Below are 72,089 nucleotides of genomic sequence, written 5' to 3' on the forward strand. Positions count from 1 at the left end.
TCTCATAGAAGTATACAAGAAACAATTGAAACAAAATCGGTTTGATTCACTCAAATCGATTCATAAACATTATAGCCACGGTTTGCAAAAGATTGCATTCCATTTTTCATTAATGTATTGGTTCATGACATAACCGATTTTAGAACATAACTCACTCAAGTATGTAAACGGGTACGCATACTTAAGTAGTCGGACTTGGAATGTGTTCGACAGTACACAAACGGGTACGCATAATGTCACACATCCAAACATTAGTTGAAATCAGTACACGTACGGATACGCATACCAAAGTTTCCGGACTTCAACTGAGTTCGCTCGTACGCATACGTGTACGCATACCAAGGCTCTCAGACTTCACCTGACCTCGCCAGTACGCATACGGGTATGCATACTACACCGGTCTTGGATCAACATATATGCAAGTACGCATACTATGTCTATAATCCAATTAATGTTAAGTGTTCTAAACTCCATTTAAATCATTGAAACATTCTTAGAAGACGACAATAGTTGTCTCACACAAACTACTAGCTTCAAAGCAATTTTCAAGTGATCGAATGATCAATACGAAACATTCCGAGTCTACATAAAATGACTGTCTCACACAAATCATGTAAGATGTTACCATACGGTTTTCACATGATCATCTTTTGACTTTTATCAAGAATATAAGATGAACTTGGTCAAAGCGAAAGCTTACCAACACATATTTCGAGAAATATGTAAGTGAGTTAAACTCAGCTCGAAATATCAAATGTGTACAAATTGAAAACTATATAGTTATACGACTTTTGTCTCGAGTAGGAGATAGAGTAGAAATAGACTTTCCGAGTGATAGATGAGTTTCAGTCTCCACATACCTTTTGTTGATGAATTTCCTCCAAGATCTCCTCAGTAGATCTTCGTCGTCAATCGATGAACGCCTTGAAGTCTAAAGCTCAACTACACATTTTATCCTAGTCCGAGACATAGCTATAAGTAGACTAGAAATCAAGACTTATAGTTTTGATCACTAAACTTGACAAACAAGCTTGAGATAGCAACGGTTGCGAGCTCGAGCGAGCAATGCTCTAACACACTGTATTAAGTCGCTATAGACACTAGCCTACTACAAGTTAACTTCGGACTGGAATGTAGTCGATCCCTAAACAAGTCTCACACCGATTAAGGTACACTCACGTTCCTTACGCCTCTGAATCCCATCAAGACTCTACGCACTTGATTCCCTTAGCTGATCTCATCCATAACTAAGAGTTGCTACGACCCAAAGTCGAAGACTTGATAAATAAATCTGTATCCCACGGAAAAGTCTATTCTGATAGATAAATATGTCTCCCACATAAATACCTACAAAGTTTTTGTTCCGTCTTTTGATAAATCAAGGTGAACAAGAACCAATTGATAATCCGGTCTTATATTCCCGAAGAACAGCCTAGAAATATCAATCACTTCACAATAACTTAACTATATGGTAGTAGAACAAGTTATTGTGGAATCACAAAGAATGAGACGAAGAGATTTGTGATTACTTTTTATATCTTACTTATCAGAGATAAATCTCGAGCCAATCTTAGAGAAGATAGTACTCAATATGATAGAATACAGAGAAAATAGTTGGGCCTGGCTTCAGAATCCCAATGAAGTCTTTAATCCGTTAACCTATAATGGTTTTAGGAATAACCTAGGTTAAAGGAGAATCGACTCTAGTACGCAACTAGTATCACACAAGATGTGTGGGGATTTGGTTTCCCAGTTGCTAGGGTTCTCCCTTATATAGTCTTCAAATCAGGGTTTGATAGCTTTGGAACAAAGCAATCAATATTCACCGCTAGATGAAATCCTGATTTAAGATTCAAGCTAAGTTTGCTTAAAGCCAAAGCAATATCTCTCCACCGTTAGATGGTCTTAGCTTGTTATACACAAATGAAATATACTTTCATTTAGATATGGGTAACCGTACCTAAACGTGTATATTGAGTTGGTGTTGTATCCCTACAACAATTTAATACAGAGATGAAGATAGAATGGTGAAATTCACCTCTTGAATCAAGGATTCAAGCCAAACTTCTGGCACAGAGGCGCAACCAAGTTCTGTTCATAAAAAATTCAGATAATAATGAAGACATAACTCTTCTTACATCTTAAATTCAAAATGATTAAACCTAATCTAAAACTATCCGAGTTCGACACGTGGTTATCTATCAACGGTCAACACCTAACCAGTTAATAACTCGCACACTTAACCAATCAATGACGCGGCTAATTACTGAGGCACCTGATTAACTCGGATAAGGGCAGGTCTGAGAGTATAAGGGATACAACAATGCCTTCCCCTAAATAGTGTCCTTGTCCTCAAGGGAAAATCTAGGGTAATGTGACTGAATATTGGTGACATCCTCCCATGTAACATCATCTGGAGACGAGTTGGTCCATTGGATAAGGGCTTGGCGGACGATGCTGTTATTTCTGAGAATAGATATGTTGTCCAATACTCTCTGTGGAAGCATTATCACCTCACCATGTGTGTCGACTACAGGAAGTATAGGAGAAGGAGTATGTTGCAGTCCAATATGCTTCTTTAGCTGTGATACGTGGAACACATGGTGGATTCTTTAATGTGATGGCATCTGTAGTTTGTAGGCCACAATACCAACCTTTTGCAGAACCTTGAAGGGACCATAGTACTTGGCAGACAATTTTATGTTCTTCCTAATGGCCATTGAAGCTTTCCTGTAAGGTTGCATCTTGAGATAAACTAGGTCTCCTTCTACGAAAGACCTTTCCACCCTTGATGAGTCAGCATATAATTTCATCCTATCTTGTGCATGTTGCAGAGACTCCTTGATAATGTGAAGCATGTTGTCCCTGTCCTGTAAGTAAGTTTCTACAACAACAACAGAAGTAGTGGCATGAGATGGAAAAGCCAAATGAGGAGGTAAGTAGCCATATAAAGCTTGAAATGGGGACATCTTTAATCCCCTGTGAAAGCTAGTATTATACCACCATTCTGCCATAGATAACCACTTGCTCCAACTGCTTGGTTTGTGACCTGTGAGACATCTCAAATAGTTTTCTAAGCAAGCATTAACCCTCCCAGTTTGGCAATATGCTTGAGGGTGGTAAGCAGTGCTCAAGTTCAGGCTGGTACCCATTGCTTTGAATAAATCATTCCAAAATGTACTGGTAAAAATCTTGTCTCTGTCAGACACTATGGATGCAGGCAGACCATGCAACTTGAATACCTGATTGATAAAAAGCTGTACCACAGAGGAAGTTGTATATGGGTGCTGCAGGGCAATGAAGTGGGCATATTTTGTTAATATGTCAACAACCACTAAAATGACACTCTTTTTATTGCTGATGGGAAGACCCTCAATAAAATCCATAGTAATATATTGCCAAGCATAATCAGGGATGGGCAAGGGTCGGAGCAGGCCAGCAACATTTGTGTGGTCACTTTTGTTTCTCTGGCATATATCACACTGAGACACAAATAGCAGTACATCCTTTTTTAAGACTTGACAATAAAAATGGCTCTTTGCTCTTGCATAAGTAGCTTGAATGCCAGAGTGCCCTCCCACAGCTGAGGTGTGAAGAGAATGTAGAAGTGATTGTCTCACAGCATGTCCATTACCAATGTAAATCTTTGTTTTGTATCTAAAAATTCCTTCCTTGTAAGTAAACTGCTCAATGCTTGAAGGACTGTGAAGAAGTTTAGAAATAAGTAGTTGGACCTTGGCATCATTTGTATAGCTGGATATTACCTCTTGAGCCCAAGATGGAGTGGAAGTAGATAACAAGTTGCAGTTAGCAGTAGAATGTGGTCTTCTAGAAACTGCATCAACTACAATATTTTCAGCACCCTTTTTGTAAGTTATGTCATAATCAAAGCCTAAGAGCTTAATCAACCATCTTCGTTGTAATGTAGTAGTAATCCTTTTCTCCAAGAAGTATTTAATGCTTTGATGATCTGTCTGAATGGTGAATTTAGCTCCTTGGAGGTAGTGTCTCCACCTTTGAACTGCCATGACAATGGCTAAAAGTTCCTTCTCATAAGTAGATAGATCTCTAGCTCTTGGGACTAATGTCTTGCTGTAGAAAGCTATGGGTTTACCCTCCTGCAGTAAGACAGCTCCAATACACAAGTCATTTGCATCACTCTCAACCACAAAAGGCTTAGTAAAATTAGGAAAATCCAATATTGAAGTGCTGGTCATTGCGAGATTGAGTTTTTCAAAAGCTTGTGTGGCAGATGGAGACCAAAGAAAAGAATTCTTCTTAAGGAGATCAGTGAGCGGCTTACTTATGGATCCATAATCTTTTACCAATTTTCTGTAGTATCCTGTAAGGCCAAGAAAACCTCTCAACTCCTTAATAGTTGTTGGTTGTGGCCAAGATTGCATACATGCTATCTTGTTTGGATGAGCACAGACCCTTGCACCTGAAATGATGTGTCCCAAATACTCTAGGGATGCTTGAACAAAAAAAAACATTTGGAGATTTTAGCATACAGTTGGTGTTGTCTGAGTAATGAAAATGTAAATTTGAGATGTTCCAGGTGTTCAGCCATGGACTCGCTGTAGATTAAGATATCATCAAAAAAGACAAGAATAAACTTCCTCAAAGATGGTTGAAATATCTCATTCATTAAAGCTTGAAATGTATCTCGGGCATTAGTGAGGCCAAATGACATCACCTTAAACTCATAGTGGCCCTGATGTGTTCTGAAAGCTGTTTTGAAGATATTTGCAATATGAACTCTGATTTGATGGTAACCATCTCTCAAGTCAATTCTTGTAAATATAATGGCACCATTTAACTCATCCAACAATTCCTCAATAATTGGTATTGGGAATTTATCCTTGATGGTAATGTTGTTTAACTTCCTATAATCAACACAAAATCTCCATGTGTTGTCCTTTTTCTTGACCAAAGGAATAGGTGAAGCAAAAGGACTATGGCTAGGCTAAATGATGACAGAGTCAAGCATCTTTTTAACTAGATGTTCAACAACACCTTTTTGCATATAACGACATTTATATGCTCTTTGGTTAACAGGAATTGCGTTTGGTTGTAAAGGAATTGTGTGATCTAGACTTCTCTGAGGTGGAAGTTGAGTTGGCTCAACAAAGATATCTTGAAACTCTTGAAGTATAGGAAGTAGTTCAGGGGGTGTTGAAGGCGGAGAAGTAGGTGTGGAAATGGAAAATAGATGACCCACCAATCCATGAGAATTCTTTGTAAAAAAATTCTTGACTGCCTCACCACTCATCATTAACATGGAAGGCTTAGGAGATATGCCTTGTAATGTAATCTTCTTTCCTTTGTACTTAAAAGAAATAGATAATTTCGAGAAGTTAAAGACAACATCACCTAGAGTTCTTAACCAATCAGCCCCCAAGACAATGTCACACCCACCTAGTGGCAATATCCTTAAACTTTCCACAAACTGGTGACCTTGCATGCTCCAAGTCAGATGAGGACAATTATCAGTGCTTACAGTCTTTTCCCCATTAGCAACTGTGACTAGCATTGGTACCGTAGGTTCAATGTGGCACTGGATGGAGCTTGCTAGAGCACTGTCAATAAAGCTGGTAGTACTGCCTGAGTCAATCAGAATGGAGACCTTCTTGTTATAGAGAAGACCAGGAATTCTAATAGTGTCACCTGTTGCAGTTCCTGTGAGAGAATGTACTGAAATTTCCACATCAGAGTGGACTGGTGATTCATTAGTCTCTCCAAACACTTCCTCCTCTTCCTCAGTATCCTGCAGTTCATTAGTATCCATTTGTAGCATGAATAACTTCTGTTTGCCCTTACAAAAGTGGCCTGTCTTGTAGACCTCATCACAATTATAACACAACCCTTGAGCTCTCCTTCTATTCATTTCTTCAGGAGTAAGTCTCTTAATAGTAGGTGTTGGGGATTGAATTTTTGTGGGCATAGTGAAAGAGGACCTAGGAGTGATGGGAGCATATTTGGGAGAAGTTAAAATTTGTTTAGGAGGAAAATTGGTATAAGAGGATTGTCTATTATTGGTGAAGGAAGCTTGAAATGATTTTGAAAATGACTTAGTAGTAGGTGTTGCAAGAGTGAGTTTCTGCTCTTGTAATCTGGCAAGGGAAAAGGCATCTGCTAATGTTTTAGGATGAAACATAGAAATGGATTTGTTGATTTCATCTTTCAAGCCACTGGGGAAACTCATTACAAAGTATTCTTCAGTAAGTGTCAGATTCATCTTCAACATTAAGGTTTTTAACATTTCAAACTCTTCATAATAATCATCCACAGAAGATGTTTGTGTTAATTTATTAAAACTGCCAACAAAATTCTCCTCAATAGGGTTTTCAAAGCGTGCACAGAGATGAATAGCTAGATCTTGCCAAGTAATTCCATGTCTATTAACTTGAAAGTTTAAAAACCAAGTTTCATCTTTACCTTCAAGATAAATAGCAGCTATATTTACCTTCTTGTGCTCCTCAATATCATTAAGCTCAAAATACCTTTCACTCTTTTGAATCCAAGCTCTCGGATTCTCCCCATCAAAGCGTGGAAAATCTAGCTTAGGAAGACGATGATGCTGAAAGTGTGGTTGATTAACAGATGAGAAACAAGGTTCCCATTGAGAGTCTTGGTGAGAAGTGCTAGCCGGTTCCGAAATGGAATCGAATCTCTTGAGCAGTAAATCAAACTTTGAGTTCAGATCCGATGAAAAGGTGGTGAAGTTAGCCTGTAATTTGGCAATTGCAGCGGTGTGAGATTCAACCTTCTCGTTTACCTCCTTGAGAGTCATGGTGAATTTTTTTTTTGAGAAAGTTTGGGTGGATAGAACGGATCTGATGCCAAATATTGTATACCTACAACAATTTAACACAGAGATGAAGATAAAATGGTGAAATTCACCTCTTGAATCAAGGATTCAAGCCAAAATTCTGGCACAGAGGCGCAGCTAAGTTCTGTTCATAACAAATTCAGATAACAATGAAGAGATAACTCTTCTTACAGCTTAAATGAAAAATGATTAAACCTAATCTAAAACTATCCGAGTTCGACACATGGTTATATATCAATGGTCAACACCTGACCAGTTAATAACTCGCACACTTAACCAATCAATGACGCGACTAATTACTGAGGCACCTGATTAACTCGGATAAGGGCAGGTCTGAGAGTATAAGGGATACAACAGTTGGCTCAACAATAGTTAACTTATCCATATGAATACTTTTCTGTTAACCACATTCTTCTAACACTTCTAGATCAAATTATAATTAAATGAATCTAATTGTTTTACTTATAGAGTTGTTCAATTGTTTATATTCTCATAGAAGTATACAAGTCACAATTGAAACAAAATCGGATTGATTCAAGAAAATCAATTCATGAACATTAAGCCACGGTTTGCAAAGATTACATTCCTTAATTTATATATGTATTTTTTCATGAGTATGAAATCATACTTAACCGATTTTAGAACATAAACCAACTTAATTTGCAAACGGGTACGCAAGCTTAAGTTCTGGACATTGATCTTGTCCGACAGTTCGCAAACGAGTATGCATACTGTCGTCCCGGACCTAACTCAGGTAAAACCGTTCGCATACTGGTATGCATACTAGGTTCCCGAACTTTAACAGTTAAAACCGTTCGCATACTGGTATGCAAACTTGGTTTCCCGACCTGAATCATACTACAACAGTTTGCATACTGGTATGCATACTGTGCTATATCCAGACAATGGTTAATTGTCCTAAACTCCCATTTCAATCATTGAAACATGCTTAGAAGACGAAAATAGTTGTATCACACAAACTATTAGCTTATAAGTAATTTTCACGTGGTTGAATGATCAGTACGAAACATTCCGAGGCTACATCAAATGACTGTCTCACACAAATCATGTAAGATGTTTCAACACAATTTTCATATGATGAATCATTATTTAGTTTCCAACAAATAAATTGTTTCCAACAAGAATAATGATGAACGTAGCTAAAGCAAAAAGCTTCCAACACATATTTCGAGAAAGATATAAGCGAGCTAAACTCAGCTCGAAATATCAAATGTATATAACGTGAAAGTTTATATAGCTATACGATTTAGTATCAATAGGAGATAGAATAGAATAGACTTCTGAGTGATAGATAAGTTTTAGTCTCCACATACCATTTGTTGATGAAGTTCCTCCAAGCTCTTCGTGTAGATCTTCATGTTCAATCGATAAACGTCGTGAAGTCTAAAGCTCAACTACACATTCTATCCTTGTCCGAGACATAGCTATAAGTAGACTAGAAATCAAGACTTGTAGTTTTGATCACCTAAACTTGAAAAACAAGCTTGAGATAGAAATGCTTGCGAGTTCGACCGAGGAGTGCTCTAACAATCTCCCCCTTTGTCAATTTTAGTGACAAAACTATCAATACATATGGATTACAAAATAAATAAACTTTATAGTTTCTCATCCAACATACTTGAATTCCTTGGTTCTTCAACATTCCTTGAATTCTTTGTCACTCCAAGTACTCCAGTGATTATGAACGTGTTCAACTCAGCATCAATGTTGTTGAAGATCCATAGCTATAACAGTAATCAACAAAATTGTTTTCATATTGTTATACAGTGTCATAGTATTATTACACAACATCAAAGTTCAATTGTATCACAACTTTGACAATAATACTATGGTGATATGTATCATTCCCCCTTAGTCAACACTTCATCTCACAATCAAAATCACTCCCCCTTACATAATGATCCGTAAACCATATGTATATAGTATGAACTAAAAAAATAATTCTCCACCTTTTTGTCAATATAAATTGGCAAAGGTATGAAAATTAGCGGGATCGTAATGAACTTCTCATAGAGATACTTCATGACTAAAAAGGAACATGTCAACTTGGTTTCGATGATTTCACATAGTCAAAACTTAGTGTATTCATCAAGGAGTTTATAAAGATACAAGAAAACTCCTACAATATTCCATTGTTGCACTCCCCACAAAGATTTGGCAATTAAGCACATCAATTAAGAACCCTCCCCCATAAAATGTCATTCCCGAAAGAACAACAAGAGCGACCTTACTTTTACAAGAAAAGAAGGATTTCTTTGGACATTAACAAATCACATGAAACATGAATTTGTATCAAGAAAACTCAAATAAATTAACCACAAGATAACCTTAATGATTAATTTAGTTGGAAATGCTCAACATAAGAAAACTTACGGAGCCATACAACACTTTCACATAGAAGTGGATCAGGGAAAGATCAATACTGCGGAATATTCAAAAGTTCATTCTATCTTTTATCAATATTTGCATAAAGACATAATAGACTTAACTTTTAACATATATGAGATAATCATAGTTCACGGACGTAAACATACATATCCCATAAAGTTTTTGCAATATATAAAACCATGAAGATTAATACTGCAAAATCATTTTCCAAATAACTTAGAATTTAAATAAATAAATCCAAAACTTTGCAAGATGAAAATCGTTGGCGATAGCTATGTGTAATCTCAAGAATAAATTCTCATAAGAAGTTTCCTAGACATTAAGATTCTTCAAAAATTCTTTATCGTCCCCGAACTCCTTATCATCAACAGACATTGGAACATAAGGTTCATGAAGAAAGGAGTCAATTCCAACGAACCTTATAGACTGATGCCGAACCACGGCCTTCTGAATTTCAAGAGTTCTTAGAACAATAATCTTTATTTGTTGAATCTCCATCCTTGTTTCTTTCAACTCTTCAAAAACACCAAAAAACTTCTGAAGATTTGAGGGGTTAGCCCTTGGTTTCTTCATATTCTTCCTTTTTCTCTTCAAAGTTGTAGAGGAATGAGATTTATCTTTTTCCTTCATGATTGATGGCTTAACAATCATATTAACGTCTTTTCCATCAGAAGATGTGATACTTGGAGTCTCCATCAAGATATGGAATTGTGAAGAAACACACAAAACTAACTCCACAAGCAATCTCTTGATATAAAAAGAGTTTTAGAGAAGGAAAAAGGAATGTAGGGTTACGAAACCTAAACAGAGAGTAAGTAGGATTCACGTACGACCAACTCATAACCCTAAAAAAAGGTAGAATTATCGAATTTAACCCTCTTTTAATAATCAAAGAAGGGTAAACCTTTTCAATCATCAATTATGTAAAGATCAACAGAATTCCCAAAAAAAAAAAATTTCTTTTCCTAAAACCCGATTGTACATAAGTCTTGTCTCTTTTTAAATCCGGGCACATGAGACAAGATGCACCTTCAACATAATTAAGTTGTATTGGGGTGAACAATGATCTGTACACCATTCAATTCTTGTACGAAATTCTTAATACCCTTTTTAGACCTTGTTCTTTTCTATAGAGGTCTATCTTTTTCTTTAGAAATTAACTTCTTCGGAGATGAGTTGATTCTACATACCTCAGATGAATTCGACTTCTGAACAAATTTGTGCTTGTTTGCTAATCGATTTGCTCTCCTTTGAAGTTTGTTGACATATCTTATTTTATGTTTGTAATTGAAACAATTAGAGAGTTCATGAACCTTAAAAGTACAATAAGAACATGTCAATGTGGAGGACGGTACAGACACCATAGCTGAGCATGCTGCTAAACAAATTGTGGTACCTTAAACATGTGAGATAGAATTTTCAGTAGATAAGGAAAAATCCATTTTATCCTCCAAAGTGGTTGAAGAATTTTCTCCAGGAAGGATATCAAGATTGATGTACGTATTACTACAATTATCAAAATTAATATTTTCACTAAGGAGTGCAACACTTGATTTTTCATCTTCATTTGAATCATAGTGATAAGACATTTCATCAAGAGTTGCAGCAAGACCTTTGTACCCAGTGTATTTTCTACAATTTGGACACTCATTAGAAAAATGACCAAAACCTTTACACTTAAAGCACTGTGGCATATCCTCATCATCAGTATCGACGGTGTCCCTGTTTTCAGGAGGGACATGGTCATGAGGTTTGACTGATGTCCTGGGTTTATCTCTGATGAACCGTTTACTTCTCTTCAAAAGAAGATCTCTAAACTATCTTGTGATCAGTGAAACTGAGTTGTCAAGATCTTCATCTGATGAATCAGTCTCAATAGGATCAACTACAGAGTTGCCAGCACTTTTACTTTTGTCAAGTAATTTAGTGTTCTTTTGTGCTTTGAAAGCAATATCCTTTCCAGATTTGGATGTATGCTCATGATCAAAGATCTTTAACTTCCCAACAAGATAATTTCTGGAAAGTGTATCAAGGTTATTTCCTTCAACGATGGCATGTTTCTTAGAATCGTATCTAGCTGGTAAGGATCTAAGAATTTTCATCACAATGTCCTTTTCAGGAATAGTCTTACCCAATGCAAGGATGGATTAACAATTTCAGACGCTTTGTGATTAAACTCATCAAAATGAATCTTCATCAGCCATACGAAGGTTTTCTAGTCAGAATTTAGGTTTTAAACCCTAGCTTCATTTTCAGAGGTACTCCCTTCAAATACAGTTTCTAAGATATCCCAATCATCTTTAGACCGAGTGCATGTAGTCATATGGTGCGGAAGATCTGGGGGTAATGGCATGTATGATAGCATTTAAGCCGTCAGAATTTTGCTTTGCAGCGAGAATCTTGTCAGGCTCATACCTACCAATATCCTTTGCAACAGTAACACCGTCTATTGTAACCATTGGAGGATTATATCCATTAACAACATAAACCCATGATTGAAAATCACTTTCTTTAAGAAAGGCACGCATAAAAAATTTCCACCATAATTAATTCGAGCCATTGAAGATTGGCGGTACGTTTATAGAGATAGCGCTTCTGTCCATAGAGTCAAATTGCTACAAACACAGACTTGTGAGGTCTTAAACATGTTTACCTGCTCTGATAAAAATTGAAAAAGCAGGGGTCTAACAACCACACCCAATATTTCGTTCAGCAATATGTATGGACTAACTCCAATATAATTCCAAGAGAATCAACTAGACAGTCATACTCAATCAAGGAAAGACATCCAAGAGTTATATCTCAATTTATCAATACAATCTGCAATCGAATCGATAGAAATCTGTGAGCCTGATTGGTATGAGAAATAACTTTAACGGTATCAAAAGCCAATGTTCAAGTGTTAATCAATTTCAATCAACAACCAAAGGTCGGATTTACCAATTGATTGAACTACACACAACCTGTGATATTTCAATTATATAAACAAATATAATGCAGAAAATAAATAACACAGACACCAGAAGTTTTGTTAATGAGAAAACCGCAAATGCAGAAAAACTCCGGGACCTAGTCCAGATTTGAACACCATACTGTATTAAGCCGTTACAGACACTAGCCTACTACAAGTTAACTTCGGACTAGAATGTATTTGAACCCTAACCAAGTCTCACACCGATTAAGGTACAGTCACGTTCCTTACGCCTCTGAATCCCAGCAGGACTCTACGCACTTGATTCCCCTAACTGATCTCACCCACAACTAAGAGTTGCTACGACCCAAAGTCGAAGACTTGATAAAAAAAATTTGTGTCCCACAGAAAAGTCTATTCTGATAGATAAATCTGTCTCCCACAGAAATGCCTACGAAGTTTTTGTTCCGCATTTTTGATAAATCAAGGTGAACATGAACCAACTGATAATCCGGTCTTATATTCCCAAAGAACAACCTAGAAATATCAATCACCTCACAATAACTTAACTATAGGGTAGTAGAACAAGTTATTGTGGAATCACAAATAATGAGACGAAGAACTTTGTGATTACTTTTTATATCTTACCTATCGTAGATAAATCTCGAGCCAATATTAGAGAAGATAGTACTCAATACGATAGAACAAGTAAGATCAGAACACGCAACTACATAGAAAATAGTTTGGCCTGGCTTCAAATCCCAATGAAGTCTTTAAGTCGTTAACCTATAATGGTTTTAGGAAAAACCTAGGTTAAAGGAGAATCCACTCTAGTACGCAACTAGTATCACATAGGAGGTGTGGGGATTGGGCTTCCCCGTTGCTAGAGTTCTCCCTTATATAATTTTCAAATCAGGGTTTGATAGCTTTGGAACAAATCAATCAATATTCACCGTTAGATAAAATCCTGATTTAAGATTCAAGCTAAGTTTGCTTAAAACCAAAGAAATATCTCTCCACCGTTAGATGGTCTTAACTTATTACACACAAATGAAATATACTTTAATTTAGATATGGGTAACCGTACCTAAACGTGTATATTGAGTTGGCTCAACAATAGTTAAACGAAGTTAAAATCTAACACTCCTAGATAAAATTATAATAAAATGAATCTAATTGTGTTACTCATAGAGTTGTTCAATTGTTTATATTCTCATAGAAGTATAAAAGACACAATTGAATCAAAATTGGATTGATTCAAGAGAATCAATTCATGAACATTAAGCCACGGTTTGTAAAGATTGCATTCCTTAATTTATATGTATTTGTTAATGAGTATGAAATCATACTTAACCGATTTTAGAACATAAACCAACTTAGTTTCCAAACGGGTACGCAAAATTAAGTTCTGGACACTATTCTTGTCCGACAGTTCGCAAACGGGTATGCATACTGTCGTCCCGGACCTAACTCAGGTAAAACCGTTCGCATACTGGTATGCATACAAGGTTCCCGGACCTGAATCATACTACAACAGTTTGCATACTGGTATGCATACTATACTATATCCATACAATGGTTAATTTTTCTAAACTCCCATTTCAATCATTGAAACATCCTTAAAAGACGACAGTATCTGTCTCACACAAACGATTAGCTTATAAGTAATTTTCAAGTGATCGAATGATCAATACGAAACATTCTGAGTCTACATCAAATGACTATCTCACACAAATCATGTAAGATGTTTCAACGCAATTTTCACATGATCATCTTTTGAATCATTATTTAGTTTCCAACAAATAAATTGTTTCCAACTAAACTCGTCAAGAATAATGATGAACGTAGCTAAATAAAAAGCTTCCAACACATATTTCGAGAAAGATATAAGCGAGTTAAACTCAGCTCGAAATATCAAATGTGTATAATGTGAAAGTCTATATAGTTATACGACTTAGCCTCCATAGGAGATAGAATAGAATAGACTTCTGAGTGATAGCTACGTTTTAGTCTCCACATATCCTTTGTTGATGAAGTTTCTCCAAGATCTCCTCAGTAGATCTTCGTCTTCAATCGATGAACGCATGAAGTCTAAATCTCAACTACACATTCTATCCTAGTCCGAGACATAGCTATAAGTAGACTAGATATCAAGACTTATAGTTTTGATCACCTAAACTTGACAAACAAGTTTGAGATATCAACGGTTGCGAGTTCGACCGAGTAGTGCTCTAACATCTATATCTAGAAGTATCAGAGAAATCGAATTAACAAATTGTAATGATTTTAAGAAATAATGGATATTGATCTTAGAGATGTTAAGAAATTATAGTTGCAGCGGAATTTGTGTTAAGAAATATTGGATCAAAAGATGAAAAAATCAAAATTTTCCTTGGAAGACTGATACCATGAAAGATTTCAAAAAAGATAAAAAAATTATTTTATTAAGTTTTTGATAAAAGGATTTAATCTGTAAAGATTCTATCTCATAAAAGTATGTCTAAAGTTTTTACGCCGACATGCCTGCCTAATGCAGGTTGTGACTAGGAAAGGTACTACACCATCTATATTAAATGGCTTTACTACAAATGTAATTCACGTTTCTAACACCATAACTTAGTTCTTTCAATGAATTCTAGTTTACAAAAAAAGAAAATTCAGACAGATATGGGCCGACATTGTATAAGAAACCTATTATAGGGGCTCCAAAGATTCGGTTTCAGGGCTTCTATGAATTCTAGTGTCCTAAATGTGGATGAGGGGACCTATTCTACAAAAAACACACACACACACACACAAAAATACCCTTTGACAATTTACCTAATTACCTAATCTAATTCTAATTAAAATCAAAAACTAAACTTGAACAAAAATAAACACGTTTCTTCATCTTCTTCCTCTACTACCATTTTTTCTTGTTCAAATGGATTGTTCACAAAATAGAATAAATGATTATCTTACCTTGCGTTTTTAGGGGCCACTCAAAAGGAATTAGGGGCCACCTTTTTATTCCCATCCATTGAAGGAGGTTAAAGGGTGTCTTGAAAATAGAAAATTGTCTATATTGTCCTTCACCTTTATACTAAATCTAAACCTATATCCTTTATTTTCATAATCATATTATTCCACTTCTTCTTCTCTTTTCTACCCATTGAATTTTTTTTTTCATCATTTTAATTTTGATTGAAAACAAAGATCGTCGATCAAACAAATGTTATGATTGATTGTTTAAAATTAAAATTAAAACCCAAAATTCATTAACCTTAAAGTTGAAACTTAGAACATAAAAAAAAAGAGTTCAACAAACAAAACGAATAAATGATAGTAGTTGTCATTCAAAATTAGGATTTGATTACTTGAAATCAAAAATTTAATCCGAAAATTTTCTTGGATTTACAGTAGCAGAAACATAATCGGTAGATAACTATCTATTTTACCTACCGATTATGGTTGTTATTCTTGGATTTGCACTAGCAGAAACATAATCGGTAGATTATTATCTACTTTACCTACCGATGATTCTTGATTCTAAAAATTAAATTTCTCTATACAAAAAGTTACGCACAATCGATAGATAATGAACACCATTAACTACCGATTGTGAAAATAGAAAATTTTGAAATTTTTGTTAAGTTTTAAAAATTTGAATTTGAGGCCATGAACACAATCGGCAGATAATAAGCCTCACTTATTAACACAATTTACTTCCGATTATGGTAGTACTAAAATTCGAAAATTTAGTATATTCGGAGGTTAAAGTAACACACTTTACTACCGATTATGGTAGTACCAAAGTTCGAAAATTTTAGAATTTTGGCAAAATCATATTTTGGGGTCAATATACATTCGGAAGTCAAATTTACTACCGATTATGGTAGTACTAATATTCGAAAATTGAATATATTCGGAGGTTAAAATAACACACTTTACTACCGATTATGGTAGTACCAGAAAATTTTAGGATTTTGCAAAATCACATTTTGGGGCCAATATACATTCAGAAGTCAAATTTACTGCCGATTATGGTAGTGCTAAAATTCGAAAATTGAGTATATTCGGAGGTTAAAGTAACACACTTTACTACCGATTATGGTAGTACCAAAGTTCGAAAATTTTAGGATTTTGGCAAAATCTCATTTTTGGGCCAATATACGTCCGGAAGTTAAATTTACTACCGATTATGGTAGTGCTAAAATTCAAAAATTTAGTATACTCGGAGGTTAAAGTAACACACTTTACTACCGATTATGGTAATACCAAAGTTCGAAAATTTTAGGATTTTGGAAAAATCTCATTTTGGGGACAATATACATTCAGAAGTTAAATTTACTACCGATTATGGTAGTATCAAAATTTGAAAATTGAATACATTCGGAGGTTAAAGTAACAAACTTTACTACCGATTGTAGTATTAACTACCGATTGTGGAAGGGTAATTTTGCCATTATGAAATACGCGAGATAAGGGCTAGCTTCAATTTACGTTTGGGTGACCCTATTTTGTCTTATTGTTGGCCCCTAATTCATTTTGGGTGGTCCCTAAAAATGCTAGGTTATCTTAGCCAATAATGGTTTCAATTAGGTAAGAATTGAAAAACCCACCTTTTTTTTTGCTTTTGATTGCATGAATAAGTTAGATTTGATTAAACTAGCATTTTTAGGGGCCACCCAAAAGAAATTAGGGGCCAACAATAAGACAAAAATAGAGTCACCCAAACGTAAATTGAAGCTAACCCTTATCTCGCGTATTTCATAATGGAAAAATTATCCTTCCACAATCGTTAGTTTAACTACAATTGGTAGTAAAGTGTGTTACTTTAACCTCCGAATGTATTCAATTTTCAAATTTTGGTACTCCCATAATCGGTGGTAAATTTGACTTCCGAATGTATATTGGCCCCAAAATGAGATTTTGCCAAAATCCTAAAATTTTCGAATTTCGGTACTACCATAATCGGTAGTAAAGTGTGTTACTTTAACCTCCGAATATATTCAATTTTCGAATATTAGTACTACCATAATCGGTAGTAAATTTGACTTCCGAAAGTATATTGGCCCCAAAATATGATTTTTCCAAAATCCTAAAGTTTTAGAACTTTGGTACTACCATAATCGGTAGTAAAGTGTGTTACTTTAACCTCCGAATATACTAAATTTTCGAATTTTAGTACTACCATAATCGGAAGTAAATTGTGTTAATATGTGATGTTTGTTATCTGCCGATTGTGTTCATGGCCTCAGATTCAAATTTTCAAAACTTAACAAAAATTTCAAAATTTTCTACTTTCACAATCGGTAGTTAATGATGTTCATTTTCTATCGATTGTGCGTAACTTTTTGTACAGAGAAATTTAATTTTTAGAATCAAGAATAATCGGTAGATATCGATCAATTTACTACCGATTATGGTTGATGTTCTTAAGAAACGAAGAACATCAACCATAATCGGTAGGTAAAGTAGATTATTATCTACTGATTATGTTTCTGCTAGTGTAAATCCAAGAACATCAACCATAATCGGTAGGTAAAATAGATAGTTATCTACCGATTATGTTTCTGCTACTGTAAATCCAAGAAAATTTTCGGATCAAATTTTTGATTTCAAGTAATCAAATCCTAATTTTGAATCACAACTACTATCATCTATTCGTTTTGTTTGTTGAGCTCCTTTTTTTTGATGTTCTAAGTTTCAACTTTAAGGTTAATGAATTTTGGGTTTTAATTTTAAACAATCAATCATAACATTTGTTTGATCGATGATCTTTGCTTTCAATGAAAATTAAAATGATGAAAAAAATTTCAATGGGTAGAAAAGAAAAGAAGAAGTGGAATAATATGATTATGAAAATAAAGGATATAGGTTTAGATTTAGTATAAAGGTGAAGGACAATATAGACAATTTTCTATTTTTAAGACGCCCCTTAACCTCTTTCAATGAATGGGAATAAAAAGGTGGCCCCTAAAAACGCAAGGTTGATTAAACTAGGGTTTTAAAAGTTAGTTTCAGAACTTTATACAGCTGGGAAACCAAACCGTAATGATTTTTTATGGTTGGGAAAACATGAGCTCCCAACCGTATTTATGATTCACGGTTAGGAGACCAACCGTATTAAAAAAAACTCTCCTGAGTTTGTCTACGGTTGGGAAAACATGAACTCCCAACAATTTCCCAACCGTATTTTGGGTTTCCAGAAAAAAAAAATCTCTTGGATTTGTCTACGGTTGGAAAAACATGAACTCCTAACCGTAAATTTAATCTTCAGAAAAAGAAAAATTTCTCTTATAAGGTGGTGTTATTTTCTTTTTTTAACTCAAAAAAGGACACAATTTATTAAAAATCAGCTCATTACCAAGAAGGTAAAGAAAGCCCACAGTATAAACATTTTTTATAAGGTGGAGTTATCTTTCTCAACCAAGGAGCTTGTTGCACACTGTCCCATAAGAACTCAGGTGAACAAGCTAAATGACTTGTAGAGTTGTAGTTAGTAAGAGATCAAACACCTAACATTTCGTGAAACTCTTTAACATTTTTTTAGTTTGTACCAATGTGGGCTTTCTGCCTTCGATTCTCCAACAAGTCAATTGCACTTGACAATCGGAAAGTAAGTAGTAAACAAAAATGTCTACCTCCTGCCATTCAACAAGTCAAATGCTTCGATCGGAAAAGCAGATAAAAACATTCATTTCCCAACAACAAGCCTATCTAAGACAAATATCTGATCTCAATTCATTGGATCCCAAGCTTACACATAACATCACGTGGCTAGCATGTGCCTCAATCAACCAACCATAACGGTCACATTCAAAATCATTCCATACTTTAATTTCCATTCAAATTTTTATAAAAATAAAATAAAATAGAAATAAATCACGCAGTAAATTTTGTTTTTCATTTAAAGTACAGACATTTTTATATCCTTTCAACTTATTTCTCTCTTTTTTACCAACAGAAGAATATACACCATGTATCCGAATCTTATTACAAACACACATCCCATCTGTTTCACCACAACTCTCAAGAAAAGTTTCCATCCAACGCTTTAAATATAATATCCATCCGCTTTGATGTTACTATGATATATCTGTATATTTGTCTACTTTTTATTATTACTAAAAAAGGATCCGTTGCAACAAATTTACAGGCGGAGACTTTGTCTTTCTTTCTTTCTATCTTTCTTTTATTTCTCTCTCTGATATTTGAATTTCAAAATCTCTCTTTCTCTTTCCCCAATTTCCTCCAAGTCCCCACACCTCTAGAGCTTCTCTCATTATCACCAGAAGACATTAAAAATTCTCACAAGAAAAAAACGCTCAAAAACGTTTCATTCATCTAAACGGCTACATTTCCCCCCTATTTTCTGATCTCAAAATCAAAACCTATTTGACGAAATCACCAAAAGTATTTCCTAGGGATTTGAAATTTTTTCTTCCTCTTCGGTTTTTTGTTTGGATCGGTTGAAATTCTTCTTCAATTTCAGGTCGTTTTAGTTATTACTGTACAAGTTGGAGGTTGTTGTTATAACACGATTATTCAGTTTCTCTAGATCTTCTTCTTCGATCAGGTTTGTTTTGTTTGATTTTTCTTATAATGGTGTGAATTTAGCAATGTCCAAGTTTAGATCTGGTAGGGTTTTCTGTGTATTACATGAATTTTTGATAGAACTCGTCTATGTTTGGAGGTGTTGTGGAAGAAGTACACTTATTATGTTAGTAGATGACGAATTTTGTCATGTAATTTTGTTTTGAGCGTCATTAAAATTCATGAGATTGATGGATAAACTTGTTACACGAGGTTTGAAATTTTGATTAGGGTTTGAAATTAGTGTTTATAATCTTATCTTATGTCGTGGTTCTGAAATAATTTCCCAAGGTACATTTGAATCACAAATAGGCATACCTAATTTTGAATTGCAGTGTTCTTTTGTCATCAATTTATCCTCTTCCAGTTATGTTAATTGTCTGAGTATTTGTATCAAATGTAAGGCTATCTGAAAGATTAGCGGGGATTATTTGGATGTAATACTAAAATCATATCCTGTTTGCAGAGAAAAATTGCATCAACATGTCTACTAATACTCCAAATGATCAGCTTCTCCAAGCAGAAACAACTTGTGGATCTCTGCTATATGAGCTTCAGGTGAATGTTAAACCTTAATTTTCCAGAGACGAGTTTATCATGTTTGTTCTCACTGAAATAGTTCATAAATCTTAATTTTATTCTTGTGTGCTAGATAATATGGGATGAAGTTGGAGAGTCTGATGCTGACAGAGATAAAATGTTGTATGAACTTGAACAAGAGTGTCTTGAAGTATACAGAAGAAAGGTAGACCAAGCTAACAAGTCTAGAGCTCAGCTAAGGCAAGCAATTGCAGATTCTGAAGCGGAGCTAGCAGCTATTTGTTCAGCAATGGGTGAACGGCCAGTCCACATCAGACAGGTGTGTATGCGTGAATTTCTCTATGGTTGGTAAAATCCATGGTTTGAAAGTTAATGTTCATTGTCCATCAGTGTCTCACTTAATTTTTTGCAGATAACTGCTTGATTTTCTCTAAAGATACTAGTTTTGAAGCTCGACATGTGGCTAGAATAACTGAACAATTTAGCATGTTTTCTGGTCAGTCTGTCTATTTTGACAAATCTGGTACCTTTATCCCCTAAGTGCGTAATTCTTATCAAAATTGATGTTGGTAAAATAACTTGGGTATTCTTATGTTACTTCGGAGGAGTAAAGTTCAATCTAAGTTCTTAATTTTTTTCCAGTATTTGGAGCCCTTGCTACTCATCATATGTCTGTTTTTCCTTTACCCTAAAAGCTAACTGGTAAGAAGGATTCACTCTATCTGATACTGATAATGTTGCCAAGATTTTGGAAATTAGGATTTCCTTTAAGGTATTGACCATCTTAAATGACAGCATCATAATGAGATCTTCTCTTTTAACTCTGCTTATATAGCAATTCTGAATGATGATAAACATGCTAGTAGTACTGTTTCTCTATGGTGGGTGACTAAAGTGAATAACCTGTATGCTACATTTTTACAGTTGAAATGGTCCTTGAGTGTTAAGATTTCTGTACTTGTTTGATATCTACTCTTTTTAAACAATTCATTTCATGTTTTTAGGCTGATCAGAAGAGCACTGGCAAATTAAAGGAAGAACTGAGGGCCATTATTCCACAGCTTGACGAGATGAAGAAAAGAAAATGGGAGAGGCGGAATCAGTTTGTCGAAGTTCTTGACCATATTCAGAAAATTGCAAGTGAGATATTTACACCAGCTGAAAATTCTTTTGCCAAAACAGTTATCGATGAAACTGATTTATCCTTAAAGAAGCTTGAAGACTTGCATAGACAGTTGCAGGCACTACAAATGGAGAAGGTCTGTATATTAGTCTCCTTGAGATTTTAGGTTTTTCAAATTGCCAATTGGCTTTCTGAAGTCGTGTTCTTTTGTTTATCTGCAGAGTGACAGGATGAAGCAAGTCTTGGATCACCTAAGCACTTTAAACTCATTGTGCTTGGTACTTGGCATTGACTTCAATCACACAGTGAGGGAGGTTCATTCTAGTTTGGATGATTCTGAAGGAGCCAAGAATATAAGTAATGATACAATTCAAAGACTTGTGGCTGCAATAGATGGGCTAAGAGAAGTGAAGAGGCAAAGAATGCAGAAGGTTTGGGATAATAATAGTTTCCTCTCTCATGACAATTATCTCTCTTTTCAATCTTAAATTTATGTACATACATAGGATAAAAGCTTATGTTTTTGTGGACTAGCAGAGTATTTAAGAACAAAATATGTGTGTAAAATTCTTTCTTGCTGAGCTTTGGAGTCTTTGCAGCTTCAAGATCTTGCCAGCAGTATGTTGGAGCTATGGAACTTGATGGATACACCAGTTGAGGAGCAGCAAATGTTCCAAAATGTTACCTGTAATATTGCTGCCTCGGAGCATGAAATTACAGAGCCCAACACTCTGTCTGTTGACTTCATTAACTATGTGAGTACAAAAACAGGATCAAAAGAGGGAGAAAAATGGGAAAGGAAAAGTTTTTGAAATAATATTGGTGAGTTTATGATGCAGGTGGCGACAGAAGTTTCCAGGTTGGAAGAGCTGAAGTCAAGCAAGATGAAAGAGCTTGTCTTGAAGAAAAGGTCAGAGCTGGAGGAAATTTGCAGGCGTACCCACATGGTTGTAGAGGCAGAGTGTGGGATGCAATATGCAATTGAAGCTATTGAATCAGGTATCCTAAATATATCCCTAGTATGCTATAGTTTTGGCAAAAGTTGAACACCAAATCGCCTTGCTAAAATACATAAGCTATAATTCGTATAAATGTTTCCTGATCTCCAGGAGCCATCGACCCAGCTGCTGTTTTGGAACAAATGGAGCTTCAAGTTGCAAAGGTCAAAGAGGAAGCTTTTAGCAGGAAAGATATACTTGAAAGGGTAGACAAATGGATGACTGCCTGCGAGGAGGAGGCCTGGCTCGAGGAGTATAATAGGGTTGCTTATTATGTCTAGTCTTTGGTTAACTATTGGGGACTTGTTATTTTTCTCCTTTTGGCTGAACTGATATGGCGTGGCTTATTTCAGGATGATAATCGTTATAATGCTGGAAGAGGTGCACATCTGACTCTGAAGCGCGCTGAAAAAGCTCGTGCAGCAGTTAACAAGCTGCCAGGTAAATACTCAACACTGTCTATTTCCATTATTGGTCTTGTTTAGTTAAATCAATACGTTGTTCTGAACTTCTGAGTGAACTGTGGTATTTTGCAATGGGGGAGCAGCAATGGTTGAGGCCCTGGCATCTAAAATCACAGCTTGGGAGAATGAAAGAGGAGTTGAGTTTACATATGATGGCGTAAGACCTTCCCTCTTTCCCTTTCAAATCTTACATTCGTTAGTTTTTAAACACCAATCAGGACCAAAAGCAATTTCCTTCATTAGTTGAGATTGTTGCAAATCCCAAAAATATATCTGATTTGACTAGTTTTATTTTCCATCAGACTAAGGCATTTTCTTCTTTTTCTCTGATATGCAGATTCGACTTCTTTCTATGCTTGAAGAGTACAGTATTGTACGACAAGAAAAAGAGCAAGAAGTTAAAAGGCAGCGAGATCAAAAGAAGCGGCAAGGACAACTAATAGCAGAGCAGGAAGTTCTGTTTGGGTCAAAGCCGAGTCCTTCGAAACCCCAGAGTACAAAAAAGATACCAAGTAGACCATCAACTGGAGGTGGTGGTGGTCACCATAGAAGACTCTCTCTTGGTGGAGCCAACTTGCAAACTCCCAAACCTACGCCAAAATCAACGCGAAAGAGTGATCGTGTACATCACCAGGAGGATGGTGCAGGTTTATCCGCAGGTTGTTAAAATTTTTATATCCGACTATTTGAACCTTGGTTTTCCGCTTTATTTTCAGGTTAATATTTATATTTCATATGACATTTCAACATCCCTTGGTAATCCTTGCAGACATGATCTTTTTCTAACACTTGATATGTTCTTTGGATTTTTTTTTTGGTACAGGAAGTAGAGGTTTAGATATTGCTGGTCTCCCTGTGAAAAAGCACTCATTCAATTCCACTAATGCTTATCAAACCGAATCACCCATGACACGAAAACCCTTCTCTCCTGTTACTTCTGCTGTCTCAGCAAAGGTCAACACAGCAAATCTTCTACAACCAGTTTACACGACACCTTCAAAGGTAAATAGTTTGGTGGATGAAGAGAACATGACCCCCAGAGTGGTGGTGCCTAAGACTCCTTATACACCCATGCAGACTGCTATGACACCAGCTCCTCCTCCCGTTACACGGGAGATTGAGTACTCATTCGAGGAGAGAAGAGCTGGTTTTGTCTGATTATGTTTCTGGTTTTCCTTTGCTGTTGCCATTTTTTTTTCTCTTGGAAAGATTTTGTGATGGTTGAAGTCAATTTGCAATTGGCTTTTCTTTTTATGTATATATACGTAAGACAGACATAAGAACGTGGATTAGAATGTCAACTCTTTCTAGACGTCTATCTCTTTCCATATGAATGTGTAGGATTTGGTATTTCCCCTTCAAGAATGTAACAGTAGAAGTTTAGGAGTGTATCTATACATGTTGATTTCGGTTTTTTGAACCGCTCAATACGCGAATTTGGATCCCAAGTTTAATACTGGTGCTTATCAATGTTGTTGTTGATCATATTCAAAACTAAAAAGCAATGTTAAACAAATGCTAAGAGTTTATAAATGGACTGGGGATGACCACTGAAACTGTAGCCTTAAGGGCTGGAAAATTTATGCTAATAAATGTAATAGATTGCAATGACTCAACCAACCAATTAATAAACTGGAAAGAAAAAGGAAGTAGAAATTTAGATGTTGGGTAAACTGGTAGTGATTGATGATGAAGGATTTGGCAGCAGCATACCAAGCTGAGTGGAAGTTTTTCACATGTAGGCATTAGTGATGCGACGGAAAAATATACCAGACATGGTCATGTGCTCAGAATGCTATCACCTTCTAAACCGGACATTACCAGTTTACCCACTATACAGAAATAGTTTGGATTGCCTAGCCTTATTGAGTTTTCTTCTTCCAATTTCATGGGGTACTAAACTTAACTAGCGCATCCTGAGATGTCTTTGTTTCGGCATCACCTATGAAAAGCCTCTGAGGAGCTGCTTCCCAGCATCTCTTCTTCTTACGCTCTTGGGTTTACATTTGCAGCAGCAGCAGTAGCGACCAAGAAGAGTGGAAACTTCTTGTGCACTGTGACCCCAGGAGCTCCTTGCATATCGATTTCATCCTTTTTCATTCCAAGGGGCAATTCCCACTTAAAACAGTATAGAAGATTTGCAAGAACAAGTTCGATTATGACCAAAGCAGAGGTAATACCAGGGCAACCCCTCCGTCCAATCCCAAATGGTACCATCTCAAAGTCTTGTCCTTTAAAATCTATGTTCTTAGTCATGAATCTTTCTGGTCGGAACTCTTCTGGGTCTTCCCAAAACTTAGGGTCCATTGCAATGGCCTTTGCATTATAGAACACCCTCGTTTTTGCTGGGATGTCGTACCCGTTTACTATGCAGTCATCCGTAGTTTCCTTTGGGACTAGTAAGGGCGCCGGAGTATGAAGCCGCAACGTCTCCTTTACCACTAACTTCAAGTAGTTCAGTTTGGGAAGATCAATTTCTTCTACGAACTCCTTGTTGCCGAGGATTCTTCTCGCTTCCTCTTGTACTTTCTCCATCACTGCTGGATTCCTGATTAGTTCTGTCATTGTCCACACTATTGTCGCAGCAGATGTATCAGTTCCAGCAACAAATATGTCCTGTAATTAAATACCATTCAGAATTAATAAACTAGCAGCTCCAAAGATAAGAGAAATCAAACATAGGAACACTGAAATACTCAAAAAGATGAAGCTTTACATACCGTGAGGATTCCCTTAATTTGATCTCTACTAAAGGAAATACTCTGGCTAGGGTCCTTCTGAAGACGGAACAGCACATCAACAAAATCTTCAAATTCAGGGTTGGGTCTCTGGGGTTCGAGGTGTTCATCCATTATTCTCTCATAAAGATTGTCTAGTTGCTGAAAGGTATCCTCTAATTTTGCGTCTACTCCATCGAACCTGTGGATCCAACCCATCCATGGGAAGATATCTGCAGTCTGGGGCGTACCAATCATTTCTTGGGTTACTTGAAGAATTCTACGAAGCTTACCTCCTCCCTCTCCGAATTTTCTACCAAAAGCAGTTCGACAAACTACATCGTTTATGACACAAAGCGACATCTCGCTTAAATTTATGGGAACCATAGATGCAGAAGATTTGCGGATGGAATCGATGAAGATAGACACTTCCTCTTCCCTAACATCTCGGAATGACGCAACTCTCTTTGGACTCAACAGTTCCGATATTGATAACTTTCTGATTGTTCTCCAGTACTCACCATAAGGAGAAAAAGTTATATCGGTGCACCCATATAAGAGCTTGTGGGCAGCATATAAAGCAGGTCTTCCAGAAAACACAATATCATGATTTCTGAAAACTTCTTTAGCTACATCTGTAGATGAGATCACCAAAGCAGGCACTGAGCCTATTTGGATAAACATCAAAGGTCCATATTTATTAGAAAGCTTCTGAAGTGATTGAGCCGTCATGTCGCCGAGCTGGTGCAGGTTTCCAATGACAGGAAGCCTGATAGGACCCGGAGGCAATCGCCAACTTCGTTTATATCTTCCGCCATTCTTTCTTCTTAGCAACACCAGCAAAGGTGTTATCAAAACAAGTAGAAGAATCACGAGGCAGAATGCTTTTGTTGTAAGTAGTTGGCCTTGAAAGAACAAGAAGTAATTCGTCAAAATCATTTTGCTTAGGTGTCTGATTCATCAACGGGCATATAACTCTATATATATCTATCGATATACTTCCATTTAAAGATACGTAGTCTTCTTTCCCAGCAATTTGCGGCTCATTTAGAACCATATATTCAGGGTCCAATGTGGCGTGCCAGTGGTTGGTTATAACGAGAACGAAACGACAAGAGATGGTGGGAGGTGGTTTATATAATCGATGCACCTTTATTTGGTAAGACTTAAAATTTGTTCAAATTGGCATTTTCAGCAGATCTTATCAGGAAAAAAAAGCAATAGATTTGGGGAATGTGGCCGCAGATAAGTGGAGCACGTATCACATCAAACAACATAACTTGTTCCTCTCAAAGTATGAAACAGAATACGAAGACGGTTGATTGATTTTACGAGATCCCAGCTTACAAATAACATACTACTTTGACCAGTCCTGTAACATATTTACTCCGTTTCAGTAAGAGTGTTGCTATCGCTTTTTCATTTTAGCCTAAAATAAAATAGTGATATTAACACTTCTTCAATGTAATGTACAATTTTTCTTTTAAAAATATAAAAAGGGATCCAAACTACAAAATCTAGAAGAGTCAGAAGAAGTAGAAAAAATAAAAATCACATGAAAATAGAATCCTAATGCAAAACTGAAGTATCAAAATTTGTAGGCATAGTATGACCGCTGCCTTTGGCCAAGTTAGAAGATTATGTGCAGGAAATGTTGGATTTTATTAATATTGAAGAGTTGACTGTGCTCCAGGGAGAGGCTGATGGGAAGGAAATTAAGAGGGAGTTCTGTCATATGCGTGTAAACAGCCAGGAATTGGCTGGTATAAGAAGATTGGGACCAAATGTATGTACCGAGCAACAACTAGCAATGTGTGGAAGATAGTGAGAAATTTTTGAGCCTCACATGAAAATTTCAAGAAAAGGGTTCTAGATGTATCTATCTATGCAGAGATGACCAGAATTCTTTAGACCACCTACTGAGGCATTGCAGCCAGCTGATATGGCATGCTAGGCTAGGAGGTATTTTTCATTTTTGAAACTCTTTTCTTTAAGTGATGTGTTTTCTCCAGGCAAACATAAGAGTCCAATTATACAAGAGACTTGGTTAGTTGCAACTTTTGGTGTTATGAAAGAACACCGGTTCTCAAGAAATAATGTGGCTTTTATTAAAAAAATGTCCATCCTTCTTTTTTTTTTCCTTCCTAAACTGAAACATAGAATAAATGCAACTGGTTTATGAAGAGGGTCTTGGAATGCTACCTATGACTTACAAATTCTTCAATCATATTTTAGATTCTGTTGAGAGGTAACTAAAGTGGTTTCCCTTTGTGTAAAGTTCTTTGAGTTATTTGGTCATTTCTAATATATAGAAATTGTTGATTTGGCCAAAAAATAACAAAACACAAGCGATCTGATGGCAAGACATGGATGATACCATGCATGATCGTGTGCTTAGAATATTATCACCTTCCAAGCAAGACATTACCACTATACAGAAATAGTTTGGATCGGCTAATAGAAAGCCTTATTGAGAAAATTCTTTTTTCCAATTTCGTGGGGTACTAAATTTAACTCGTGCGTCTTGAGATGTCTTTGGGCATCACCTAAGCAACGCCTCCGATGATCTGCTTCCCACCTTCTCACGCACTTGGGTTTACATTTGCAGCGGCAGCGACCAAGAAGAGTGGAAACTTTTTGTGCACTGCGATCCCTGGAGCTTCTTGCATATCGATTTCTTCCTTTTTCACTCCAAGGGACAACTCCCACTTAAAATAGTACAGAAGATTTGCAAGAACAAGTTCAATTATGACCAAAGCAGAGTCAATACCAGGGCAACCCCTCCGTCCAATGCCAAATGGTACCATCTCGAAGTCTTGCCCTTTAAATTCTATATTCTTAGTTATGAATCTTTCTGGTCGGAACTCTTCTGGGTCTTCCCAAAACTTTGGGTCCATTGCAATAGCTTTTGCATTAAAGAACACCTTTGTTTTTGCTGGGATGTCGTACCCGTTTATTACGCAGTCATCTCTAGTTTCACTTGGAACTAGTAATGGTCCTGGTGGATGAAGCCGCAGTGTTTCTTTTACCACTAACTTCAAGTAGCTCAGTTTTGGAAGATCGATTTCTTCTACGACATTCTTATTGCAGAGGATTCTTCTCGCTTCCTCTTGCACTCTTTCCATCACTGCTGGATTCCTAACTAGTTCTGTCATTGCCCACACAAGCGTCGAAGAAGATGCATCGGTTCCAGCAACGAGTATGTCCTGTAATTACAAGCATTCATAATTAATTAATTAACTAGTAACTCCAAGGAGACAAATAAGGCATATGAACAATATTCGTACCGTGAGGATTCCCTTAATCTGATCTCTACTGAAGGAGATACTCTGGCTAGGGTCCTTCTGTAGCCGGAGCAGAACATCGACAAAATCTTCAAACTCAGGGATGGATCTCTGGGGTTCGAGGTGATCATCTATTATGCTCTCATAAAAATTGTCTAATTGCTGAAAATTATTTTCTAGTTTTGATTTTATTCCATCGAACCTGTGAATCCAACCCATCCATGGGAAGATATCTACAGTCTTAGCTCCAGCAATCATTTCTTGGGTTACCCGAAGAATTCTACGAAGCTCGCCTCCTCCTTGTCCGAATTTTCTATTAAAGGCAACTCGGCAGACTACATTGTTGACGGCACAAAAACACATCTCGCTTAGATTTACGGGAACCATAGATGCAGAAGATTCGCGGATGGAGTGGATGACGACAGACACTTCCTCTTCCCTCACACCTCGAAATGATGCAACTCTCTTTGGACTCAACAGTTCTAATATTGATATCTTTCTGATCTCTCTCCAGTACTCACCGTAAGGAGAAAAAACTATATCAGTGCACCCATAAGAGAGCATCTTTACACAATGAAATGCAGGTCTATTAGAAAACACAATATCGTGAGTTCTGAAGACTTCTTTTGCTACATCTGTAGATGATATACCAAAGCCGGAATGGAGCCTATTTGGATAAACATTAAAGGTCCGTATATATCAGAAAGCTTCTGAAGTGATTGAGCTGTCATGTCGCCAAGCTGATGCAGGTTTCCAATGATAGGAAGCCTGTTAGGACCTGGAGGTAATCTCCAACGTCTACCATTCTTTCTTCTCAGCAATACCTGCAAAGGTGTTATTAAAACAAGTAGAAAGATCACGAGGCAGAAAGCTTTTCTGGTGGTTAGTTGATCTTGAAACAATACCGGAATCATTCTGTCTGAGTACTCAATTTTGTTTAGGCATCTGAAGTATGGACGAGCACATAACTCTACTTAAATATCCCATTTGCAGGTTATTTAGAACCATATATATTCAAGTCCGGTGTGGTCTGTTATAATCCGGAAAGGAAACGACAAGAGAAAACAAGTGGGACTTGCTTTATATAGTCCATGCAAGATCATTTGGTGAGACTTAATTAGGTCAAATTTCTATTTGCAATAGATTCTTTACAGGATACGAAAGTAATAGAAGCATGGATTGTGGCCGCAGGAGTTGTTGTTGATAAGCATGTCAAATCATCTGTTCACCCTTCTATCTATGGTTAAACTCCCTTCTCAGAAAAGTACGAAACAAAAGACCGAGAAGAAAATTGGTTAGTATTATAAAGGAGACGGTTGGTTAGGATTGCCGAATTAGATGACTTTCAGTTTCATGAATTCGAGCTTTATCTATTACTGTTCATCGTGAGCAGTGATAGACTTGGTAGTATGAAACGAAAGACCGAGAAGACAGCGGGTTAGGATTACAGAGGAGACGGTTGGTTAGGACTACAAAATTATGACTTTCATGAACTTGAATCAGAATTTACAGGATCCATATACTTTGTTTACTTTTTGCAAACAAAAGACACTAGTCCTAGAGCTCCCTGTATAGCCTAGAGCCACATTTGCCAAATTCACTGTTACCACGCTATTAGCATAGCTATTATGAGTTCTTTGATTAAACTTAGAGCGATACTTAGTTCTCCATCCTTGCCTTGGCTGCCACTAACATCAGTTCGTACGTTTGGATTATTTAGTGCTGAATATGTAATTGCTATGTAATAATACAATAATACTTAAAAAAAAATTGTTGAGGGGATTAGCTGCAGTAACCTAAAATCATGTTTAGAATGCCAATAACATGCAATATCGAGAAAGGTTTAGGAAAAACACATGACCAGCCTAGAAAATTCAAGTGGTAACATCAAAAAGGATGTAGATATAACCAATGTTTGACCCAAAGGTCGTGGAAAATGTTGACGGAGAATTTATCTGCATGGTATAAAGGCATAGAGCGGTTGTAAACAAAAGGTTCATTCAAGTAATTAAAGAGCTATCAGATTAAGCAATACAAAGACTTAAAAATCTTCTCGATTATATTTCTTAACACTCATAATATGAAACAAAAAGAAATACTCATATTGTAAAGGAAGAGGGGTTTAGCAGACCCTTATGAGTTTGATAAAACAGAAAGAGAGGATATAAGAAGTTTGCCCTAAACACCAAATATAAAAATGCAATCATGCTAAAAACACAGACACAAGCACAAAGCTCCATCCGGTACTCCTAGAGAAGCCATGTCGTCTGTTGTTGAGCTCAGTTATGGGTAAGCACGAGAGATTCACAAAGATATTCCCTCTGATGCAACAAAATTTCCAAATGCTACGCAATACCAAACCAATGAAATTTCTTGGCAACTAACGTAACCAGAATCGACACCACAATACAAATCAAAAGAGCAAAACCCATTTCTTTGATCCTGGGATCCATAGCTACCTTGTAGTTTTCCAATGAATCAGATCCATTCTTTATAAATGCCTTTAGAAGACTGACATAAGTACCATACATCTCTTCGTAAAAAATATCTGACATCCTTCTAGTTGGACTGCCTGTGGTTGTAGCAGCAGCCTCATGATACTTCAAGATATTTGTAGAATTAGCAGGTATATAACTTACGTTATAATCTAAGCAAGCATTTAAAATAATTTTCGCACGATCACGAAAATGTTGAGCAACGAATTCCTCGAAACACTTGGGTGGATTCTTAAGAACAGCCACCATATTCATACAACTTGACACAAAAATACTCATATTATTCCGACGCCACCAAAAATAGCTATACGAAAAGCTGCTATGAATATCCGTATCAACTCTTCTCTCTTTATAAGCAACTATATCTCCCTTAAGATCGATCAGTCTTGTACTAAAGATCAGGTTTTGATATATCGCAACTAAAACTTGTAAGACAGTAGATTGACATGGATCCCAACAAGTTTGTGGTAAAGGGAAATATTTTGTCTTACACCTCATACCAATGGTTCGATGATGAAGTTTAGGGGGTCTATTAGGATAATCAAGAGGAAACTGAATATCTATAAAGAAGAGACCATCATGATAAGGAGTACCTTTTGGTCCGATGATTACAGCATTTAAGAGATCTTTTCTTCCCTCGTAAACCCTGACAAAGATTGAATCTGGTAGTCCTTGTTTCAAGATGCACCATTCTTTCTCTATACTATTATTTGTTCGGATGCTAAAGTCTTTTGTAGGCTTATCTCTGTAATAATAGTGATCACTAAAGATTGAGTCATCTTTATTGAACACTTTCGGGATGATATCAAATTGCTTGAACTCATTACTACTGCCTGAGGTTTTTATCTTCTTTTCTTCGTCTTCTTTGCCTCCGGCTATTCTTATCTCGATTTTCTCATCCTCTTTCACCTTTTTCTCCAAATCCATATTCCTAGTAATTGCCCGGCCCTGAACTTTTGTTGCCCCAAAGAATACCCAAAATATGTTGCCCTATCACATACAGCAAACTATAGTCAAAAACATAAGGTGGTGACATCCAGAATTCTGCTTTCTTTTTAGAACCATACCTACAATTACAATTAATCAAGTAAATTAACTAAACAACAAGCAAACAAAAGGGAAAACAGAACAGTAAACAAAATTTCTTCTTCAAAAAAAAAACCCTAAATTGTAATTCTAAAATCAACAAATTTTTGGATCATGTAACCATGATACACGTTAATACGAATGTGTAAAAATTAGATAAATCATCTAAGAACACTGGTGAACTTGCAATTGAATCTGGGGTTTAAAACTTTTTGCCCTAAAAGTAAAATTTAATCAAAACTTTAAAGACTAGATAGGATATATCAATCATAGATTATAAACTCTGTATATTCATAAAATTAATTTTACTTACTGTAGTTAAAAATGATACTCCTCTGGTATGCTGATTTGTGAAAGAAAAGGGGAAAAAAGTGTTCAATGTTGAAAGAAAAAAAACTTAGAAAGAGAAGTGAGAACTGATCGGGACTTATTTCTCGGGCAAAGCAATAGAATGGACCCATGTTTTAAGGCATAAAACAAAATTTTAGGGACATACAAAATGATTACTCTAACCCTAGTTAGCAATTCGAGATTCGGCAAACGTACGGAACGGCAAACGTACGAGTATTATACGGTTTTGTAAAACCCAAATTCGGTCCAAAATTCGGTCAACGGAACGTGATTCGTCGGTAATTCGGAACGGCATACGTACGTGTATAATTCGATTTATAAATGTGAGTTCGGATCTGAAAATTCGGTATCTATATATAATAAATAATTAATATTTATAAGGTCATAGACTAATTTTTATGCATACATGTGAGTTATTTAAAGAAAAAATAAACTTAATATGATGATATTAATAATATATACAACATTAGTCATCAAAGATGACGTGGTATAGTGGTTTAGATCTCTCTCACCTTCACCTTCAAATCTCTTCTGTCATTTTTGTTTCATAAAAATTACAACAACGTCTAATATTGGGCCGTGTATGCTTGGGAGGCAGTAAAGCCCAAAAAAATAGGGCCTTTAAAAACATAAAAGCTAAAGAATTTTTGGCGAATTAAGCGGACGTATCATTCGGGATACGTAAAGTTCGTGAACGATTCGCGAATAATCCGGGAATGCCACATAATCCGCGTCTTGGGTTCGGAGTTGCTAACGTACGCGAATAAAACGGTAAAATTCGCGGTACGGAAAAATTCGCGAATGATTCGCGAATCATTCGCGAACTTACTAACTAGGACTCTAACTAGAGGGTGGTGATAAGGGTATTTAAATTACTTAGTTATCCTCAATGAATTTATTAATTTATTTATTTATCATTATTTTATTATTTAATTATTGTTATTTTTTTAAACTTTCTTTTCTATTTTTTATTTTTATTTTAAAATTTTCTGTTTTTTTTTTTAAGATTAGGGATTGTGATTCAGAAAGAATGCGAAATTGGGGATAAAAAAAACAATTGAGGGATATAAGAAAAGGACAAAAACTGGATCCAGATATCAATTCGGGGTCACCCCTTATCTAAGTATTTTACGTATTACCTAATCTACCCCTCACTAATCAGGATTAGTGATTAAATAATAGTTAGTAAAATCATAAGATTTTTGATAAATGATTAGTGTGTGTTTTATTTGAATTTGGGTGAGTGAGGTGAGAGTAGAAGGAGTGAAAAATATTTTGAGTGGAATTTTTTTGTGAAAATGGAAGATGATTTTGAGGAGAGAATTGCAGCTGCTGAATCTTTAACTCAACTACAACAAGGAGCTAACGACAACAACTCGCAATTGCAACTCTTTGTTGAGCCAACACCCTTGAATGATGATTTTGACGAGTATGGAGAGTTTTTCGAAGAAGCTACACAAGAAAGTAAACTTGCACAACATGCAAGCATCCCCAATACACAGGTAAAGCTGCTAGGAGGTTGAAAAATCGATTTTTTTCTTTAAACCCGCCATTTTTTCAACTGTAAAACCTAGGTGCCGGCATAGAAATGGTATGAATACCATGCCGGCAAACTCAATACCGGCATGGTATTCATACTACGACCATGCCAGTAGAGTGATATCCCCCATTTTGAATATCGATCCGGCATAGTATTCTACCAAAAAACTATGCCGGTACGCAGTTAACTTTTTTTACCCACCAAGGAATATACTACTGAATATTCAACCGGCATGGTTTAATTGATAGGTTTTTATGCCGGAACTGCATGAAAAAAATACAGGAAACATTTCCATCTAAAACCAAACACCGGCATGGGAAATTAATAAACATCAACGCCGGAACTCCATACCGGCGTGATACCATCAATATCGAAAATGCCGGCAGCGCAACCGACGTTGTTAAGTTTCAATTTTACAATGCCGGTACCTACCAAAACACACACAGGAATAAATGTTTTCCAAAGCTAAATACCGGCATTACATATCAATTATTTTTAATGCCGGAAGCGTGTACCGGCTTGGGCCAATAAATTACGAGAATGCCGGAACCTTGTCTTCCGGCGTTGCTGTCTAATGAATCTTTTATGCAGGAATATGTTTCAAATTTGGTCTTCAGTTTTGGTTAAGTTCGACAATGCCGGAACATTGGTCGAGCGTGCCGGTACGGGTTTCCGGCATAGTGTTTTAATTTCGTTTGGAACTAATTTTCATTCGATCTTTAGGTGGTGACATATATTGATCCAACAAATGCAAAGTCGCTTCATCGGGATACGTCGGAATACTATAAAATACCTCCGGTATGTGACGAAAGAATACTTTTCACCTAGTATCTTGAACTTCACTAATGGATTGCTAGTAATGAACCTTCTAATGAACGTGAAATTGATCTTATGTAGGGAATAATAGATCGAAATGAAGCAATCGCTTGGGCTAAAGAGACGGCTCTTAAGAACATGTGTGTGTTGGTGAGGAATACCGGAGGTTCAAAGCGGCGTTTTGAGATGGCTTGCGAGAGAAGTGGGAAATACAAGGAGAAGAATAGCCACAAGAGAAAGGATTATGTATATCCAAAGAAGACTAATAGGGTATACAAGACTCGTATGAGGAAGAATAATTGCCCGTTTAAGCTTGTATTCCGTTTAAATGACATGAACAATTGGGATTGTGAGGTTTTGTGTGGCTGTCATAACCACCGGGATCCGAAAGATTTTGTTGGTCACTCCCTAGTTGCGAAGCTAAAACCTCATGAGTTTGAGGATGTAAAGAGATTGACCAAAGCACTTATCAAACCGAGACAAATTCTCAGAGGCTTCAAGGAAAAGGATGCGTCTAACGTGTCTTCTCTACGTACAATTTATAGCGCACAAGCAACTATTAGAAGGGTGGAATGGGAAGGGAGGTACGTTATGCAAGAATTTGAGAAGATAGATTGGGATTACAACTACACGCGTATCATTAAAAGAGGGCCGGACGAGAAGCCCCTTCAAATATTCATTTCGCATCCTTTGCTTTCACAATTGGCAAATGCATGTTGTGGTGTTCTTTTTATGGATTGTACCTACAAGACAAACAAGCACAATATGCCGTTATTCAACATCGTGGGGAAAACCTCGGACAAGGTAAAATTCTCATTGGCTTGGTGTTTAATGAAAAACGAGAGGGACTATAATTATCATTGGGCATTACGACAATTGAAATTATTCTTCCAGGAAAATCAACTTCCGAGGGTCATCGTAACCGATCAAGATGACGCATTAATGAAAGCAATATCCGACGTCTTCCGGGATGCACAAAATTTCCTATGTACATATCATGCTGATATGCTAGAACGAGGATGGCCGAAAAACTTGTGAACAAGAGAAGCTTTTATGAGCAATTGCTCGGTGTAGTCGAGGGGTTTGATGATATGCATTCCCAAGTATTAGGTCCCGTGAAAGAGATGAACTTTCTTCCTTCTCAATATTGGATGACAATGCCGCTTTGTGGGCATCTAGTAGCGGATACATTTAGATGTGTTGTTCATTATTTTACCCCCACCGTAGAAGTAACATTTACCCCAAAGTGGCAAAAATGCGAAGGATCCCTTAAGAAGAGAAGAGTTGTTTTGGCGTTCGTGAACGGTAATCATTTCGTTATTCCAAAACTCAAGGACAATTGTCCATTTCCACCTGTTTGTGGGATGGTAAAATACAAGGATCTAGATCCCAATATCTGGAAGGGATAGATGGAATTGTATGAGGAGAATCACCAATTTTGGGATGCGTTGGCCTTATCAAAGAAACCTCTTCAAGAGGAGGAGATTCAAGTTAATACGTGTGGAAGCGATGATGAGTAATTTCGATATATGTGGTTCACTAATACGCAACCTTTTGTTTTTTTTGGAAGTTCGAAATTGTTCAAGACGTAACAACCACCATCCAGAAAAAGAAACACAACTAAATAGTTAATCAGTTGGTCTTTTGCTTCTTTTGTGCTGGTTTCTTCTTAATTTCCCCGAACAAATCTCTTGCACTAGGGTCGGTTTCTTCAATTTTATCAAGCTTTTCCACGACTTCCTTCACTTCTTCATTGGATAGCCCCTCTCCTTCATCGTACTTGCAAAATAACTGCTTCCTCAACTTTCCAAGCCGACGCCGCTAGTTTCATACATACAACACATAATTAGTATATATATGCTAATATAGGATTATGTGTACATTAAACGATTAAGTAATTAACAATACTTACTAGAAATCCAACGGTCTTATTAAGTTGCGCGATCGTAGGTGGTGCCTGTGCGGGAGTTGGAACGGGAGGGTGTTTCCGGGGTGGAACTTGGACGTCATCCGGGCGGACGACAAAAGGATGTGAACATTGTAGTTAATCTTCCATGTAGTCGGCATCAACCTCATCACTGTTTTCCGCAAGCTCCCACTTATCCCACTGACTAATATCTACTAAACGACGTGGTTCCCTATCCTTCCAATATGTTGGATCCGGTTTTGGATTATACTCTACATGCAACCGATTAGGAGTTGAAAAGCACCGAGAAATGTCAAGAACAAAACATTGAAAATAGTCTGTCTTGATATGTGATAATTGCTTATATCCAAGTTGGCGCATCACATGTGTAGGATTGGACATAACGTATCCTTTTGGGTGGAACAACGGCCCATGGTAGAATGAAACGTTACCAAACCTCAAAACTTGGTGGTTTTCTCTAACCTCCTTGTAAGGGTCGAACACAACATCTTTGGTACTCATCTTGTCCAAAGACAATCTCATATAGATCAGTCGACCCATGTTACCGGGCTTCAGAGTATTGTTGAACTCGTATCTCTTAGCTATAGGCGTATCGGTTTCGGGAAGGTCTTTGATCTTCAAGAAGGTCCAGTCCTTGAACAAGGTTGGGAAGTGTTCATATGCCCACACCTATTCCAAGGTGAAGCAATAAGTTTTGTTTCTAAGTTCACGATAAGGGTACATGTGAACAATATACATAATAACATAAGTTTAAAAACAAAATTACCTGTAGTAGAGTGAAATTCCCGACAAATTGGTTGGTTTTATCCTTAGAGGCCCTTCTCATCTCCGTCATCAAATGTGCCATTACCGCGGTGCCCCAAGAGTACCCATAAACATCTTCCAACAGATCCAAGTACTGAAGGTAGTTCGCACTAACCCTGTTGCCATTAGTGTCAGGGAATACCCTAGTGCCCAAGATGTATAACAGGTATGCAGTGGCAGTATAACGAATTTGTTTAGGGTCCCATCCATCCTCCAAGATTCTTTGCTTTGTGTTTTCAAACTTCTTGTTAAGCAGCGTCAACTTGATTGTCTTCGTCTTACCAGACGTGGATTCATAAAAGCTCTCCACAGAAGTTTTGTAGTCCCAACCAAACAACTTGTTAGTCAGAGCGTGCAACTTCGACCATTCTAGGTCCAGAAACTCAACTCCTTCTGCAATTGATTTGTCGATAACACTCAAGCCTAGAATGTTCTGAGCATCTTCAGGGATGAAGGTCATCTCCCCAAAAGGGAAGTGCATGGTATCGGTTTCACCATGATACCTTTCGACGAAGCAATTGACAGTCACGGAACCAGGCTTCACATAATTTTCAACCAAGGAATATAGACCAGAATCCATTACTATTTGTTGGACCTCTTCACATTCCTCGGACAATTTCCAACAATCCGCGGCTTGGTTTCGACAAACACGCACAACCTTCTTATGATCCTACAATTAAGAGACAATACAATTAAGATATTTTACATAAATACACAACAATACATATGCACAAGATAAAAAATGCGTACATAGGTTTGATAGATAGTACGAGCCCACGAGTGCTTGTATCCAAATAGTATTTTCGGTTCCGGAGCTTCACCCCACCACGTTCAAGGTCAGGTATCATGTCATTAATATGAGGAAGGTTGGAACCTTTAAATTTCACTTTGCCTTTGCCCTTCTTGCCATTTCCTTGTGTTGGTTGTTGACTTGGCCCACTGATGAGTGCCAAATAATGTATATATTTATCCCTTTTTGTTGGCATTTAACTCATCTTTTATGCAGTAATTCTACATTTTATCCCATATTCTGTATTTTCATTGTTTTCAAGAATAAATATTTTTCTTACTTAATTTTGCATTTTTAGGTAATAAATAAAGTTTGGATGAATAGCAGAGCGGAAAAGAGCAGAAAAGTAGTGAAAAGCCGGAAGAAATTACGCAAGGAAGACGCAAAGAATGGAGCGCACGTCCAAAAAGCTAGGAATGGGCTCAAGAAGGGAGAATTGTTCTTAAAGAAGATATGGGCTTGGCATACTCAAGGCCCAAAACCCTTACCCAAACCCATTTTCTATATCCATACCCGCCTCCATTCTCAACCGTTAGATCGGATCCATCTCATCATCCAATGGTCGCTTCTTCATCGTTCATCAAAATCTGAAGTCCCTGCAAAACACCAAAGTACCTAAATTCCAAGCCTTCAGATTAGATCACATTTAGATCCTACGGTCGCTTCTTTGCCTGCGCATCAAACCTCGATACTTCCGCTTAACACTACAACACCTAACTCCATCTGGTGTCGTTAATTTTGTTGTATCTCATAATCCAACGGTCGCTACATACCTCTCCATCGTAGCCGTTCGATTCAATCTATATGGGATCATCCAACGCTCTTTACTTGCTGTTCATCAAAGTTCGCTACACCCGCTCAACACCCTAGCAACCGAACCCTTATACCCCAAAACAAACTGCCCCTAACCCATTCTTCTCTCGAGCTCTTCTTCCCCTTCTTCCCAAAATTTGCAGAGCCTGCAAATTCCTTTCCCCGACCATGGCAGAGCTGCTCTCTCGAGCTTCACCACTTCCACCTTCACCCGACATCCCAGAAACCAAAACCCATCACTCTAAACTCTATCTCTCTCACCTCTATCTCATTCACCCTATGAGATAAATCTAAGAGAGCTAGGGTTTGAGTATCAGTCGACAGGAGCATCAGAGAGTATGGGAAAAGAAGGAGAGGACGAAAAGGAAGCATGGGTCGAGCACAGGGGAGACAAATTCAGAGAATCAGTGAGTTTAATTTCGAATTTAAAAATTAGGGTTTGCAAAATTGGGGATTTTCAATTTAGGGTTTTGTTGTAAACTATAAATAGGAACTGATGTAGGATGTTAAAACTTGTTCTTGGGCTAGCCAAGTTAACCCCCAATTTGGGTCTGAGTAGGTTTAATTTTAATTTCAGTTTCAATTTCTATTTCAATTACACTATCAGTATTTGTTCTTCACTGTTAAACTCTGTTCTGATGTTATGTTCATGTTCTTGTGTATGTTAATGTTCATGTAAATCGCCATGTTTGTTAAGTTCTAATTCACCACTAGGGTGAGAAGTCAACTGAACTTTGTTGGTTAGCCATTTGGGTTAGACCCTGTTGAGCTCAAAACATTTAGGTTAGTAACATTCCAAAGGTTCACTGGCTTGTGATTAGTGGTGCTTTAAACAGACCATTAATGCTAGGAGTTAGTCATAATCTAAGGGATTCACAAAGCCATATTAGTTAGAGACCTAGACCCTAAATGACCTGTGATTGCCTATGCTTTAATCAGATAGACAATGCTAGGGGTTATCCAAGGACTTTAGGTAGTTAACTAACCACATGACAGGGATGTAACCAAGGTGAACTAGCTAGGTGAAGGAGAATTCTCATCCATCTTCATACACTTCCATCTTCAACTGTTTTGCTTGTTTTCTGTTTTCTTTCATTTATTTTACCTTCATTGCTCACTGTTTGTTTTCCCTCATGCTCACAGTGGTGTCTTAACACCACAATCTTTACTTGTTTCACTCATTGTTTACTGCCTCCATTCAGCTCCATGTTAGCTTAGGAAGCATCTAGAGAAGCTAGAAAACAACATTTGCTCCCCCTTGTCCATGTGGACTTTCCCTTTCTTCCCATTCTAGCTACAATTGACCCTGTATACTTGCAGGTCAAATTGTAGGTTGTTTATAAAACCCATCACCCACCAACTTCGCTTTGGCTTGCTAATTGACTTGGAGGAACCACATTATCTTCATCCTCACTTTCCTTTTCATCTTGCTCATCTTGATCATCGTGCTCATGGATTACAACTCGACTACGGTCACCACCAATATCCCAAATTATCCCTCTTGTCTCATCCCCCAAACGCTTTTTGCGACCTTCATCTTTCCCTCGAGGAGGAAGAGATTGAGGAGTATCAAGACCGTCCTTCCTTCTTCTCTTAGTGACCGCATCTTTAGTTTTTCTTTTGATAGCTTCCTTGGCTTTTGACCTATTTCATAAGCACACGAAATGAATGTGAGACAACTCACTTTCAGTTTTTGTACCGGCATTGACTTACTTTAACTAACCACGCCGGTTAAATGTTCCGGCAGTGAACATTGACTATCGAGAATGCCGGTAGTCATATGTAATTCTCCTGGATATCAAAAGACTACTACCGACACTCTCGAAATAAATCAATTCCATGTCGTAACTTTGTACCGGCAAACAAATCAACCTAAAATTTGTGCCGGTATAGGTGACAAATTCTTAAGTTTTCCTGTATGTTTTAAGTCCACTACCGGCATGCTCGAATTATTACAAAAGAATACCGGTACCCAAAACCGGCATATAATGCAACCCAAAATCTATGTCGGTACTAGTGACAAATTCATAAACTCTCCTGTATGTTTTAAGTCCACTACCGACATACACGAATTATTATTAAAGACTGTCGGTACTAAAAACCGGCATAAAACCGAAGTCTATGTCGGTTTTTAAATTCAGTTTCAGGTGAATCTGGGGTTGGAAACGACATTGAATTCATCCAAGATTAAATGCCGGAACAAAAAACCGGCACTGTATTCATACATATTTCAGTGCCGGTATTCACTGAAACTCAACTGTTTCAGTTAGGGTTCGCGATTCTATCCTAAACCCATTGCTATAAATCAATTTAAACACTCATAAAGTAGTTTAAAATCACTTACCTTCTCACAGAAGCCATGGTTGCGAGAGGTTGATTCTCCGAATCTTCTTCTTCTTTCTCTTGAACAATCTTAGCAATTCTTTGTTCCTGTTTTTGTTGAGCAATCGATTTTGAGTTCGATTGGGCATTTGTTTTCTTTCGTGGAGGAATTGTTTATGATTCAGGTAGGTTAATCGACGAAGAAATTTTTGAATGGATGATTAATCGACGAAGAATCGATGAAGAACGATGATTTTTTTTTCAAAACCTAACCCTAAGAGTGCCGGTAGTGAATTCAGAGAATGGGGGATACGTTTTGGTTATTTGATTTTTATGTTTTAGGAGAAAGGGTATAATGATCTTTTCATAATGTTTTTTAATTAATCAAAGGGTATTTTAGTATTTTCATACCCAAAAATCACCCCTTAGCACACACCATGGGTTGGGGGAAGTAATCAATATCCCCCAATTACTTTTTTTATCCCCCAATTTCGCATTCTTCAGAAAGGTGTTGGAGCCCGGCTTGTAGCTAGGATTCCAACTAGTTTCTTGTCGTCCGATGATGTTCTTGACGATTAATTTATTTTTTTTGGTAGAGTGAATTTGGATTGAAAAAAATATTTTTTTTATTTAAAAATAAATAAATTTTAATTTTAAAAAATATTTATTAAAAAAATAAATTAAAAAAATTAAATACTCTTGTTTTTTCTAAAAAAATGAAAGTAAAAAATAGTAATTATTTTTATATTTTAAGAAAATTAATTTTTAATTTTAAAAATATTTATTTTTTAAAAAAATATAAATAAGGGCAGTTTTGGTATTAAGCAAAATATATGGATAAGGGGCTCCTAAAATTACTATCAAATAACCAATTTTTGTCTTTACATGGTATGCCCTAAAATTTTTAGGTATGCCCTAAAACATGGCATAGAATGGCGCATGCGATGGGCTTTCTCAAAGCCATTCCAATCACCGGGCTTAACCAGTCTGTTGGGCCTAGACATTTTCGAGCCGTCCTCTAATACCGCCTTGGTATACCTTTATGTGGCAATCATATATGCCTCCGTCTATAGAAAGAACAAAATGAGTAACCTATTCACAAGAATGATTTTTTAGGGACCATGGTTTTTTTGAGGGGACCATGTTTTTATTAGGCCACCTTCCCTATAATTATAAGGGGTGTCCTAAAGCGTTGAAATGACTAACCTACCCTTAACCTAATTTAATTTAAAACCAACCTAATAACTACCTATATATAACCACCACCTCCTCACACCACCACCGCCCACCACCGCCTATTACCACCACCACCACCTCTGATTATCACCACCACCAACCACCGATTACCACCACCACCACCGCCGATTACCACCGCCACCACCTCCGATTATCACCAGCACCAACCACCGATTACCACCAACGCCAACCACCACCACCTCTATATATATAGCTTAATTTAAAACATTAAGAAAGATATTCACACAAACCCATTACTTGTCATTCGTTTTTGGTTGAATAAATGAGAAGTCATCATCAAAATGAGTTGAAAATGGAAGTTGCGGAGAGGTTTAATGGAGGTTTTTTTCAGAGAAAAATTCGGTTACGTCGCAAAACGTTTGGTTTCGTCGCAAAAAGTTCGTTTATCACGAATTAATTTTTTCTTAACCGAACTCAGAGTTCGGTTGATTCGCAAAAATACTTTTAACCGAACTCCTTGTATTAGAACAACACAAGTCCATAAGTTCGGTTCCTTCGCAAAATAATATCACTGAACTTTAGTTTACGAAAATAATGAGAAGTCCAAAAGTTCGGTTCGTTCGCAAATATGTTAAGTTTTCTTTGTAACCGAACTCTACCTTTGAAACTTCGTAACCGAACTCTACCTAATTCACCAAGAGATAAATTTCTTAGTAACCGAACGTTTTCCTAATTGCATATATGCATATATAAGCCCAGTTCGGTCGATTCGCAAAATATGTTGAAGTTTGCGAACCAACCGAACTTCTAACAATAGGTTACATTTAACCTGCAGTTCGGTTGGGAACTTGGTTGCGTTGAAGTTTGCGAACTAACCGAACATACTTATGTAAATCTTATTACTAAAGTTCGGCTACCTACGTGTTTGAAGAAAGAAACCGAACTCTGTGTTCGGTTATATGTTCTTGACATTTATTAACCGAACTCCGTGTTCGGTTACCTGTTCTTCACACTTAGTAACCGAACTAACTGAACCTAGCAGGAATTTTTAAAAATTTACAGTTTTATGAATATTTGGACCAATTCAACCACCATTATCTAAGTTTGAAGCATACTTGGGTACACAAATACTCTTCCTTCGGTTGTGGTTGGTAAAATCCATCATTTTCATCTTGAGATTGAGTTTGTGGAAGAATACATTCACCATCTAATAAATAACTCATATCTAGATCATTGTGACGATTAACAAATACTCTAGGAGAGGATGGAGATGAAGAATCAGATGCGCTATCATCACTTGAATACTCAAACTTAGTGAATTGGAAAAAAAATTATTTTCCATGTTTTTCATCTTCATCTTCTCTAACTTTACTCTCTCAATAATTCTACTTCTTTAGCTTAATCATTTCACTAATGATTTCACTAATCATTACCCAAAATTAATTAGGAAGGTAGTTTAGGTATTAATATAAATATCTAGATAAGAGGTGACCTAAATTTACTTCTAAATGTCTTACTAAAAATGGAACCATGGTCCCAAAAAAAACCATGGTCCCCAAAAAATCGTTCATTCACAATATTATACTTGTCCACTCAAAAGAGCTCGATGCATTAAGAAGTGTGTTTTGAACTATAAGGGCATGTATATGGTATGGTAGATGGTTATCATGATTTCCATATCCTCTTGGGAGGTTTCAATAGGCAAGACTATGGTTTGCATGCCACTGCTATGGAGCACAAACTCCGATGGGCACCTAATATTTTTTGTACTGTCTATTTTGTTTTGAATTTACACAAACAAAAAAAAATATTGACCGGAAGGTCGTGGAAACTGGTGTGAGGTGGACAATTTTATCTGCACGTTATAAAGGCATAGAGCTGTTGTAAACAAAAGGTTCATTCAAGAAAGCACGTTAATTAGAGATCTGATGGATTAAGCAATACTTAAAAATCCTCTCGATTTTGTAGTTACAGTTAGGTAAGAACAAGAGGCAGACAAAGATGCAAGAGTTTCTTATTGATAAGGGTTCTATTGGCTACATGGGTATAATATATATATATAGATGTGAAAAATCCTACAACTACATCCAAAGATACACATACACACTCCTAGTGAAGTAAACAAGCAAGAAAAGCACAAGAACACAAGATATACATGGTTCGGCATGATTACCTACGTCCACGGGGGTAAAGGGATGATCTTATTGCTTGATTCAAGGTTACAAAGGATTTATCTTATAACAAACTCAAAATTCTCACTCTTAAGCTCTTGGTGTTCTCTCTTCCCTCACTGATCACTTATTCCCTAACTTTCTACATAGCCCTCTATTTATAGCCGTAAGTGACGATACATCCAACTTACAGTGTAAGTTGTGGTACATCTTTCTTGATGTCCTTCTCGGGTTAAGAGTAAGGTTTCGTCCGAGATTCTGGACCGAGCCTAGTAATACCTTCTCCTGACGTCCCCTTGTCTGGTGTCTCCTGCTTAATGTATGCTGCCGATGTCGCCCTTGAAATGTTTAGCCGAGTCTTACTTTGACCAGATTCTTGTTATCTTCTCAACTACTTCGTCAGTGCATTTATTGCCCTTGTACTCGATGATTGTCTCTTCAGTCACCTCCGACCTTTACACGTATTGTCTTCGCGGGTTCCCTTGGTGTCTCTTTTCTCACGCCAAAGTCAAATAAGATGATTTAGTGCTTCGCACTCCGTCTGTTATCGATGCTTCACTTCTTAGGATTGCTCCACCTGGATCTGTGGATTATTTACACCTACATTTATGCCCCTTCTTTGACTCGTGTTATCGACACGAGGGGAAGAAACTGCTTCGTGTTCCACGTCCGCTGCCATGCCATATTTCCCGCCGTGCTGTTCCCCACTACTCTCGTATTTATGACCTGTCTACCTTCTTCGCCGGTTACAATCGTTAGGACTATAAATTCACGTCTTAAACCCTTGATTTTTCACTTTTACTATTTCCCAAATCTTGCATTCTCTTTCCTTGGTTTCTTCTTCCGACTGCTGCTCTGATATCTCTTCATTTTCTGATTTTTCGAGAGCTTCAACCATCCTTTGATCCTCCCATTGCTTTCCACTTGCCGCTGTTGCGACCTTTGCCGTTTGTTATCTTCTTTGACTTGTGGTTTATTTCCTACATTTCTTCCATGGCTTCTTCGGCTCCCTCCATGACAGAGAAGAGGTGTGTCAGTTATACCTTTTCTGATGATGACGGTGTTTCCGTTGATTCTTTGTTTATTGTTGATAGCCCTTCTCATCATGATTATCGCGCCCTTAATTCTATTCTTTCTGACGGTTCTCCTTCGTTTTCATGTAGGACTGATAAGAGGGTCACTAAGAATTTGACTGATGAACAGTTCATTCAGCAGTTAAAAGACGATTTTGATCTCCATGGTTATGACATTAGAATCTTATCGGGCCAAAATGGTGTTTTGAAAAAAGCTTATGTCGTGAACTTTCCTCACTCGGCCGAGGCGACCATCATCACCAAAGGTCAGTTGGAGCTCGGGTTGCGCTTCCCGCTGTACGATCCTAACCGTCCCTTCTTGTACGAGGCTCTTTCAAAGATTCGCCTTTCCCGTGCCTTAGCTCAATGGAATGGTAACACCTTTCATCTGAGTCGAGGACGAGGCAAACGCACTCCTACTCCTTGGTCGACCTATGATCCTTCTGAGTCAGGCGACTATACCCCCGACAGATTTTCCGGCAACTATCGGTGTGGAACCTCCACTAATGGTGATCTTGCTGGTTTTGCTGCTAGTCCTCACCGTCATAAGTCTCTCCCCGAAGGTGTTAAGAATTTGTTGTTGGATGAAGATCCATAGAGAGGAACTTCTAACAAGCACGCCCGTCATGCCAGTGATGTTTCTTGGGATCGGGTCCCTCTTGCTATTTATGGTCCTCTTCTCAGTGGCCGATTTCCTCCTCCAGCCGAGCCCTATCCATTTTGGGTGGTGAACATCGACCGGGTAAGTCGCTTCGTATGTTTTGACTTTGTCGGCCCGGGTATCTAGATGGGTCATATTTTGATTTATTATTGTTTTGCAGCCTCAGTCTCAAAGCAGTCAATTTAAGGCTTCGGTTTCTAAGAAGATGGATAGGGGTCATAACACAGGAGTCGAGGGAGAGGCAGGGAAGGTAACAAATATCGCTCTACCTACAGTACATGTACTTGCCCCTATTTGTTGCCTTAAATGGATCTAACAAGGATTCATGTGCAGAAATCGAGAGCTGGTAGAGGAGATGTGGAGAATGTTTCGGCGACTGATGGTGAGGACCCCGACGATCGTCTTCCCTTGTCTCATTTTCTGAGGAAGTTACCTCAGAAATCTTCTGATGTTTCTTCTACCGTTGTAGGTGGTAAGCCTAGTGGGAAGGTAAAAGAATCGAAATACGATGAGTCTTCCCCAGGGGAGGTTACGCCCCAGCAATCTGCTGGTAGAAGTGTCACCCTCGCCGATGGTGTTGTGCTTCTTGTTTCTGATGGTGATGATGATGAAGACCTTTTTGATCAGGAGGACAGTACTGGTGGTGTGGGAGAGAAAGATGATCTGACGCCGGCAGAAGAGTCTGGTGCCGGTGAAGAAAATGTTGTCCCTGGTGGTGCGTTGCTGGAAAACGTTCCTCTTGTTATTTCTGCCCCGAGCTCGGGTGGGACTACCTTCTTTACTATCTCGGGTCCGATGTGCAATTCTCTAGGGGCTCTCACCTCGCCCGACTTTGCCTCTCTATCCGATGATCAGATGATCAATGCCGTGTATTTGTACTCTTCTGGTCTGAAGGGCAATTTTGATCAGATGGTGAGTTGTTCTTTAACCGTTCATTTATAATGTGGAATGGTTGTAAATGCTCATAATGTTTTCAGGCTGCCAATAAGGATTTGTTGGATGCTGCTCTTCGGCGAAGGGAACTAGCAGAAAAGGAGAGTCTTCGTCTTCAATTAAAGCGAGAGAAGGAGCGAGCCCGAGAGTTAGAGAAACGACTGGTTGAGACCCAAGGTATTTATTCAAAACTTAAGTAGCTGTGATTGATTCCGCAGTGCCAATATCCTGAATTTAGTATTATCTTGTTAGCCGAGATGTCTAGTATAGATGCCGATGCAGCTTATGAATATCATTTGTTAAAGAGAAAACTGGATATTGAGGTGAGTCATGTTGACAATCTCCACCAAAGAATCGTGAATAAGGACGATAAGATAGATCGTCCAGAGGCCGAGCTCGAGCAACTTCGAGATGAATTACTTCGATATCAGAGATTTGAGTATGTGCCGGAGGAAATGGACAATCTTCGGATGAATTTGTCTCGAGCCCAAGGGGTTGCTGCCGATAAAACGTTGTTGGCTGACAACTTGGAAAGTCAGTGTGGCAGGTTGAGACTTCAGATTAGGGATTTTCATATTGATCGTAAACAGATACTGAAGGAGAAAGATGCTGCTGAAAGGTCTAACCAAAAATGAAGGGAGAAACTTCAACAATTTGATGAGGTATCCCGAAATTTGGAGTGGGTTCATGCTCAGTTTTCGGGCCTGCAATTGGATCATGATCGGCAGAAGGCTAGTTGGAGCGACCACAAAAAATATTTCCCCTCCAATGAGTTCAACGAACAACACTATAACGAGTTAACTGCTAAGATCTCGGCCCTCGAGTGTAGTTTACTTAAGTCCGAGGAAACCGTTAAAGTAGTTTTTCCCTTGCTTGAAGGTGTTGTTGGCTGTGATATGTTATATTTATTTTCATTTTGATGTTATGATGTTAGTGCCCTTGTTATTAACCGTCTTTTCTCATCTGCAGTTGAACAAGGGAAAGTGAAGTCTTTGGAGGAAGAGACTGTTCTGCTGAGGACGAGGGAATCCCAATTGCTCGAGCAGGTGGCTACTGCTGAGGCGGCATCGACTCAACTGAATCGGGATCTTGCTGCCGAGAAGGAGAGGTTTAATACTGAGCTTGTCTCCAAGGTGAAAGAAGGTGTGAATGGCGCTCATGGAAAGAAGCGAGTCGATGCTGCTGCTAAAAAAACCGGCTCGGGATCAGTTCCGCCAACGGCATAGGTAGTTTTTTTGTAGTTTTGCGCCACTATTGTTCCCATTATGTTGGGTTGTAATTCGTTTGAACATCTTCATCTTTTTAACAATCTTCTTTGATGGGGTGCTACGTCGCCGATTGGTTGTTTTCTTGCTTGTGTTACTATAGTCGTACTTTGGCTCTTTATTTATGGTGAATTTATTATTTCCTGCAACAAAATGTTTTAATGTGTTAGTATGAATTCCGTTTCTGTCGAATACACTCAACAGGGAGGGTCATCGGTCCCAACGCCATGTCCCGATTGAGGTATCTCATCACCGTCATTTTGATCTAGTGGTAGGGTATTCAGTCATTCCTAAGTTTTATTGGCTCGATATCCCAAGAAGTTACCAATTAACTAGCTTGGGCAAGTGATTTCGGCCACTTGCGATGGGAGCAATGTTGTTTGCTCGACTGTCGGGTACTCGTGCCCCGACAATCGGCCACTGGTTTCCAACCACCAGGGCCCTTAGAATACCTCGGCACTTGCACACTTCCACTGCCCCGAGTTCGAATAGACCGTCTAGTGTAAGACACATCGGCACTTGCATACTGCCATCGCCCCGAGTACGAATGTCCATTCGAGTGTAAGTCACCTCGGCACTTGCACACTGCCGTCGCCCCGAGTACAAATGACCATTAGACGTAATTGTCACATTCCCTACCCCACGTGGATTTTTAAGGAAATAAATGACAAAATATCATACATGTTTACACACCTCTCATGGGTGATATAACTTTAGACGTCGAATGTTCCATGGTCGCGGTTCGGGTGTTCCATCTGGTTTCAGTATCTTATATGCCCCTTCTCCAACTTTTACCAAAATGGTATATGGTCCGCCCCATCGTGCCGCTAGTTTCCTTCCTTTGTTATCGCGCTCGTAGCTGGGTAGTTCCTTCAATACCAATTGTCCCGGTTGAAATTCTCTCGGTCGAACTCGTTTGTTGTATTCACGTTGTAATCTCCGTTGGTAGTTTTTCATTTTTTGTAAGGCCATCTCTCTAGTTTCTTCCAAATCATCGAGCTTAGCCAAAATAAGGTCTGCTGAGATGTTCCTTCTCCACGCCTCGGTTCTTGTAGTAGGTATCATTGCCTCAGTTGGAAGGATGGCTTCAGTCCCATATGTTAGTATAAAAGGTGATAGGCCGGTCGCGTCCCTGCGGGTGGTCCTATATGCCCACAGAACATTGTAGAGCTCCTCACACCACTCGCTATATTCTTCATCCAACTTCTTCTTAGGTTGTCGGCTATGGTTTTGTTCGTGATCTCGGCCTGCCTATTGCTTTGCGGGTAAATGGGTGTAGCCTTGCTTTTGTGGATGTTATAGGTGTTAAACAATAGGTCAATGTTCTTACCTTGGAGTTGTTGTCCATTGTCTGAGATAATTGTCGCTGGTACGCCAAAACGACAGATAATATGTTCCCAGATGAAGCGAAAAACGTCCTTGTCCGGAATGTGACTTAGTAGTGCATCCTCCACCCATTTGATGAAGTATTCAGTAGCCACGATCAAGTATTTTCTCTGCCTCGACCCGACGTGTAGGGGCCCTACGATATCGATCCCCCACTTGTCAAAGTGACAGGGGCTGATCACTGAGTTCAGAGTTACTGCGGGCGCATGTATCTTTTTCCCAAACTTTTGGCATTCATCGCAGGTTAATGCCATATGTTTTGCGTCGTCAATCATGTAGGGCCAAAAATATCCCATGGTCTTAGCTCGGGCTGCCAGGCTCCGACCCGAGCTGTGATTTCCCGCGACCCCATAATGCAGCTCATTCAGGACTGAGTGCCCTTCTTCTTTGCTCAGGCACCTTAATAGTGGACCTAGGTAGGACTTCCTATACATAACACCGTCTCATAGTTCTTATGTCGCCGCCTTGCTTTTAATTTTGTTGATCTCGGGTCGTCTTTTAGGCAATTCTCCCGTCTCAAGATATTGGTGAGTGGGTTTTCGCCAATCGTCGTTCTCGTATTTATCAGCTGTAGTTACCACTACATATGTTTTTATGTCTACTGGATCAGGGACAGATGGCATCATGATTCTCATGACTTTGATTCCTTCAATGCTCGAGTCTGTTAGCATGGACGCGATGTATGCCAGTGTATCTGAATGTCGATTGTCTTTTCTACAGATGTGTCAAATTTTTATGTTTGGTATCTGACCGATATAAAATTGGACGAGCTCCCAATACTTCTGCAATACTGGGTCATGTATAACATATTTCCGATGAATATGCCTTATGACTAGCTGAGAGTCACTAGTCAGTCTTATGTCGTGAATCCTCATTTCTACTACCATTCGTAAGGCATGTATCATGGCCTCGTACTCGGTGACATTGTTTGTTGCCTTAAATTCCATCCTAAAGGAGTGAACCATCTTCTTCCCTTTTGGTGTGGTGAAGACTAGCCCTAGGCCAGACCCATCTTTATTGGATGACCCATCGACGAAGACTTCCCATCGCGTCGGACTGCAGGCTTCAAGGAGGTCGGAGGGATCTTCTCGGTCTTCTTCCATGCCCAGAATGTCTTCAATTTCGTCTACATCTTCTAAAGGGAAATCTGCAAGATTCAAGGCTTGTTGCATAAACAGGTTTCCTCCTTCTTCTGATTCTGGAAGCATTGGTTTTGCACGACCTTTGATTATCCAGATTCAACTTTTGCATGTTCTCTTGTAGTTTAGAAATTCTTTTGTTCCTCTGCTTGAACCTCCAACACGTGTTTTGAACATGATATGCATTTCCACAAAACGAACAAACCGGCAATCCTTTGTCTTGTTGAAGTGCCTTATGTTTATCACAACTGCCAGCTTTTGTTTTCCCATGACACTTAGGAACATAGTTGACGAAACCTGCATTCTTGCTCTTAAATCCTAGACCATTAGTGTTTCTAAAGGTTTTCTGACCAAATAACATTGCTGAGATTTTATCAGAACTTCCAGATAATCATTGAAGATCATCTTTGAGAGTATTAATCTCTTTTTCCTTTAGAAATATGGTCCTGGTGAGTTGATCGTTAAGACAATCTATCTCAAGATCTTTCACTTGGATTAAAGATTCCAGTTTCTTCAATAAAGCTTTTAATTGAAGATTTTCTTGAAGGACCTCTTTGTTCAAGAAATCGAACATCTCTATGTCAAACTCAATTTCTGAAACAGATTTTGAGTGTATGGAGGTTTCTGCTGCGAGGGATGTAGAATTACATCCAATAGACGTATTCAAGACGTCGACACAAGGAGATTTATCTTCCATAGAATCTTTAGAAGCACTAGCTGACAGGGGATGTTTATCACGTCTAACGCTGCTCTTTATAAAATCCTTGATCCTTTCTGTTAGCAACGGTTTATTGAACCGATAACCAGATGAACAACACTCATCAGCCCAAGATAAGTTAGAGAATTTACTTGTCTCGGAAACAACATTGAATGCAAATGGTTGAACAGAATTTGGATCACGAATTGTCACTTGTCCACAAGAGGTATTCATGGAAGGAGTGTTGAGGTTGTTCCCTCCATTGATGGCATGTTTCTTAGAAACGTATCTCTTGTCTTCAGATACAGTTTCTAAGATATCCCAGGCTTCTTTAGACTTAGCGCAAGTAGCCACATAGTACTGAAGATCTGGGGTAACGACCTGTCTGATAGCATTTAATACAAAAGAGTTTTGCATTGCAGCAAGAGATTCTTCAGGACTATAACTACCAACATCTTTTGGTATATATACATCGTCTTTTGTATTAACCGGAGGATTATAGCCGTTAACAATGCATACCCAGGTTTGAAAATCACATGCTTGAAGATAAGCACACATTTCAACTTTCCATGCTGAGTAGTTTGAGCCATCAAAGACTGGTGGTACGTTAATAGAGATAGCACCTCTGTCCATAGAGTCAGATCGCTACAAACACGGACTGATGAGGTATTTAACGTGTTTGCCAGCTCTGATACCAATTGAAAAAGCGGGGGTCTAACAACACCACCCAATATTTCGCTTAGCAATCTGTATGGACTAACTCCGAAATACTTTGCTAGAGAATCAACTAGACAGCCAGACTCAATCTAGATAAAAGTATCTCAAGGTGTTAATATCTCTCTCATGATTTGATTTTTACTCAAGCTAAAATCAATAGAGAGTCTTTATCAAATACAAGGAATAACTTACACGGTACCAAAGACCAATGTCCAAGGATCAATCAATATTAATCAACAACCAAAGGTTGGATTTCAAATTGATTATCACGAACACAAAACCTGTATTATTTCAATTATATAAAATATAATGCGGAAAAGAAATAACACAGACACCAGAAGTTTTGTTAACGAGGAAACTACAAATGCAGAATAACCCCAGGACCTAGTCCAGATTGAATACACACTGTATTAAGCCGTTACAGACACTAGCCTACTCCAAGCTAACTTCGGAATGGACTATAGTTGAACCCCTATCAGTCTCCCACCAATCCAAGGTACAGTTGTACTCCTACGCCTCTGATCCCAGCAGGATACTGCACACTTGATTCCCTTAGCTGATCTCACCCACAACCAAGAGTTGTTGCAACCCAAAATCGCAGACTTGATAATAAACAAATCTGTCTCACACAGAAAAGTCTATCAAAGGATAAATCTACCTCCCACAGATAAACCCTAGGTTTTGTTCCGTCTTAAGATATGAAATCAAGGTGAACATGAACCAATTGATAATCCAGTCTTATATTCCCGAAGAACAACCTATATTAATCAATCACCTCTCTACAATCCTTCCTGACTACACATGCGGTTTGTCGAGGAATCACAAACAGTGAGACGAAGATGTTTGTGACTTCTTTATCTTGCCTATCGGATAACTCTCACGATCTCAAGCCAATCAAAGATTATACTCGTACGATAGAAGATGCAAGATCAGATCACGCAACTACGATAAAAATAGTATCGGTCTAGCTTCACAATCCCAATGAAGTCTTTAAGTCGTTAACCTGGTTTTAGAGAAGAAAACCAAAGGTTAAAGGAGAATCGACTCTAGCGAGCGCACTAGTATCACACAGACGTCTGGGGATTAGTTTTGCACAATGCTAGATGTCTCCTTTATATAACCTTCAAATTAGGGTTTTGCCTTAGTTACAAATAAATCCATATTCACCGTTAGATGAAAACCTGATTTAAATTCAAGCTAATATTTCTCAACCGTTAGATCGAAAACTTAGCTTGTCACACACACTTGGGTAGACGTTTACTGTATTTGTGAAAACCATGCCAAAACGTGTACGTGTATGTTGGTTCAAGATAGTAACCCAAAAGGTTAACCATATGAGCATTTCATATTAACCTTGTTCTTCTTCACCATAACTAGTTCCATTGACTCAAGTGAACTAGTTAAAGAGTTGTTCAATTGCTATGAGATTTTATGTAACTACACAAGACACAATTGAAACAAAGATGATTCGATTCGATTGAATCGGCTCATGAACTTTATAGCCTCGGTTTGCATAAAGCATTCCATAGTAATTTAAGTTTCATGTTTAGAGCACATCTGTAGATCATAACCTCTTAAGCTCACAAACAAGTTCGCGGACTTAAGACAACCAGTGGAGTTTTCCAAATTCAGCAAAAAATCTCGGCAAATAGACTTTCGCCATTTCGCGGACTTACACGCAAACGACTATTTGGAAAATCCCAGCAGAAATTCTCGGTACAAGAACTTCCGTCAGTTCACGGACTGAGTTCGCGGACTTGGCAAATCCAATTCCTCCGGTTTCTCTTAATCAACAAAGTTCGCAAACTTCGGATTAAGGAATACATGGTTATGTAATCTAAACTCTCATTCCAATCATTGAGACATTCTCAAAGGACGTTATATAGCCGTTATTCACAGACCGTTTCGCGTCAGAGCAATTCTCAAAGTAATTGAAACTTTTCATGACTTTCGTAACTAGGTGAAGATAAACTTGATCAAAGCGAAACGCTTTACCAACACACGATTTCGAGATAAAAGATAAGCAATGAATGCTCAGCTCGAAATGTCAAATGTGCATGATCTAGTCTATATAGCATACGACTTTTGTCTCATAAGAAGTAAGAGATAGAAGAGATAGACTTTTGAGTGATAGATAAGTTCAAGTCTCCACATACCTTTTTGTTGATGAAGTTCCACGGTTCCTTGTATAGATCTTCGTCGTTGTATGATGAATCTCCATGAAGTTTTTGAGCTCAACTACACTTTTCTATCCTAGTCCGAGACTTAGCTATGGAGGCTAGAAATCAAGACTCATAGTTTTAATCACTAACATTGACAAACATGCTTGAGATAGCAACGCATGCGAGGTCGACCGAGCTATGCTCTAACACCCCGACTCCTATGGTTGTTTCAGAAAGTGAAGATGGTGATGGCACAAATACAACAACGAAAAACCAAACACAACCACGTTTTTTTACCAAAGATAAAGCCAGGGGACTTAGCAGAGACAAGGATAAGATGGAAAATTCCATGGTTAAAGTTGCAGAACGAGGCTGGAGAAACATGATTCAGTATTTTGAGAAGAAGGATGCAGCCAAACATGAAGAAAAATTAGCTGAAAATGAGTTAATGCGCCAGCTAGTTGAAAATGGGACAAGGGATACCTCGGCGAGAGAGAAAAAAGCCTAAAATGAAGAAATGTCCATTAAGCATAAAGATATGGAAATATTATTAACGGATGTGGAAAAGATGCCTGAATGGAAGAAATATGCAGTAACAAAGATGCAGGAGGAAATATGTACCCGGTTGGGATACGATCCTCGTAATCAGTTATTTAATTGACTTGTTTAATATGGTTAGTTGGTTTTCTTGGTTATTAGTTGTCGTGTTTAATGGTTAATTAGTTTTCCAGGTTATTAGTTAATTAGTGGTTTTGTTAATTAATTGTGATTTTAATTTCGAGATGCTTTTATTTAATTAGAGTGTTTGTTAACTGTAATCTTATTGTATCCATTTGATTTTTGAATTTAAGACTATTCAGCTTATTTAAAAAAATGTTCGCACTAATATATTCATTCAAGATTATAACAAGGTACAACATCTTTCAATTGCTCATACAATGCATCAAATTTAAAAGGTTTCTTCTTGTTTTCACGGTACTCGATCCGAGCTTTCATTTTATGAAAAAGAAAAAGAAAACATTAACATGATAACTCAACATAAAACATTAGACATTAAAGTACATAGTTAATCAACTTGTTAACTAATTTTTATTATATCCTTGCTCGAACTTCGTATGACAATGATGCATGATTCAAGTTGATATCAAACAGAATAGTAACAAAGGTTTGGATTTCAGTATTAATGAGGTTGAATCCGTTTGTTACTGAGTTCTTTGTTCTTCTATTATCGTTTTTGATAATATCTTCAAAATTTTGGAAAACGCGGTTCCAAAATTCAGTTGATTCATTGACTTCTCCAGGGATTGTGCCTCGATTAGTTTCTAAAATCCATGCTTCCACAACACCGACATCTTCTTCATTACTAAACCTCATCACAAATATTTTCTTACAAAACTTACTAGAATTTTTACTTTCAAAACTTGCATATGGAATGAGGGTATGGTATTTGTGATCCAATTTAGGGGATTTTATAGAAAAGTAAAAAATGTTACCATACTATTTGTGATCTGATGAGTCTTAAGACAAGTACATGTCTTTATTTGGAAAAGTAGTCGACCAAATAGGTCACGACAAAACATACTGAATATTCAAAAAATCCAAACACGTTATGACAAACCTCAAGTTGCACTTGACTAAAATACTATATGGACACGTATAAAAGTGAATGAAAATAAAATCAAGAACAAATAAGTCGAAATAATTGATGTGAGTTGATATGTCGAGAGATGAAAAAGACATTGATCTGTTAACTCAATTTCCAAATATTTAATAGATTAACGAGTGACTCAATGAAACCGACAACTGGTGATAAGAAAACTCAATTACAGATTCACAAATAGTTTTATAAATTTATGAGTGATATGACTAAACCGACAACTGGTGATAAGAAAACTCGACCCGACAGATTCACAAATAGTTTTATAAATTTATGACTGATATGACTAAACCGACAACTGGTGATAAGAAAACTCGACCCGACATACATGCATCAGTTTACAAAGTGACCACAGTAGACCCCGATAACAATAGTAAGATTTGAAATTTGAGATACCAAAAATACAGGTAATGTACTATAAATAATATTTCTCTATACCATAACAACACAACCAAATTATCAACATCTTAAAAAAGCTAGATATATCTTCTCTTCAATTCTCAGCACCTCCTTTTATTATTTTGGTAGTCAAGGTTGCCAGATTCACCCCTCTTGAAGATGCATCTATCATCCAGTCTTGGATTAATGTCTTTGTCGCTGAAGGAGAAACAAGAAAGATTGTTTCAAGGGTCAATTTATGGGAGCTTGTGGTTCTACATTTAACAGTTAGGAACGGAAACCCACAGCAGAGAACATCTAGAGTTTTACAAAACCGGGTTCCAAATATCAAGATAAAGATTAAGCTGTACCTAAGTTTTTTGGTTCCACTTTAAGAAACATGCCTTCTGGATGGACAATGAACGAATGTGTAAGTGTACTAATTTTGGACTAACATCTTAAATTTTCATAACATAATTTTAATAACACAATTTTAATATTTGGTTGTATAATATAGGAACTTCATTCGAAACATAAATACGAAGCTGCAACCGGTAAAGCATTCTAATTATACGAATGTTATTTAATCCTGAAGAAGAGATTGCCTGAAGAATACGATCCCGATATATTATGCCGTGAAGAGGGTCAAGATGATGACGAAGACTAGTTCGGCTGCTCCAACACTATAGATTTTGTAGGTACATCTATAGTAAACCCTCCCGAGACTAAACTCGAGGGACGCCTAAAGGTTTAAAGGATTGCTGCACCGACTAAACGCAGTCGCGATGCCTGCGACAGTGAGTTAGGTTTAATTTCCAGTAATTTTTATTTAATGTACTACATAGTTTAATTTCTAGTAATTGAAGTGGAGTAATTGAAGTGGAGTAATTGAAGGGGATGAAACGTGGAATTTATGTTTAGTGGACTCAAAAATAATTTAACTTACTTCATTAATTTCAAACTAAAATACAAGATAGTACATTGAGCCAATACAAGTTTTATTAGGTCACTGTCGTAGGTACTTCGCACGTGCAACAAGCCTTTAAACCTCCAGGTGTCCCTGCCGGCCGAGTGGTGTCTCGGGATGGTTTACAAGAGGTTTACCAACAAAACCTAAAAATCACGTATTTACGATTCTATCAGCGCCTAAACAACCTTCTTGGATTGTAGTCTACCATTCCATCCTTCATAAGGAGGTAGCATTCATAAAACCTAAAATTGCGTCCCTGCGTTTCACGAAAATTTGCTTTCGCCATTGTTTCCTACATGGAGTAAAAATATACTCAAATTAGTATACATAATTTTATTATTTATAAAATTAAAACATCTTTTAAAATTATATTTACTTGAGACCGTCATTTCCGCTGTAATGAATGCCGGTGGCAAGTCTCTTAATAGCATAGCTTGGATGATAATATAAGTTTTCACATCTCTTTTTATACTGCCAAGCCTGTATCTTAAAGCTTGCTTTTATCTATGGTTTGGATTCAATAAGTTTTGAAGAAAATGAGAATAAACCAGCTCCCAGAAGTTGTAGGGTGGTGTTGCAGCATCAACAGTAACCGGAGCTTTCATTACCGCAATCCATGCAGCTATGATTGCAGTATCTTCTTCAACGGTGAAGTTAACATTCATGCTGGATGAATAAAATTTTCACGGTTTGGTTGCGCAATCAATATCAATACCCCTAACTCTGTTTATAGGAAAAAATAAAGGATGTGTCGTCCCTTCGTTGCAGTGACTCTTCACGGATGTGTGCTCCCTCCCTTGCAGACACTTGTCACGGATGTGTAATTTCTTTAAATTCCAAATGAGTGTACACTGAGTGTAAACGAAAAAAAATCAAGGAACGGCTAGCCATTAACCGTTCCAGGAAAGAAAAACGGTCAACGGTTAGCCGTTCCACAAGAACGGTCAATGGTTCAACGTTTTTCAGAAGAACGGTTAATGGATAACCGTTTTATGCTTTTTGAGAACGGCTAACCATTAGCCGTCCCCGGACTCTTCTCGCTGGGATTCGCGCACACTAGGAAATCCTTGCGGGAAGCACCCCTTTGGGCCACGGTCTTTTGGGTTGGGAAGCCCTTGGGCATGCCCATAAGACCCAGTCTTATAGAGGAGACGGTTGGTCATGAACTAACTACCGTTCTGAGACAATAAGACAGTTGCCAAATTCATTGTTACCACGCTATTAGCATAGCTCTTGTGAGTTCTTTGCATTCAAAAGAGTTTTTTGAACTTTAAGGGGCAAGTCTAATGGTAGATGATTATCATGGTTTGCATATCCTAATGGGATGCTTTAATAGGAAAACTATGGTTTGCATGCCACTGAAAAGGGGCACAAACTCCGTTGAGCACTGCACCTAATGTTTTCTGTATTGTTGTCTATTGAGGATGCTTTTGAATTTACAAAAAAGATGTAGATATAACTTTATGTGCATGGTATAAAGGCATAGAGCTGTTGTAAACAAAAGGTTCATTCAAGTAAGCACGGTAATTAGAGATTTATCAGATTAAGCAATACAAAGACTTAAAAATCTTCTCGTTGAACTTCTTGCACAATACGAAACAAAAAGAGATATATTGTACAGGAAGAGGGGTTTAGCAGACCCTTATGAGTTTATTTAAAATAATAAAACAGAAAGAGAGGGATATAAGAACTTTACCTTAAACACCAAATATAAAAATGCTAAAAACACATACACACGCACGAAACTCCATGCAGTACTCCTCATGGGTAAGCACGAGAGATTCGCAAAGATATTCCCTTTGATGCAACAAAATTTCCAAATGCTATGGAAAAGCATAAACTTTCAAATACCAAACCAGTGAAATTTCTTGGCAACTAACGTAACCAGAATCGACACCACAATACAAATCAAAACAGCAAAACCCATTTCTTTGATCCTGGGATCCATACCTACCTTGTAATTTTCCAATGACCAGATCCATTCTTTATAAATGCCTTTTGAAGACTGCCATAAGTATCATACATCTCTTCGTAAAAAATATCTGACATCCTTCTAGTTGGACTGCCTGTGGTTGTAGCAGCATCCTGATGATATTCCAAGATATTTGTAGAATTAGCAGGTATATAACTTACGTTATAATCTAAGCAAGCATTTAGAATAATTTTTGCACGATCACGAAAATATTGAGCAACGAATTCCTCAAAACACTTGGGTGGATTCTTAAGAACAACCACCATGTTGATACAATTTGAACGGAAAATACTCCTATTATTCAGACGCCACGAATAATAGCTATACGAATATCCTTATCAACTATTCTCTCTTTATAAGCAACTATTGTTGGAAAACGATTAATAAAATATGATTTTTAAAGCTTTAATAAAAATTATAATTTATTATTTTCTTTTGTGAATGAAAAACTTATTAGTCCCACACCGTGGAGTTTCCATTTTTTGGTTATTTTAAGAAAATATATAAGCTTTTTAGTCCCACATCGGGGAGTTCATCTTTTTAAGTTGTATTATTCCATTATATAAAGAAATTTACTATTTTTGTAAAATAAAGGGGAAAGGGGTTTCTCTATATTTTAGAGGGACCTCCAAGGGAAGATATTTTATATTGTTTTCTTATGCGTTCGCGATTTTCCTTAAGGGTTTTTTCGGAGCTGCCAAGCTCAAGTTGAGCATCTACTACATATGCTAGTAGTAGGTGTAGTAGGGTGTTTTATCTTGGAGATATCCATCATTTGAGGGCTATAGCATCACTTTTGAGTGTAGCCGGGTGCTAACGTCTTAAGGGCAACGTGTTGAACACGTGACTCACTCTGTTTTTCCAAAGTTTTGCCTTGTTGCCATTGCGTAGATCTGAGGAGCTCGTCTGTTTCATCAAATCGATCACTTCCATTATAAAGGAGCTAAGTATCAATAACTTTTGCTTATTTGATTTTTTCCTTGTTTTTGATTATTGGACCCTACAATCTTAAGACATTGGAATTTGTAATAATCATGGATGTTAATTGTGAAGTGAAAAACAAAAAACGAATTTTTGGTCAGCTGTAGAGTTTCGAATTTATCTCTTAACCTAGAAGGAATTTAGATGAACCCTTTTGACCTAATGTATTAGACATCTTGTAAGTTACCCACATAAAATTTCGGAACTTATGGAGTTGTAAAAGTATTTTTTTGATATTTTACAAAACAGAGCGTGTCTGAAAAAATTCTAACTAACAGAAATTTGTTGTCAATTAAAGTAGTTTTTATGGGGTAACCATGAGTTTTTTGATATGGTGATTCAAACGAAGTTTGTAGATCTAGATGTTATCTTCAAAGTTCATATTTTATTTTCCGATTCGGAACTAAGGTTTGTGAGATGTGGTGTGTTAGGTGATTGAAAAATTACCGTGTCCGTGGTCAAAGTATAAACGAAGATTATGACATGAAATTGGAAAGGGTCATGGATATCAGAAGCATGTGGATGAACACAAGTCTTCCAAAGTTGACAAAGGCGAGAACTTCAAACAACTATAAGCGTAGTCTTCAGAAGAAAGGTATGTTTCGTAAAACTGAATCCGACATTACTTTAATTAAGGGTGATTATTATGTTTGTAAAATTCCTGGCCACGCGGCAGTAAATTGTAGACAACATAAAAACCTTAATAATTAGAAAGTTAATGCTAATTTAGTTGAAACAAACTAGAACGAGTTCAGTGGCATGGTGCCAGAAGTTATTTTAATAACCAATGTGAGAGATCAGTAGGTGGACTCTGGAGCCACTAAGCATGTTTTTTGAAACAGAGACATGTTAACCTCTTATCAGAGGATAAGGGATGTCGAGAAACTCTTTTTGAATAACTCATATGCAATAGAGGTTGCATAAAAGGAAAAGGTTGAGCAGAAGCTCATATCTGTAATATTCTCACATTGAATGAAGTTTTCATGTTCCGAGCATATGCGAGAATCTTGTATCTTGTTCTGTTGTAGATGGAAAAAGATTTAAGATCTTAATTGAATCTGGAAAACTTGTTGTAACTAGGCAATGATTTTTTAAGCAAGAGTTATAGGACTGTGGGTCTATATAAGCTTAACGGGAAAACTGATGAAGTGAACATAGTTGATTCTTGTGATTTCTTTGTGTGATTGATTGTTTTACATGGTAGACTTGGAACCGTAAACTTATAAGTCAATGCTTAACTAGCTAGCATAGGATGCGTACCCAAATTTAGTTTGGATTTTGAACACAAAAGTGAAATCTGTGAAGAATCAAACTATGCTATAAAACCTTTTAGCACAAATGTTCAGAGTAATTCTAAGCCTTTAGAATTAATTCAGTTAGGCCTAGTTGACATGAGTTCAACCCAAAACCACTGTGGTAAAAGATGGTTTATAACTTCCGTAGATGATTGTACGAGGTACTATCTTGTATACTTGCTTAGGGATAAGGATGATGCCTTAAGATGTATAAACTTGAAGTTGGAAACCAATTAGAAGCCTTGAACATAACAACTGTATCCTTAAGGAGATGATAATTTCCATGTTGATTAGTTCAGGTTTACCTGCGGCCTTGTGGGGGGAGACAGTCCTCTTAACAAGTATATCCTGAATATAGTACCTTTTTAAGGATCAGATGAAACTCCATATGATTTATGGAAAGGTAGATGCCATTCTTATGAATGCGTCAAAGTTTGGGGGTGTTTGACTAAGATTGTAATTTCTCTTCCTAAAAGAACTAGATTGAAACCAAAAATGTTGATTGTGTCTTCATATAGGGTATGCTGAGTATACTTCTACATATAGATTTTTGGTTGTGTGTTCTGATTTTTTTTGACTTTGGTGTGAATATTATTACGGAATCTAGGGTGCTGAGTTCTTTGAACATGTTTAATCTTAATCATATACCTCATTAGAGATATGATGTTGATCCCCTAGATTTATTTTCAAATAGTCAGAACTTATCATAAAGGAAGATGAAGCTGAGGTTGATCCTAAGAGAAGTAAAACAATTAGACTTGAGACTTCTTATGAAGCCGACTTCATAACATACTTAGCTTAGTCTGAGCCCAGACTTGTAAAGAATCTTTGACATCTACTGAAACCCTATTCTGGTAAGAAACTTTATTTAGTGAAATGGAGTCAGCCCGTTGGAACCAGACTTGGGAGCTTGCTAGTTTACCTCCAGGGAGTAAGACCATGGGGATGCAAATGAGTCTTTAAGAGGAAACGTTAGGTAGATGGAATTGATTGTGACTTGAGAACTGAGTCACGCTCTGCGAATCGACGATTGACTCAGAGCTTTTTTCTTCACGGATCTCGTTTTCAGGGCTCTCTTTCTTCATTAATTCAGGTGTTGTTATTTGATTCTTCTTCTTTTATTAATTTTTCATGATTAATAACCATTAAAATCAGGTGATTTCATGGATTCTGGCCTGAAATCTACCTGTTTTGATGATTTTCATTTAAATAAATCTCAACCTAATTCTGAAATGTCATACCCAAAAGTTCCTTCAATAGATTTACCCGATGATTTGTTTGAAGAAGCTTTAAATCCATGGAAATTTTTGCTTATAGGAAGATTAAATCTACAGTTTATTAAGTTTGTTGATGCTGCTGTCATCCTAAGACAACAATGGAAGTTATCTGGTGATTCTAAACTTATACAATTGGGACGTGGTTTCTTCACAATTAAGCTGGACAATGAGTTAGATAGTAAAACTATCAAGGATGGTCAATGGGAAGTTTTGAATCAGGTTCTTCAGGTTAGAAATTGGAGTTCAAATTTTAGACCATCTGCTCAGCGTACTTCTAAAGCTCAAGTTTGGGTTCGTCTGTCTGGTTTGGGTCTTGAATTCTAGAAGGAAAAGATCTTATTCAAAATCTGTAAAGAAATTGGAACACCTATAAAAATTGATGCTGCTACTGAGAAGTGTGAATCTGGGTATTATGCAAATGTGTTGGTTGAGATGGACTCAGCCAATTCCCAACAAAATTTTAATTTGTACAAAGTATGGTGGGTTTTTTCAGGATATTTCAGTTCCAATTCTTCCTAAATACTGTCATCACTGTAAGATTATTGGTCATGTAACTGCTGATTGTAGGATTTCACAATCTAAAAGTAATGTTGCAAGCAGTGAATCACAAAAGAATAAAACTCAAGTTCCCTTTGATATCTGTGATAGATCAGAGGTTGAAAATTCTCCATCAAAGTTACAAGCCAGTACTTCCAATTCAGTTCATCAACATCATCCAGTGCAAGATTCTCTTGTTACTAATATCACAACTTCAGCTACAAAAGATAATTCAAGTGTTATCAATCCTGGTTTAGTAGGAGGAAGATTTAATATCTTAAATTCTGAAGATAATAAGGAGGAGGAGGAGATTGAGAAAACTGCTAATGTTGAAATACCAGCTCAACAATTACTTCACATTGCCGAAGTTACTGAGCTTGAAAGTAGTGTTGTCAAATTTATTGATGCTGGCACATGACAGGTAACTCTTGAATCTGTTCCTTTTACTTCTTGGTCATCAGTGGTTCAAACATCAGCAGTCAAAAAGTTGCCCACATCCAATTCTAAGAATAACACATTGAGTAAAAGTTCAGCTGAACAGGCTAGCCCTGGATCAAAAACTGCTAATGAAGTTGTTAAGAATATTGTTCCTGGTATTACTTCTGGTGGAAAAATAGTTAATCCAGTCCGTCATAAATACACTTTCAGAAAAAATAATGGTAAGGGAGGTTCAGAAAACCTCCAGTTCAAAACATGAAGATACTTTTTTGGAACCTTAGGGGCCTTAGAAGACTTAGGGCTCAATAAAAATTACATTCTTTAGTTAATAATTTTAATCCATCACTTGTGTGGATTGCTGAACCAAAAATTAAGTGTTCTTCTTCTTTTTGTAGTAAATTAAATTTGCCTAATATGCAATATATGGTAATTCATAATGAAACAAATGATCATAAGAGTAACATCTGGTTATTCTGGAGTAGATCCATTGCTACTCCTCAAGTAGTCTCTATTACAAGTCAAATGATCACGGTAGTAGTAAGTGAAGTTTTGGTATCTGGTGTCCATGCTCATGTCAATGTGGTCCAAAGAAGACATTTATGGGATGAAATGTTAGTTATTAGTGAATTCAAAAAACCTTGGGCTGTGGTGGGTGATTTTAATGCAATTTTGTCCATTGAAGAAAAGTTGGGTGGTAGACCTCCTTCAAGAAGATCTATGATTGATTTTAATGATTGTTTGAATTCTTGTGAGCTAATGCAAGCTCCTAAGATTGGTCTGGACTTCTCTTAGTCTAATTGTCAACAAGGTAGTAAAAGAATTCTATGTAATCTTGATAGAGTAGTATTCAATATGCAATGGTTACAAATTCATAGTGATTGGGGGTATAAGGTGGGTCTCAGAATTGCTTCTGATCATGCTCCTTTATTGGGTGGGTGTGCAAATGTTCCAAGACCAAAAAATGTTCCTTTAAGGATTCAAAAGATGTGGCTAGAGCATCCTACATTTATGAAGGTGGTTCAAGACATTTGGGATCAAGAAGTACATGGTGATGCTGCTTTCATTTTTATGAAAAAACTTAAAACTCTCAAGCCAATTCTCATAGAGTGGAATTGGAAGGTTTTTGGCGATGTGAGTGTCAAAATTCAAGAAGTAGAAAAAAAAAATGTTAAAGAAAAGATGATAATTTCTGATTCCAATCCTCATGATGAACAAGCTCTGCATGATTTGGTTACTGCTCAAAATGACCTTAATTCAAGAGAGGTGCAGTATAGTACAATGTTGAAGCAAAAATCCAAAATAAAGTGGGCAATGGAAGGTTCTTCAAATACCAATTTTTTCCATTCAAATATTAAGATTAGGCAAACAAAAAATGCCATTTGTGAGATGGAGGAAAAAAATGGGAATTTGGTATCTGATCAAGCAAGAATTACTGACATTCTAGTAAAATTCTTTGAACAAAGATTTCAAGCTCAACCTGTGACTGTTAATGATTCTATTCTTGATGTCATTCCAAAAGTTATCAATGATTCTGACCAATTTATGCTTGAAGTTACACCTGAGGAAGAGGAGATCAAAGCTGCAGTATTTAGTATGGATGGAGATAATGCACCAGGGCCTGACAGTTTCTCAGGTATGTTCTACAAAGCATGCTGGGATATTATTCAAAATGATTTCATAAATGCAGTCCAATACTGTTGGAGCATAAAATAATACCTAAAGGTTTAAATTCCAACTTATTAACTCTTTTGCCTAAAGTTCAGGGAGCAAAAAAACCAAATCAATTTAGGCCAATTGGTCTTAGAAATTTCTGCTTCAAGGTATTTACTAAAATCATCTCTTTAAGAATGGCTAGTCTTATGCATAAGTTAGTATCTCCACAGCAATTTGCTTATATCAAGGGTAGAAGCATTCATGAGCAAATTATTTTAGCTTCTGAGCTTGTAAATGAGATGGAGAAAAAAAGAAGAGGAGGAAATTTGAGTTTGAAACTTGATATATCTCAATCATATGATTCAGTTAACTGGGATTTTCTGTTTAAAGTTCTTCTCAAGTATGGATTTTCTGAAAATTGGTGTCAATGGTTAAAAGTGCTTTTATCTTCTGCAAAAATATCTATCATGGTCAATGGTGGACCAAATAGTTTTTTCTCAATGCAGAGAGGACTCAAACAAGGAGATCCTTTGTCTCCTATTTTGTTTGTCTTAATGGAGGAAGTGCTAAGCAAAAATCTGACAAAGTTGGTAGAAACAAACAAGTTACAGCCAATGGTGATAAAAATGGTATTGCTCCTACTCACTTGCTTTTTGCTGATGACATTTTTCTTTTTAGCAATGGTTCAAAGAAAAGCATTCTTAATCTCTTACAACTACTTGATGATTATCAAAATTACTCTGGTCAATGCATTAATAAGGTTAAGAGTAAGTGCTTCATTGATGTATGTTCTAATGTCAGAAAAACTCAAATTGCAAATTTGTTACAAATGGAATTGACATCATTTCCAGATAAATACTTGGGGGTTACTATTCATCCAGGGAGATTCAAAACTGCTACACTATGGCCAATGTTTGAGAAGATGCGTGACTATTTGGCAGTCTGGAAAGGAAAGCTTCTGTCTTTTCATGACAGGTTAATTTTGATCAAACATGTTCTTAGTAGTATTCCTATATACAACATGGCAGTATATAAATGGCCATCTTCAATCACCAAGGAATGTGAGAAGGTTATGAGAAACTTTCTTTGGTCAGGAGATGCTGAAATAAAGAAAGCTGAAACTATTTCTTGGAGAAGAGTTTGCACACCTTTTGCTGAAGGAGGATTGGGGATTAGAAGACTATCATATGTCAATAAAGTATTATTAATGAAAATGATGTGGAAACTCATTAATTCTAAGGAAGATTGGTCCTTATTTCTTGCTGCTAAATTTAAAGACAGAAATGGCCAATGGTCTGAGCAATGGAAACTTTCTTCTGTATGGCCTGGATCAAAATGGGCTTGGCAATCACTTAAAAGTGATGCCAGATGGATTATTGGGAATGGAGAGCTCACTTCAGTTTGGTTTGATCTATGGAATGGTGAATGTCCTATAATTGATAGAATTGGGTTTAGTGAATATGTCAACTCCAATGTGCAGATGAAAGTTAAGGATTTAATACAAAATGGTGAATGGCTTATTCCTATTGAGCTATAAAATTTTATTCACTTTCCTCTGCCATCCATTATTGGTGCTGAAGATGAATTAGTTTGGAGTGGTGACATGACAGGAATCTTCTCTACATCAACATCAGTTGACAAAATAAGACATAAAGAACCAGTTTTTCATTGGCCTTCCCACATATGGAAATCTTTTCTTCATCCTGGAATTTCAAGTAACATATGGAAAATCCAGCAAAGGGTATTTGTTGATGATCAGCTGAAAATTCACCAAGGCTACTCACTGGTTTCTATGTGTTTTGTTTGCAGACAAGATCAAGACAGTATGCCTCATCTTTTGTGGTCCTGCAGTTTCAGTTTGAAAATCTGGCAATGGCTAGGTAATATTTTTAACTTTTCTATTCCTTCTTCTTTTGATGAAGTGATCCATTGTGCAAATAATCATAGTCCCATAGTCAAACAAATTTGGTTAACAACAACTTTTGCTACTATGAGGGAATTATGGTTCCTTAAGAATAAAATCACTTTTGAGAATGCTAAGCCAAATGAAAATGTTGTTAAGTGCAAAATCTTAAACTTGGTTCATTATGGAGGATACAGAATGAAAGCAACAAGATGGAGTCATGAATATGATACACATATCCTTAATTTATTCAAATAGGAAATAGAGGTAGCAAGTTCTCTACCATTAAAAAATGTGTCTGGTTACTGCCTCCAAGAGGGGTTATTTTTTTTGTTGTAATGAAATTGCAATAGGGGATCCAGGTTTGGAAGGATTTGGAATTATTGCCAGAGATTATGAGGGTAATGTTATTGGAACCATTTCAGGAGGTCTGGGGATTGCTTCTAGTTATGTAGCTAAATCCTTTTTCAGTGGTATGGTCCATTGAATGGGCAAAAAAACTAAATTGTGATAACATTATTATCAAAACTGATTCACAAGCAGTAGTTACAGATTTCCAGAAAGGTGCAGTTCCTTGGTGCTTCAAGACAAGATGGAACAAGGCCATAAACAGTTTAAGTCAGCTATGCTATGAACATTGTCATAAAGAGGTTAACTTTTCTTCTGCCAGTTTAGCTAAGAAGGGATCACAACTGCAAATGGGAGCAGTGGAACATCATATTGGAAAGCATGCTCATCTGATTACAGTAGAAATGCCAAACATAAAATACTTCAGAATGTGCAAGCTGATTTTTTTTTTCTTGTAATTTTCTTTTTCAATTTTAGTTTTTTCTGAATTTTGGTTGTAAACATCTCTGTTCTTTTATTAATAAAAATTGGAGATTCAGCAAAAAAAAAGGTAGATGGAATTGTGGAAAAATATTAAGCTAAGTTGGTAGCTAAAGGCTATAAACTAAAAGAAGGTGTAGATTTCCTTGATTCTTATTCACTTGTGACGAGAATTACTTATGTTGAGATGCTAATTGATATTGTTGCCATAAACAACTTGGAGATACATCAGATGGATGTTAAAACAGCGTTTCTAAGACTGTGAATTAGATAAAGAAATTTACATAGACCAACCTGAGGACTTTTTAGTGAAAGGTTATGAAGACAAAGTTTGTAAATTGAACGAATCTTTGTATGGTTATCAAATATGCACGTAAACAATGACGTGGAAAATTTGATCATGTGATAATGTGTAGTGGAATTAAGTTAATGAATCTTACAAGTGTATTTACAAGTAACTTGTTAAGGATGCCTATGTGATTGTATGCTTGTATGTTGATGATATGCTTATATTTGATACAAACATAGATGTGATTAATTCCACTAAAAACATCCACTGAATGAGAACCTTGACTAGAAAGACTTAGGCCCTTTTGATGTAATCTTAGGGATGAGGATTAGAAGATAATCAAATATTTATAGTCTTAGTCATTCTCATTATGTTGAATTTGTGTTTATGAGATACAATAAGTATGATTGTAATCCTGCGTGTACTCCGTACGATTCTTCTTGTAGACTCGAGAAAAATAAGGGTAATGGAGTATCCTAACTTGAATACTCAAGAGTTATAGGATGTCTGATGAATTTAACGAACTGTAAGAGTCCAGACATTGCCTACATTGTGAGTAAGTTAAGTAGATATACTAGTAGTCCATATCAAGAGCATTTGGATGCACTGAGTAGAGTATTATGGTACCTAAAACACCCTATGACCTTTTGTTTGATTTATGAAAGGTATCTCGTTGTCCTTGAGGGACTTTACGATCCGAACTGGATAGTTGAATCATAGGAGTCTAAGTCTACGAGTGGATGTGTTTTCACTCTAGCAGGAGGGTTTATTTTTGGAAGATTACCAAACATACTTATATTTCTCAATTCATTATGGAATCTGAGAGTCTTGCGTTAGATAAAGCACGAGAGGGGGGCGAGTGCCTAAGATGATTTTTAGAAGACATTCCTCTCTGGCAAAGGATTGTGCCAGCTATATCTATACATTGTGTTATCCAAGCTATAATAGCTAAAGCTAAAAATTACTAATCTCAATCGGAGTTATTTCCATTGATTGGATAAAGTCCAAGGAGAATATCGCACAACCTTTGACGAAAGGTTTATCCAAAGAGACAGTTAGAAATGCATCAAGGGAGATGGGGCTTAAGCTCATAAATTAAACTTGCCATGAAGGATATTCAACCTTGCTGACTAGAGATCCCAAGATCAAGGTTTCGAATGAGACAACTAATTTGTGGTGGATAAAGGTAAACACTATCATAGAATTTCATTCTCTGTCCCTTCTCTATGGTGTAGACGTGATAGTGTGACTGAGAATATGAGCTTTGATTCTCTGGAGCATTCTGAGAAACAGGATATGTCCAGGGCCAAATTGGACAAAACGACACGAGCTTGGCAGCAACCTTGGAGATATTATCCATGGTTGTTATCGCGAATTACATCAAACGCTAGCAGTTCAAGACATAGTTCACTGTCTCTAGCAAGTAATTCCGGTAATATCTCACTAAGAAAAGGTTCAAGACCTCATGGACACCTCTGCCTAAAATGATATTTCCTGCGTTTTTATGTGATTTTCGTTTTGATGGTTTTGGTATTACTGGAACTTAGGACCTAAGGGTTCACTAGTTCATGTTTTTTCACTTTGGTGAAAGAAACCTTTAGTCTTACTTGTGAGGAACTAAAGATGAAAGCTCTCTACACTATATGATTTTTGCAATTCATAGTATGACCCTGGGGTCAACACACTGTTGTGTGAGGGAGATGACGTTTGTCTGTCTGTTCAGTCAATTCGGGTTGTGTGATTGGGTTGTTGATATACCAAGATCTATCTGTGTTTTCGTGTTTTATTGAGTTTTCATTCATGTGGGGGATTGTTGGAAAACGATTAATAAAATATGATTTTTAAAGTTTTAATAAAAATTATAATTTATTGTTTTCTTTTGTGAATGAAAAACTTATTAGTCCCATACCGTGGAGTTTCCACTTTTTAGTTATTTTAAGAAACTATATAAGCTTTTTAGTCCCACATCGGGGAGTTCATCTTTTTAAGTTGTATTATTATATTATATAAAGAAATTTACTACTTTTGTAAAATCAAGGGGAAAGGGGTTTCTCTATATTTTAGAGGGACCTCCAAGGGAAGATATTTTATATTGTTTTCTTATGCGTTCACAATTTTCCTTAAGGGTTTTTCGGAGATATCCCTCCTGTGAGGGCTATAACATCACTCTTGAGTGTAATCGGGTGCTAATGTCTTAAGGGAAACGTGTTGAGCACGTGACTCACTCTGTTTTTTCAAAGTTTTTCCTTGTTGCTGTTGCGGAGATCTGGGGAGCTCGTCCGTTTCATCAAATTGATCACTTCCATTATAAAGGAGCTAAGTATCAATAACTTTTGCTTATTTGATTTTTTTTCTTGTTTTTTATTATTGCACCCAACAACTATATCTCCCTTAAGATCGATCAGTCTTGTACTAAAGATCAGGTTTTGATATATAACAACTAAAACTTGTAAAACAGTAGATTGACATGGATCCCAACAAGTTTGTGGTAAAGGGAAATATTTTGTCTTACACCTCATACCAATGGTTCGATGATGAAGTTTAGGGGGTCTATTAGGATAATCAAGAGGAAACTGAATATCTATAAAGAAGAGACCATCATGATAAGGAGTACCTTTTGGTCCGATGATATATTACATATTTTAGAAGATCTTTTCCTCCCTCGTAAACCCTGATAAAGATTGAATCCGGTAGTCCTTGTTTCAAGATG

At 37.2% G+C, this 72,089-nt stretch overlaps 4 protein-coding genes and 1 pseudogene across 6 annotated transcripts; 1 reads left to right on the forward strand and 4 right to left on the reverse strand.

Moving 5' to 3' along the window:
- Positions 1–4,966: 4,966 nt before the first annotated feature.
- Positions 4,967–6,793, reverse strand: LOC113272307. Its single transcript, XM_026522160.1, has one exon. The coding sequence runs from the start codon at positions 6,791–6,793 to the stop codon at positions 4,967–4,969; it is 1,827 nt and encodes a 608-aa protein (XP_026377945.1).
- A 12,496-nt stretch (positions 6,794–19,289) lies between these two features.
- LOC113275108 (65-kDa microtubule-associated protein 3-like) lies at positions 19,290–24,283 on the forward strand. Of its 2 annotated transcripts, none has more exons than XM_026524546.1 (12): positions 19,290–19,713; positions 20,197–20,288; positions 20,383–20,589; positions 21,275–21,529; positions 21,615–21,824; positions 21,993–22,148; positions 22,233–22,392; positions 22,503–22,654; positions 22,745–22,832; positions 22,939–23,012; positions 23,193–23,571; positions 23,679–23,820. In XM_026524546.1, the coding sequence occupies exons 2-11, from the start codon at positions 20,214–20,216 to the stop codon at positions 23,520–23,522; spliced, it is 1,707 nt and encodes a 568-aa protein (XP_026380331.1). In that variant the 5' UTR covers positions 19,290–19,713; positions 20,197–20,213; the 3' UTR covers positions 23,523–23,571; positions 23,679–23,820. The 2 variants fall into 2 exon arrangements, with proteins under 2 accessions (XP_026380331.1, XP_026380330.1); XM_026524545.1 differs by having other exon boundaries at positions 19,292–19,713; positions 23,193–23,514; positions 23,679–24,283.
- A 116-nt stretch (positions 24,284–24,399) lies between these two features.
- LOC113275109 (cytochrome P450 71A9-like) lies at positions 24,400–26,655 on the reverse strand. The gene is made up of 2 exons (XM_026524547.1): positions 25,576–26,655; positions 24,400–25,471 (listed from the first exon to the last, which is right to left on the reverse strand). Exons 1-2 carry the CDS (start codon positions 26,509–26,511, stop codon positions 24,842–24,844), a joined length of 1,566 nt encoding a protein of 521 aa, XP_026380332.1. The 5' UTR covers positions 26,512–26,655; the 3' UTR covers positions 24,400–24,841.
- Positions 26,656–27,932: 1,277 nt separating this feature from the next.
- On the reverse strand, positions 27,933–29,770 carry LOC113275110 (annotated as a pseudogene).
- A 1,118-nt stretch (positions 29,771–30,888) lies between these two features.
- On the reverse strand, positions 30,889–32,871 carry LOC113275111 (putative ubiquitin-conjugating enzyme E2 38). 2 transcript variants are annotated; one of them, XM_026524549.1, is made up of 2 exons: positions 32,751–32,871; positions 30,889–32,341 (listed from the first exon to the last, which is right to left on the reverse strand). In XM_026524549.1, exon 2 carries the CDS (start codon positions 32,276–32,278, stop codon positions 31,202–31,204), a length of 1,077 nt encoding a protein of 358 aa, XP_026380334.1. In that variant the 5' UTR covers positions 32,279–32,341; positions 32,751–32,871; the 3' UTR covers positions 30,889–31,201. The 2 variants fall into 2 exon arrangements, with proteins under 2 accessions (XP_026380334.1, XP_026380333.1); XM_026524548.1 differs by having other exon boundaries at positions 30,889–32,418; positions 32,751–32,865.
- Positions 32,872–72,089: the final 39,218 nt, after the last annotated feature.

This window comes from Papaver somniferum, chromosome 4, assembly GCF_003573695.1.
Source record: "Papaver somniferum cultivar HN1 chromosome 4, ASM357369v1, whole genome shotgun sequence".
Taxonomy (NCBI): domain Eukaryota; kingdom Viridiplantae; phylum Streptophyta; class Magnoliopsida; order Ranunculales; family Papaveraceae; genus Papaver; species Papaver somniferum.

Bases quoted from the DNA above. Each gene is read 5' to 3' on its own strand.
- LOC113272307 (XM_026522160.1), bottom strand. From the start codon at position 6,793: ATGACTCTCAAGGAGGTAAACGAGAAGGTTGAATCTCACACCGCTGCA.
- LOC113275108 (XM_026524545.1), top strand. From the start codon at position 20,214: ATGTCTACTAATACTCCAAATGATCAGCTTCTCCAAGCAGAAACAACT. The intron at 22,655-22,744 runs GTTGCTTATTAT...GGCTTATTTCAG, and splicing joins GGCTCGAGGAGTATAATAGG to GATGATAATCGTTATAATGC. The intron at 23,515-23,678 runs GTTGTTAAAATT...TTTTTGGTACAG, and splicing joins TGGTGCAGGTTTATCCGCAG to GAAGTAGAGGTTTAGATATT.
- LOC113275111 (XM_026524549.1), bottom strand. From the start codon at position 32,278: ATGGATTTGGAGAAAAAGGTGAAAGAGGATGAGAAAATCGAGATAAGA.
- LOC113275109 (XM_026524547.1), bottom strand. From the start codon at position 26,511: ATGATTTTGACGAATTACTTCTTGTTCTTTCAAGGCCAACTACTTACA. The intron at 25,472-25,575 runs GTATGTAAAGCT...ATTTAATTACAG, and splicing joins AAATTAAGGGAATCCTCACG to GACATATTTGTTGCTGGAAC.